Source organism: Citrus clementina, unplaced genomic scaffold, assembly GCF_000493195.1.
Source record: "Citrus clementina cultivar Clemenules unplaced genomic scaffold, Citrus_clementina_v1.0 scaffold_3, whole genome shotgun sequence".
NCBI lineage: Eukaryota > Viridiplantae > Streptophyta > Magnoliopsida > Sapindales > Rutaceae > Citrus > Citrus x clementina.
In genome coordinates this window covers 31,092,460-31,163,889 of record NW_006262339.1, presented here as the reverse complement: position 1 = coordinate 31,163,889, position 71,430 = coordinate 31,092,460, and the positions used below count along the sequence as shown (strand labels likewise).

Below are 71,430 nucleotides of genomic sequence, written 5' to 3'. Positions count from 1 at the left end.
GGTAGCAGCTTTAATTTGTCTTAGAGTGAAATAACCAGTCTGGAGATCTAGTCCACGAAGTTCTGTAAAGAGAAAAGAAATTGAAAAGAACAAAATTAGATTTTTCAGTAAACATGCTGCATCAGGTGTATCAATTTCAAAGCAAAGTCAGCAATGATAGAACAAGAAGTGCACATATTTATCAATATCACCTTTATCTTCAACATTTTTTCCCCCTAAGTAACCCAGCCTCCAGAGTATAAACAACAATATTATGACAACTGCACATGAACCAGCTATAATGCCAACAATGGCTCCAGCTGACAGTCCCCCACCAGTATCAACTTCAAAATCTACAGGAACAGAAAGCAGTTACAGGACAAGTTGGCAGGAGGGGGGGGGGGGGAGGAATTGAAATTCTTATATAGGAGGTAAGCTTACTTGGTGTCACTGTAATGGCAGAAATAAGAGGCCCATAAACGCCTCTGTAAGGAATAGCATTGGTTCCTTTGCCTGCCCAGTATAAGTGGATCTCCATAGTGCTCCCATTGACAGAGACATCTTTAAATTCCCTAGTGATGCCTATACCGACACCTCCAGCTTCCTCCATAATATCAAAATCCTTGAGAACTTGTTTTCCCTGTGCAAATTAGAGTTAGAGGTTTACAAGCTTGACGAAAAACTAGCATTCCTCCTCTTTCAAAACTAAACAAAATCTTAAGAATAAAACAGCATACTAGACCCAATTAAAAAAAAGTCAGTAACTTGATGTTAATAGTTAACTATTTCCTTTTAGCTCACCTGAATTGAAACATCAAACATCCGTTTTCCAAGGCTTTTATAGGTCTGATCATTAGTAAACATAATTTCAGCAAAATGCAGCTTCACAGTGTAACTGCCCTTCAGCATGCAAAGGCCATAATACTTGAGTGATTGCGGTGCAAGGCGTGCAGTTTTGTAATATTCTGCACCACTCACATTCAAACCATATTGGTTTGCAGCCAAGTACTTAGAACTTTCATTGCCCACATAAACTCCTGTACTGCTATAAGCCCACCTGTCTGAAACTATACCAAAGTTTGACGGACCCTGTGTGTTAAGATCCTCTTCATAATCATTTTCCTCAAACTCCGTCGGGCTTCCACCGCAGTTAATAAACAAGGAATAGTCTACATTTGCAAAGAAGAATGTGTAATAAAATACATCTGCCACGGGAATTATAGGTTAAATCATATGATTATTGCAACACATAAAAGCACAATACGACATGTAGTTATGCTTACGTTTGGCTTCTTTCGGGCAAGGAAGATCCTTCTTCAAACACCAAGAAACTCTACCAGTTGAAAATTAATCTTTAGTTAATTATTTATGTTTTACTTTAAATTTGGACAAGAACGTAGATAACAACCTTCCTAAAGCAGATTCTATTAGACAAAAGAATAATGAAAAATAAAAGAAATAACTCACGAATTGCTTCCCGTAGATGAAAAACTGGAAAGTATGTTCCTGTGAAGTGATGAAAGAAGGATTTGAGTTTCTAGTCAATAAAAGAGAATCTATAGATAATGGAGGTATAAAATGAAATATTTTACATTACATCGTAGAAGGGAAAGTATAAATAATTGAGGCATGGACATATAATTAACTGAAAAACAGAATGCTTACACTCGGGACTCTCGGCAAGTAGCGGGAGATGACTCTGTAAAGTTGTTGTAGGATAAATCCCTGCAAGAAATTTTCCCATGGAATATCTGATGGTTATGGAAGATAAAAGTTATGAAATTGAACAAGAATCATAAATGACAAACTTATATATCATAACTAACAAATGAGTAATTTATGTCCAAATAAAATGAAGAGCAATGGATTAAAGATAGACTTACAAGTTCTTCTCACTGGTCAATATCCAATCAGGTAACGTTCCAGACAGTGAGTTGTTAGTCAGAAAACTACATTGAAAAAGCATCAGATGAGAATACTTAGTAAATAAGCAATCAATGAAATATGTAAATACAGGTCAATTTGAGAGATTAAAAAGTATCATGTGCATATATGCATGAGCTTGCTAAAGCCTAAATGTATTTATTAACTTACATGTAATCTATCTTTTTCAAATTCTGAAGTATCCCCGGAACTGGACCACTCAACTGGTTGAAGCTCAAATCTCTACAATAATGCAATTGGTATATAAAAATCATGAATCAATAAAAACAGTCTTTTGTAAATTGATCCATCATGGAAAATGATAAATAAAAAAATAAGCACATCTCTAAATAGCTCTCATCAAAGCAACTCACAAAATTTTTAGATCTGTCATATCCTCAATGTATTCTGGGATTCTACCAGTTATCAAGCAATTTCTTAGTATCCTGAGTCACAAAAATCAAATTCCTTGATAAGTTAATGTGCTTAAAAATGACAAGATGCTGTATTGCGGCGAAGTTGAGTAATGACAACTCACAATCTTTCCATTTTTTTCATATCCTGCAGATTGGGGAAAGATGAACTTGATCCTTTCAAATCAGATATCCTCCTAAAAAAGTAGATACACATCAAAAATATTTTCTATTTCTGGTACCAAGCATTAAAATGTTAAACCGAATATAGCAGTTACTACAAGCAGGGCTAAGTGCTTACAGTTCGGTTAAGTTTTTCAACTGGGATATAGTGGAAGGTATAGGGCCCTCCAACGATGTGCCCTGCAAATCCCTGAAATAGATTCGAGATCTCTCAGGTAACAATAACATAAATAGAGTGTATGTTATACGAGTGTGCAATTGGAATGCAGTACAGAACTCACAGTCTATCAAGTTTAGTCCAGTTCCCAATGAAATTGGGTATCCTCCCTGTCAAGTTACTCCCATCTATCCGACTGCAAGTGGTGAATATAAATTAGCAACTTCAGCATTCAGAAGAATAAACTTCTGTAATTTTGTCATGTTAAGCAACTTACAACTCAGTTAAGTTTTTCAGATTGCCATATGATTCTGGTATTGATCCCGTAAAATTATTTGAAGAAAGCAGACTGCAAGAGTTTTGACATCAAAAAAAGAAAAGATTACAATTTTTACAAAAATGAAAAAGGCTTGCCTGATTCTTCAAAAAAATAAAATGACAGAGGCATTACATTCTTCTTAAGCTCTTCAAATTTCCAAGGTTTTCAGGAAGAGGTCCTACAAGTTGATTATCTTCCAAGACCCTGAAAATTTTAAATTTAAATTGTTATGATGTTTCAAATCATCCTTTTCTTCATCTAAGAATACACTTTGTTAAATAACTTACAACTCCTCAAGTGTAGAAATGTCACCAATTTCCAGAGGAATCGAACCACTAAGACGGTTTCCCAGAATAAGCCTGTAATTTAACAAAGAGTTATAAATTGGCTAACCAGTTACCTATTTTTCTACTTCATCAATAGCTAGATGAGTAAATGGCAAGAAAAAAAATGGCCCTCAAAGTCTCTGCAAAAAATGCAAGGAATTCATACAACTCAGAGAGTAACTTACAGCTTGGTGAGATTTTGGAGCCGAGCAAAACTCTTAGGTAATGATCCATTGAAATAGTTGCGACTAAGATCTCTGTTTAACGAAACCAAATTCATTTAGCTATCAATCTTTAAGAAAGTGTCAATATTCGACAAGGACAGTCAAATGTTATCTGGATAACAAAGCAAAGCTGTCAATTCTGTAAAATAGCTTCTCATCTGTATTAATAGAGTAACAATATTTCTTTTCTGCTGCATGCATACAAGATTAGAAACCCGTTCGACATACATTAGAATTTCAGAGCTTGGAATATGCACTTACACTTCTTGCAGAAAAGTAAGATTCCCAAACTCTTCAGGTATAACTCCAGCAAGATTAAAACCTTTCAACAGGCTGTGATACCAAATGAAGAACATAGAAGAAAAACATCAGAGGTAGAAAGAGCAACCAAATAAACTCCAAAATCTATCGCAAATCACATTGTACGTGGGATCTGCATATACGATTAGGTGGAGGGTAAAGAAAAAACGGTCATACATGACAGTGACATGACAAACGGTGTTGTTGCTATATGTACAATCACAAGTGAAATTGCTTCCATTAGAATCATCAATTGTAACATTCCAGGAACCCTCAGTGCAAGAAGTTTGGTTGACTTGACCATTTCTGAAGTTCAGTTTTCTGAAAATTGATTGCAGTGTTTGCACTGTTAAACAGAAATGAGTTGTGAGTCAATTACTAAAACAGGTATAATCCTTTCTGAATGATCTTAAGTCTAAAACCAACAAATGAAACAACAACTAGTGTGTTTAATAACTTCAGCTTAAAACAAAAGAGCTACCATATCGGCAAAAGAAAATGACACATCATCATTAAATATAATCCCTCTTAAACTAAATTGGCTAGAATAAGAAATCAGTTAGGATCCAACTATGTGAGAATTGAGAGCCATTGGCATTTTAAGAACTAAATTGTCCCAATCACAAATTTTCAAAGACTATTAAATGAATTGAAAATTAAAGGAATAATTAAGTCATGAATTAAAACTTGAGATATCAAACCACGTTACAGGTAATGGATGCTATCAATAAGTGAATTCTCATTCCATTCGGTAATGTCAAACAAGTTAACATGTGACAGGTGAAGTTCCCGAATTACAAAGTGTTCTCGGGCCTGAGTCCCTCAATCAAGTGTTAGAACTTTTACCAGATTTAATTACTCTAAAGGAGTTTTGATCAGGTGGGCACAGTCGCTCTCCTTATGGAGAATGACTGCCCACATGGCCAGCTCTCATTGAGAGAACTGTGCTATTGACCCCACAGCTCTCTCAATGAGAGATGGCCGCGTGGGCTGTCCCTCTCCGATGGTGCCCACCAGATTAGCCCTCTACTGTATAGACAGACCACAACGTATTATGTTAATCATTTGTATGCACCCATTAAAATGTTGTGAAAAGTAAGAACAATAACAGATTTTATCAAACCCTAAAAATAAAAAAAAGGTTGGTAATCAGTTATGAGCATAAGTTCAAAACCTACCACAACTTATGACAACATGATGCCAACTAAATGACATTGGCAAAAAATTGACAGCTGGTGGAGGACAAGCTTCCTCCATAAATTTCAGTCATGTTCAGCAGAAATATCAAGCAATAATTGCTAAATGACAACATCATTGTTTCATTCCGAATTGGCCTTGCAGTTGCAAATAAGAGGATTCGCCCTAACGACCACTTTGTTGTTCCGTCTAGAAGAAATCATTTCTAGTAAATTGTTTGTTCCTCAAAGTTGTTTATGTGTGTAAATCAAACAAATACTACAAAGTAGATAATAGAAACGCTTCTGACTATTTCAAAAAGCACTTTTAGAGGTAGGAAAAGCAGAACTCATCAACAAGACAACCAAAAGAATCAAAACCCACGTCACTACGATGATTACTATGAACATTGATAGTAATTGACGAGTGATCTATAAGGCTCTAGCTAAAAAAATATATGTTAGACTATCACCGAAAAGTATCCTAGGCCAACCTGCAAGAAGAAAAATCCAAGCCAAATTTTGTTGTTTATGCAAATAGTCAAAGAATGATAATGCTATATGCATATAAAATTTTGCATGATTAATGCACGCACATTGACACAATTATCTCATATTCACTACGGTATCACTGGACCCATGTGATGATCCCACATCATTTAAAATGATAAAAAACATCACGCAATCAACATTCCAAAAGTATGGAAACTAATTAGATTAATGAAGTGCTAATTATTGTTTTAAGGAAATATTTCAGCAGAAATATACAAAAGGGTGTCGGTTCGTTTACAACTTGCTTTTTGCTTTCCTATAAGAATTTATTATTTTCGTCAACCAAACAAATTATGCTAAATATAGAGTCTCCGAGAGGGACTTATCTCTAAACAAATAATTGAAGAGAAATAAATAAATATTTATTTATTAAGAGAGAGCATCTGATTTTCTTACTGGAGTGGTCCCCATCTAATTAAAGAGAACAAACTGAAAATTCAAATCTTGGATCTTTTAACATTTTCCTTCACATTCTCAGCATCCAAACAGAGGAAACTCTCACAATAAATTCTTGCCAAACAGAACACAAACATCTAAAAGAAGCAAACCCAGAGAGCAACATTCAATTATTTCGACTCCCACTAAAATTTTGCTCTCTTTTCCTTCAAATTCTCGAGAACCAAACTTGAGACTTGAGACATGAAGAAAATATCATAAAAAAAAAAAAAAGATGAGAACTGTAATATGCTGTTGGCAAATTGTGAACTTACCTTCATCGTCAGGCAAACGTTGAGCATGAGATCCGAAGTTCGCAAAGCAATTCAGAACCAAAAACCCCAAAACAACAAAAACAGAAACGATCTTGCCCATTTCCACTCCCCCACACTTCCTGATGAGTAAAGGAGTAGTTTGAGTTTCAGACAAATTAAGTAATGCTCAAATATGACAACAAAACGACGGGTCGTTTAGCGACACAGAGAGAGAGAGAGAGAGAGAGAGAGAGTTCCGTGTGATCACTTAGAGAAAGAATGCATGGAGTTGTTATGCAGAGGAGGTAGACATTAATTAACAGAAAAAAGCAAAAGATTGATTTATTTGCTTTTCGTTCTCAGTAATGAAATGAAAATTATGCGAAGGCTTTTGCCAGTTTTCTATTGTTCTTTTATGCACGTGGTCGAAGTCCCGACAATATTTAAAACAAAAACAAAGACAGAAACTGAAACAGTAAAATTTGATTGGTTCGATTGATTGTTGTGTTAAAGTTAATTTTTTTGAAAAGAAAAATTAGGAGTACAGTGTATGAACGGGGACGAAATATGAAAGGGTCAGCGTCAAGAAAAGGAGGCAATATTGAAAGCGACAATGACACCTATTATTTGATAAATAATGGTGTCCCAAACTTCATTTCATATTGGGAAAAAGAATAATGGTAGAGCTACAATCACTTTATATCAATAAATATATACGAATTCAGAAATTAATTGTATAAAATTATTATAAATTTATATAACTAAAAAAAAATTGTTACCACTTTTTTATTAATCCTTTACGTCACATCTTTGAACATATTAACATATATAAAATTATTTGTAGTTCTATCGTTACATATTTAAGATGTCATCTAAGTGTTATAGTTTTTCAACCATTTATATGGTAAATTTTTTCGAAATAAATATTATTTTGAAAGTAGCGATATTATTTAAAAGTATTAGTTTTATATTAATAATTTATTTTTTAAAAGTAGAGATATTTTTTTAAACCATTTTGCTAAAATACGGACTTACGTCACATGTGATCAGTAGAAAACAGTGAAAAGGGATGTTGAGGAAACTGAAACAGAGAGAGAGAGTGTGGAGACCGTATCTGCATATCTGGAGTTGAGCCGCCAAGATGGATTTGCCAAGTCAGCAGACGTTGGTTACCGACAAACGCACACCGCATTATGGGCTGTGTGGGCCCACGATTTGACCATGTCGGTACCCGTCTATAGATTGAATTTTTTTTTCCTTTTTTTATAAGAATTTTTATTTTCTTTAATTTGTCTTTAAAAAAAAAAAAATTGGTCAAGTTTGTGTTACTCATCCGAGTTTATATGGAACTTCCCAACTTCTAACTACATTTTTTAATTAATTAGAAAATGGTAAAATAGGCAAGAGATGGTTCTATTCCATCTATGATTTTTTTTTTAAAAAAAATCTTTGTAAAATTGTTAGCAAAAATAAAATAGACTTTGTCGGCTGTCCATCTCTGAAACTTTTTTTTTTTTTTTATCTCTCGAAATGATAAAGATAAAAGAAAATAACTTTAGCTTTTTGAGACATTGAAGAGAGCGATCCCCATCTCCAACCGAAATTTAGATGTGTAAAATTGGAATCCAGTTAATTTTATACATGTGTAATAGAATTCTTATATTATCGAGAAACATTTAAAATGAATATTGAATATAAATCTTACAGATATTATCACTGAGTCGTAAAGATTGTAAAGATTTCTTATTCAATCTATCTCTTAATAAGTTTAATAATTTCAGTGGAAAAAAATAAGAGAGAGAGAATAAAATCCCATATGGTGTTGAAGACTCCAATGTCCAGGACCAGGAACAAGTTGGGTTGTTTCTCCTTCGATAGCTGCAGCACATGAATTCCTTGGGAGTTTGGGATTGATGCCGTGTGAAAAAAAATGAATTTATCTTGGAATAAAAAACTATCGGAGGAAAACCAGCTGCCTGATTTTGTCACCTTTTATCTAATATAGCTGTAACTTAATAATTTTTTTTATTTTTTTGGCTGTCAGAGTCAAATCTTTGACCGTAGGAGTTGTTTTTGTTGATGTATTTGCTCAGTTGATCTTCAAGTAATTTTGTGTAATTGATCACTTGAGTTGGAACTATACTACTAGAGAGAAGTTTGAAGTTAAAAAATTAATTTGGATATTTTCCTCCATTCTGTAGGATTAACCAAGTGATTTTAAAATATTTTTTATTTTTATTTGACTGATCACTCAGTTTAATTTTAAAAAGAGTGGAAGAGTTTGAATTCTAAGAGAGATAAGGGATTAAATGTGATGGAGCAAAAATAGTGAAAGTAAGATCTAATAGGATAGGAAAACTAGATATTGTTGTATTATTAAACTAAGCCAATACGATTAACTTATACTCTAATCAAAGCGTGATTAGATCTTATTCTAATCCAAGCGAGTCAATCGGATTTAATAACGCGTAATATGAGATTAGATAGATAATCCCAAAGAGAATTCTAAACTAGGGGTTTTATTAAATAATTGAATCTGAGTTATGAAAATAATTACAAGATCTCTCTATTTCTAATAGAGGAAACACACTTCCCTAAGTTAACTTAAAAATGAAAACTAAATCACAATTATACTGGAAATAAAATATACTTCCCTAAATTAACTAAATCTCATATCTTAATTGATTCTAATGAAAATAGAAAATCTTAAAATAATAAAATATCATAATTGACTATAATTAAAATAGAAAGTCCTAAAATAATAAAATTCTAAAATCTTAAAATTCATAAAATAACGTCCTACATCAAAATACTTGTTTGGTGTAACTTATTTAATGATCATAAGTGTTTTTTTAATTCCGTAAGTTCTTATCAAACTTTTTAGCATTATTTTTTTTAAATAGAGCTTAAGAAGATTAAATAAGTTAATTTTTTTGCCCCTACTAACAAATTCTCAAATTTTGGGCTTTTGAAAGTAAAGGTGGAATTTTTTTTAAATGTTAAAATATCTAAAGCATCTTTTATTTTTTTTATAATCTTATTTCATTCTTTTCATAACAAAACTTTAAAAAAATTTCCTATTAAAGTAATTTTGTAATTTTTAATAAAAACTCTCAATGACAACCAAGCAACTAAATTTTTTTGGATAAAGGCTCTAATTATAAAAATTCTACTAACAAAAGTTCTACTTAAATAAGTTATATTTGAAAAATTATACTGAACAGAACTTAAAAATTAAATTTTGACTCTGTTCATACCTATACCTTCTAAATAAATACTACTTAGGTTCCTTGTAAATTTTTAATACCGGATGCGCTGTTGAAACCATTAATAACAAAGAAGAATAATAATTTTTTTATCCAAAATCTCTCAAATTAGTTCTAGTTAATTTATCTGTTAAAATATGATATTTGCTTTTCGAGAATGTATTTATTTGATCAATGTTTTAATATCAGAAATTAGAGGAAATTTTATTGAAGATCACAACTGTAATTAAAAAAAATAATGATAATTCTAAAAGGCATAAAAAGTGTTCCCTTCCTGCCAAAGATTAATGAGTTATGAATATCCCTAGATATCGGTAAAATCAAAATCTGAACAAAATAAATAAACATATAAATAAAGCTCGAAGCTGGGTGACACTTAAATAAATATGGAAGATTACGTTGGATAATCAATTCATAAAGTTGAGTGATTAATCTGGGCCAAAATAATTAATATTATGGATCTATCTAGCTCGATCACGTTAACTTAGGCCTGGTTAAATAAATATTAGAATATGTTAAAAAAACAACTGAAAATCACTATTCTAATTACCAGGGAAGTTTATCAGCTGTTAGAGAAAACTCCATGCAGATTTTAACAACCAATGTTTTAATTTGGTTTGGTTTACGTCCTAAACTTGAAAAAAAGCAAGTATTAATAAACACTTTACGTAATCAAAAGCTTACGCTTTCGGTCATATCTTTGAATATTAATTTTTCTACGAAACCTCAAACGTTGAATATTGAAAGTTCTAAAGCAATTTTTTTTTTTTTTTTTGTAAATCATCCGGTGTCCCGCGACCATATTGGGCCTCAACTAATCCGGATTCGAGGTGTAGTAACAGTTAAAGCTTTTTACCCCTCCCAAATAGTGTGTTTAATGGAGATCGAACCCGAAAGCTCTTCCCACAAACTCAGCCTGCGCTGCCAACTGAGCCACAACCATTTGGTTCTAAAGCAAAAATTTGAGCGGCTGCAATGTGTGAGGATCAGACCAGATTTGGAAATAATAGATTCTTGATTCTTTTATATTTGTTTAATAGCTTAAACATTGCTGAGAAGATTTGGAAATAATAGATTTTTTATTCTTTTATATTTGTTTAATAGCTTAAACATTGCAGAAACAATTTTATTTTTGTTCTTAAGAATTTTTTTGAGTGATTTTCAAACAGTTTTCTTTAACCAGATAACCAAGTTTAAATGTTAATCTAAATTTTCACTTTTCGTAAATTTGTGCATTCCAGACAAAGACCCACTTATAGTTTTTCCTTTTTTTTCTTTTCCTCATATAGTCGCTTGGGTCTCTAAAAAAAATACTTAGGTATTTGGGCATTTGGCCTTGTGCTTTGATTAGTATAGATAACTTGGTATTATAGAGTATGCAATTTCACTTGATTAAAAAATAGTGATGATTATATTGAAAGGAATAGTATTATTACTATTTTATTCAAGAAACTGTTTACTTAAATATAGCAGCTGCTAAGTTATATATAGCGTAATTTGCATCAACCCAAAAATGATTACTGAATAATAAAAAATTAGTAGCATATAAAATAAGACGGAGATTATGAATAATTACTTTTGAGTTTATTGTAAATTATGTATGATGTAACTTAATAAGACCCGGCAAATATATGTAACTGATCCACGTCAAATTTATCATATGAACACTTGAAGTGCAAAAAGAAAAAAATGTGACATCGCAAAAGCTTCAGCCTTCACCAATGCCCACGTGAAAATTACAGTCAAATGCTTCCAACGTAATCTCATGACTGCTAAAGTTATACAAAAAGAAAGAGGGATTCAAAAAAAGCTTTACAAATTGGAAAAAATCCAACTCGGTTTAGCGGAAAACGTTGCCTTAAACATTGTGTTAAATTAGTAATTAATTTTCATTAATCTTGGAACTTTCCATGTGAATTTCAAGTTTCTTCTAGAAAAGAAATATTCAATTAAAAGTTTCAAGAAAGCGTGATGGTCATCCTTCTCCTTTTCAAGCCCAAGCCCCAAAGGACTCCCACTTAATTAATATGACGTCATTATTTCCAAACTTTTTTTTTTAATTTATAAAGAAGGACCAATTCCAAACTTAATAAAACAAGTCAATTTTTTCAAAACTCGAATACTATCAAATAAAAATGATAAATTGCTTGAAAATCACTGACAAAATTCTTAAGCACACTTCAACTTAAAATACAGTTCTAATAAGATACATCTCCTTTGAGCCAATTAATTAAAGGTGGAGGAAGAGGAAAAATCCTCCAAGAACATGCCTCTCTTTGTCTTTTTTTTTTTTTTCACCTTTTTCCTTCTCTTTCTATTTAATTATTTAATTTCTATAATGGTTACCAATTACTGGGACATTGGGACTTAAGCATCAATTTCTCCCGAATACTGACATAAGTGGAACATCAACATAGATGTTCTCACGTAAGGCACGAACAATTTTATATTTTGGATCATAAAATTAAGAATGTGAAAGATTACTTTTATATAACTAGAAATGCTCAGATTCAAATTTCCACACTTTAAGAAATACAATGTTTGTTTATGTTTCTACAGACTTTTGTTTTGTTTTCCTTTTTTTTTTGTGAAGTCTAGTTATTTTTAAATTTTGACTTGCTAGTTTTAATATGAAATTTTACAATGTGACATACTCTATGTATAAACACAATCTTTTAAAAGATTACAAAAAAAAAAAAAAAAAACATTCTCAATAAGCAGAAAGTCAAAAACTACAAACTTGCATTGGTGGTTATTTGAACAGAGAGTGGAATATAATTATTAGGAGTTTTGACAAAGTTGTATTTGAAATTAAGTTTTATATTTTTATGGAATACTATTATATATTACTTTAGTAAAAAATTAATAATGTTTTAATTTTTTATTTGAGTTGTATTAAGGATTGGAATATCTAATCAAATGGGCTAAACCCAAACACATACATCATATGTTCAGTATAACATTATTGTATGTGGACATACATACAAGCAAAACTTCTATTAGGAGTGGACAAAAAACCTGGTGCTCAACAAAAAACTGAATTGAACTAGTGATTAGTTCAAAAATTAATAAAAACCGGTCGATTCATTAAAAAAAAAAAAAACTCAAAAACTGAAAAATTCACCAAATACAAAGAAATTAATTAAAAAAGCAACCAAATCGAACCGGAAATCAAACTAATTTGGTTTGGTTGGGTTTGATTCATAAATTAACTAAAAATCGTTCAATTCAGTTTGATGCGAAACCAAACCAAACCAACCCAACTACTATGGGTCAATTCAAAAAAATATGAAAACTCAATGGCAGAATTGCAAGTTTTTGTCCACTTGTTTGAATTTGAAACTTCGAACTGCTTTGTTTGAATCCGCGTTTGAAGTCAGCTCTTCGGATACGGCATAGGCACAGTCAACTCGAAAAGTGTCAGATTAAGAAATAAGTTATAAATCATTGATTTTGTACACATTTAATCCGATTCCGTACCACAAGTTTTTGAATTTCTTCATTTTAAAAATTAATTAAAGCACGTACAGCATAAGTTGAGAAAACTAAAACATTTTGTGGGTTACTGTACATATGCAATGGTTGATTGGTCGTCACAAACTCTTCAGAAATATTTAAGAAATTCTATCTTTATTTTTATGATTTTTTTAAGAGAGGGGGTGTGTGTATTCTCAAGTGCAGGTGCACTCACTTTTTTTTAATACATTCATGCTGTTAAACTTTGTAATTTAATAGAGTCAATTTTCTATGTATTATAAAATTATGCGGCTTAATAATGTGTCTGCGCTAACTCTATTAAATCATCAAGGACTTTCAATATGTTAATGTTAAATTTGTTCTTAGAGATTGTAATGCTCATGCCCATTCTTTAGCGAAATTCGCTTTAGAGAAAGATACTTATGTCGTCTAGGAAAACTCATTTCCAGTAGACATACAGATTGTATTAGACAGTATTGTTCTTGTTTGAATGAAATGTTTACTTTCTTTAAAAAAAAAATCTTACGGTTTAATAATATATTCGCATTAGAAAAATAGGACGCTTGCATAAGAGTCTTCGTAGTGTACACACACATACACACACAAGTTATTAACTAACAGGGTAGTTAAGAATGACTTCTATCTTTAAGGATTTGATTGAGTGACTTTTAAATAATTTTTTAGATGTATAATAACAATTTAGTGTTTGATTTGAGCTTCACGCAATCCCTATATTTTTTTGAAATATAAATAAAAAGAATAATAGTGGTGATTAGTAGGGGTGGAGCTCGAAGTTCAATTATATGAGGGCCAAATTAAAACATTTTAAAATTGACTGTATGGTTTTTTTTTTCTTTTTTTTTCAATTTTATAGGCTCTAGCATATAAAAGTTTTATTTTCATAGTGTAAAAGTTCTTTCCCATTTAAAAAAAATATAAAATAAAATTTGAATAAGACAAAGACTATAAAACATCAACCAAAAAGTAGGCTCAATAAAAGAAAGAGAAAAGAATATGCTGAAAATAAATTAATAATTGTATAGGTACAACTTGTTATTAAAATTAATGTTTGTGGGATCATATGACTTAAGTGACATTTTTCCAATAAAATTAAAAATTGTGAGACGATGTCCAATCTTGCAGGCGCGAAAATGAAGATTTACACCTAAAACTTATGATATTATCCTATTTTATTTAGAAATTCATTGTATCTATAAAAATCTGCGGGTACCAGAGCACCCCTCTATGCGAATGAGGCTTTCCCTCTGATGCGAATGAGGCCCCTCCCTGTGGCTAGAGAAAGTAAAGTAGAGAAACAGAAACATCTGACATTTATTTAATGCATTATTATTTATTGTCACAGTCTTGATTAAGATTAGGGATGGCAAGGGCACTGGCCGCAGCGAGTTTGTCATTATTAAATTTGAACTCGTACAAAATTTAAATTATTAAATACATCCATAACTCGTAGTAGGTTTTAATTTTTTAAAGAAAATTCACCCACAGCGGGTTTTGACAATTACCAAATCCGCAATAGTACTCGACAGATTTTTTGCGGGTTTTCGCATTTAAAATCACAAAGGTTTGATATATAAATTTATAATAATAACCTCAAATTTCATATAACATACTCAATTTTATATTTAAACAATGTAAATGAAAAATTAAAATTTCAACATCAATCCAACACAAATTCTCAAATTTAAGTATAAATTACACAAATTTATTTAAAAAATACAAACTAGTATCTAAAAATAACAATTACATTTCATATTATCATTTAAAATAAGCTCCAAGAGAGAAAATATTCATTTCATTCACCATCATAAGCACCCATCCAACACGATGCGTACAATAATAATTAAGATTAATATTTTCAAATACTAATTCGAAGAAAAAAGTTATAATAATAAAATAATTCATGTATTAAGTTAAAGAAAAATAGTACATACAAAATTATAATAGGTATATAATAATCCATGAATTAAGTTGGGTGTAGGGTGTTGGCTCACTATCACAAGCTCACGGCCGAAGAAGAAAAGAGTGATTAAATGAAGACAGAGATGAGAGATGTTCAGATGGGTGTGCGGCTAAGTCAAATGGGAAATGCTTTTAGTTTTCTTTAGGTCATGACTTTAGAACGGGAGATGGGCCACGTACACACATACACAACTTTGGGCCTTTGGCTATTTGGTAATTTGAATAATTACATTATTTTCTTTATATATTTTTAGATTAAAATTAAATTAAAAATATTTAGAAAAAATATTGCGGGTTTGGTGGATATCCATGCGGGTATTCACCGAATATAAGGTTAATACCAAACTCACCCGCATTCATGTGCGGGTTTCAGTTTATAATACTAAACCCGCCCACAACGGATAAAATTACCCGCAGCGGGCGGGTTTTGGTGGGCGAGTTTGGACGGGTTTGTGAGTTTACGGGTACAATTACCATCCCTAATTAAGATATGTGAAACACCGTGCGAGTTGATAGAAAATTAAGTACTAGTTCAAGTTGACTATGAAGCAAACTCGTAATACCAGCAAATTAATATACTTTAAATTTAACCGGGCACGTTGACCTTTATTAGATCCTTAACTACACAATACTATGCTTTAACTCTTGATTTGCATTGCAAACTGTGCAATTGGTAGACAATCCAATTCCAATGCGTAGGCCAACAGTGATAAATAAATTAATTCTAATGCTATTTTTCTGTGGTCTATGAATAGCCTCGTATAAATAATTAAACTTCTCCGTTTCTTGAATGAAACAGCAAACGTATATCTAAGCTACCTTAAACTTCTGTTAGATTTAATAAATGAATTTGATTCTTATTCATAAAATCCTAAGAATCAGTTTAAATTAAGAAATTGTTTTAAACAAATCAATCATCATCATCATTATTTTCTTGAGATCATCATGTTTAATTCAAATTTGTTTTCGAATTGTTTCTAACCAAAAAATCATAAAATAATGATTAATTTGGTGCCATATCATTTTGTGCTTTTTTTAAAATTTTTTTTATAATTTAGTCTTAAAAAAACACAATCTCTTCCCTACTATGTGAGTGCGATTCGAATTTCAAACATTTTATTTAGCCTCAAACACGTATCATTTTGTAGTTTTATAGGTATATAGCTATATTTAACAGAAATTTTGGTCCAAATTTCTACCAACCAAAATGATTCCAATTAATTAATCTTTCTGTTACACATTATTTCTATATTTGGTCTCATTCCATCTCATTGGCTTTAAAAATTTTATAAATACGTACAAGTTGCAATCAGTATTTTATAAAAAAAAATGAGTATAAAATGCTAATAATTACAAAATGCATTTGGCTAGATGTGTCACCTTGGAGGTCTACTCTCTTGTCACCCTTGAAAGGTCAACACAATTCTTGTTTCCTTATATTGTTTCCTCTCAAATCTTTTCACGCGCAAAATTCAACTCCTATAATTGTTATCATCTTTACTTACAAGCTCTCATAATATTGCAACTCAAATTGGATACACGTTTTCACCTAAATGATGAGAAGCTGATTGATTAATTTCTCCAGCAAAAAATCAAAACATGTTTCTTCATAATTGTCTTGTTTTTCTTTCACTTATTGCTGCCTTTGGTCTGATAATAAGTCTTGCTTTTGGAGCCACCTTGCCTCAAAGTGAAGGTACGTACGTATTCTGTTTAAGCTTTATTTAAATCTAGCTATCGGTTTAAGCTTTTGGGTCCAGCAGAGATTAACTAAATTGAAAGATAAATACTTTATATATGTTACCCATTTTTGGTTGTGGCGCAGTGGAAGCTCTAAAAGACATAGCCAAAACCCTAGGCAAGAGGAACTGGAACTTCAGTGTAGATCCATGCAGTGGAAAAGAAGGATGGGCCGATCAAAATCCTGTCAAAGGATTTGAAAATGCTGTCACCTGCAACTGCTCCTTCTCAAATGGCACTATTTGCCATGTTGTCAGCATGTATGCTTCTCTCTTTCTTTAATATACACAAGCATCCGCATCTTTTTATCATCTGAACTGAGAAAAAAAAAAAGATAAGAAAATACGAACTCTTATTTGATGCTCTAAAAGATACAAACATTGTATTGGAGTGTATGTTATGCTTTTTATTTTCATTTTTTATTTAGATCCAGACATCTGCCCTCGATGATTGGCGGTTCACTAAAATATCATGGGATTGATATATCTCAAAATGTTTTGAATTATTTTCTTGTCGAAACTTCTCTGAAAGTTTTATAGTTCTCTCCATATATAATTAAACATGTCTCTCAAAAAAACTTAATTTCTATCCTCAACAGCACAGTTATAAGATAATAAAGTAATTTTAGTATTTAAGATAGCAATGCAAATTGGAGTATTAAACTGCAAGTGTTGTAGTAAGATGAAGAAGTGAGACTACATGCGTGGCCTAGTTTCCAACTTACTTTTTAAATTCTTGAGTTTGACTCAAGGAACCATAAAAGAGACCTAGCTAGAGTTTGAAATAATTGATAGGGCTAAACCTTAAAAAAATGTTTAGTTAAAATTTTTGAAAAAAATACAATAGTAAGTATTTGGTAATTTTGTTATTAAATTCTAAATAAAATAAATTTTACTAAATTTTAAAAGTAAAGAATATTTATTATCTACTCTTCATTGACAAGATGTTTCTTACTCACTATGAGTAACTAAAAAACCATTTTAATATTTTCTAGATATTAAATAAGAATTTTAGCGAATATAGAGACACTAAAGCACTAATAGTTATTTATAATTTATATCACTATATTTTCATAAGGGCAAAACTATGTTGCAACAATGGTATGGTATGGTATTACAGTTGCAACCAACCATTAGATCTATAGTTATACAGTTGCATTAGCAAGATCCAATAGCTGAAAGCAACAGTGGTACCGTACCACTGTTGCAACATAGCTGGACCCTTTTCATAAACTAAAAATTTAGGGTTTTAAAGAAATTCTGCAGGCTATCCTAGTCTACTAGATCAATGACTTTGTATAATAAATGGTTAGATTCCCTCTTGATCTGAATTTGTCTCAAGTAAAATTTATGTGTTTGATTAATGGTGAGTTGATGAAGAATATAAAAGTAGTTAAATCCTAGTCTACTAGATCAATGACTTTGTATAATAAATGGTTAGATTCCCTCTTGATCTGAATTTGTCTCAAGTAAAATTTATGTGTTTGATTAATGGTGAGTTGATGAAGAATATAAAAGTAGTTAAATCTCAACCATATACTATTATTAATGAATGTGCATCAAGCTCTAAAATGTTCAGATAATAAGAAAATTCTATTTCATAACAATTTATTTACATTCACAATTAAAATTTTTGCAAATGAACAACTAGAATTCAATTAGCTATACTAATAGACAACTATACACTATTATTAATGAACATGCGTCATAACATCTTTAAAAAATCTGAAAAACTCAGCTAAAAATAAATAAATATAACTATATATATATATCATAATAATTTTTTTACATTCACATAAAAAAAATTGTAAATGGACAACTAGAATTCAATTTGCAGTACGACACTAATATGGGCATAAATCATCATCTTTTAAATATTAGAATTACATTAATCCAGTTAACGCTGCATGTAAGCATGTTGACGCTGACATATGGGCTTAGCTATAGGACCTTTTTTGGGCCTCATACATTTTGGCAAATTTTTTTAGAGTAGAACTATTGGCACCCCTTCAAATACCTCTTAAAGCCCCTTTAATTATTTTATAATTTTAATCTTTATTAAAATTACATAATAAGACAATTTCTAATTAAACCTCACTCAAAAGTCAAATAATTTTTTTTTTTTGTAAAATCTAATATTTTAGAAATTAAAAAGGTTGCTTTTTTATCTAATTTTCGGGTAAGAAATTTACTACCGATATCTACAATAGAGAAAATGAAAATCTATTATTTTTTCTTTTAAATGTAAGAGATTCCATTGTTGAAATGAGGTTTAATAATAAAAATTAAAGAATGGGGTTTATAAAATAAGTTTTAATTAAGGGTATTTTTGTTATTGATGGAGGTGTTAAAAGAATTATAGAATTTTTTAAAACATTTTAATGGGGTTAATTAAGAAAAGGGGTGTTAAGAGATATTTAGAGGGGTGCCAATAGTCCCACTCATTTTTTTATTATTAGTTTATTACCGCCCAAAATAAGATGATTTCAATTTTATATTTGTTTGTTTACTTGTTACTTTCTTTGTTTATTTATTCGCTTTTGAAAATACAATAATAAAATCACAAATTCTCTCTCAAAGGACAGAGTTCTCAAGGCCCAGAATCTCCCAGGAGTTCTCCCACCAGAAATGGCCAGGCTCCCGTTCCTCCAAGAAATGTAATAAGTACTTTCCCATATTCCAAATTTGCCCCTCACCATCTCCTAAATTACCCATTGGACAGTCTCCAATTGATTTTATTAATTATAACGAACTTAACCGTATGAGTATGAACAGTGATCTCACTCGCAACTATCTTAATGGCACTCTCCCTCTTGAATGGGCCTCCCTGCCACTTGTCAACATGTATGCTCTCTTTTCACCCCCTTTAATCCGTCATTCATATATGAAAATTCTCATTTTTATTTCAGAAAATGCGGATTTGCACATGATTGCTAGCAAACATCGCTGAATTATATTTAAAGCAGCTTTTTTAATGTTATATACAAGTAGAAAATAACTCATTAGTTGAGAAGTGATGGATATGTTCTAACTTCATTCTAAAAGTTGAGGGATTGAGTCTCTTATTTTGCCAAATATTTAGTTGTAAATTTGATTTTCTGGGCCCAAATATCAAAGTGTTTGATTTCATCATGGAGCCGATTTAAGAAGTTTCAATAGACTTCTAATGGTAAATGTAATATCCTACATGGCTAGTAAGTAGGTTTCTGAATTAGTTTATGAGTCATCGGTTTTTCTAACTAAATAGAGACATTATGGATTGTAAAGCCTAGCAACAAAACTGTGACAAGTTGTGTATCAAAAACAAAAAATGTCAACTTGGTTGTTACTCACTACTCAATGGGTAGATGGATATGTTACTTTGGTTCTATTTGATTTCCATTAATTATGTAACATTTAATATCGTTAGCAAGAGAACAGTAATTATTGATATAATTTTGTCCCAGTTCATTTTCAATGACTCTCACGAGGACAGTAAGTGTATGTAACATCCAATATTGTTAGTGAAAGAGTTTTTAAACTAATTTATAAGTCACAGGCTCTTTTAGGTAAGTGTATGTAACATCTAATATCGTTAGTGAAAAAAATTTTAAACTAATTTATGAGTCACAGGGTCTTTTAATTAAGTAGACTCATTTTAAGTTATAAAGTCGATTACAAAATGGTGACCGGTTGAATGCCCAAAATGGACGTTATCATTAACTTCTAATGATAAATTATAATGTAACTAAAAACAAAAAGTAAAAGAAAAATCATGTACAAATACGCATGCAAATGTCTGTATGAAAATTGAGAGGTTGTTGTAGAGGATGAATGTTAACTTCATGTTCATTTTCAATTGAATCCATCCTCAAGTTACCTCTTTTTTCTTTTTTTTTTTCAAATGAAAGTAACATATATATGGTTATTGGTTATTGTTTCAGCTCCCTTCTTGTAAACCGGCTAACAGGTCCAATCCCAAGAGCTTTTGCAAACATTTCAACTCTGACCAGTTTGTGAGTTTTTATTATCCCAATCTTTCTTACTCTTCTTCAATTGTAGAAAATTCTTGTTTTTAGTGATCTTATTTTTATATGATCAATGTGTAGAGCCATCGAATACAATCACTTCTCAGGAGTCTTGCCTCCGGAGCTGGGGAATCTACCCAGACTCGAAAGAATGTAAGACACTTCATATGAATTTATAAATATTTGCATCTTATATAAACCAATTACTCAAATAATTTTAATTACGTTGCCTATGTTTAATTTGTTTCTGTTAATTCTTATTATAGACTTCTTGGCTCAAACAATTTCACTGGGGAGTTGCCTGAAACATTTGCTATGTTGGTCACTCTCAAGGACTTGTATGCTTCTGATTTTTCTCACTCTTTTAAGTTCCTACGTAATAAATTCAAGTTAATTATTCATGGCATCATTTTTTTAACTTTTTATTTGTTTTTTTTTTTAATTCCTTGATGCAGTCGTATTAGTGACAACCACTTCACTGGGAAAATACCCAATTTTATTCAAAACTGGACGTTGCTTGAAAAATTGTGAGAGAGCTTTAATGTTTGTGATATTGATTAATGCAAGTTTTATGTATTATTATAGTGACTAATTAAAATATAAATTGTGGACCAACAGAGTCATTCAGGCAAGTGGTTTGGTCGGGCCAATTCCTTCTGGCATTGCTTCTCTATCAAAACTAACTGATCTGTATGTATGATTTTTCATTTCAAATGATTTGTTTTTATTGGTAAATCATGTATAATAATGTATTTGATTCGTGTAAGGCTTGTTGGTTGATTTTCAACATGCAGGAGAATTAGTGACCTGAATGGAACAGAAGCACCTTTCCCACCGCTTGATAAAATGAAGAAGATGAAAACATTGTAAACAAATTGATTCAGCAATACCCAATTCATAGAATTCGTATGCATCTTTAGGAAAGCTGAAAAATGAAAATATTTGGTTGTGTTTACAGGATATTGAGGAGCTGCAACGTCTCTGGGAAGCTACCTGACTATCTTGGGCTAATGACGTCCTTGAAAGTCTTGTTAGTATATCATTTATTTACATAAATTCGGGGGAATGTCGGTTTTATTTTTATTTATTTATGGATTTTGTTGCAGAGATGTCAGCTTTAATAAACTAAATGGAGCAATTCCAAGCACCTTTATGGGTCTATTAGATGTGGATTACATGTAAGTTGTTTATCTTAATTCTCAATTTTCTTCATTTAGCTGCAGGTTGTGTGGCAATTGGCAATTTTCTTTTATAATTTCATTTGCTATTTTCATTAATTTACTTCATATTCTTCATCAAGAGAAAAACATATCTATTGTACTGATTTTACTGTCATTTTTTGTTTAGATATTTAACTGGAAATTTGCTAACCGGAACAATACCTCCTTGGATGCTGCAAAAAGGAGATAGAGTGTAAGCTACTTTTCCACATGTTTTATTAATTTTGCTAAATAATTAAGCTAAAGAATCTGATTTTAATCATTTGTTAAAAAAAAACTTTCGAGTGTTTGCAAGGCATTTTCAAGTGAAGAAAAATTTCATTTCTGGAAACTTGCTAACTGGAACACTAACAAATATGTTTTCCATTTCAGAAGTAATTATTAAACATGCGACAATCATTGCATAATTCATTTTGGGTCGTATTTTGAGATATGATGAACCCCTTTGAAATTTCATTGTGCAGTGATCTTTCATATAACAGCTTCACGGCGGGAAGCTCAGAGACAAGCTGCCAATACCGAAGCGTGTAAGAATAATATCAACTTGAAACTTATAAAAACCCTCATCAGTGGACTATCTACTCTTAAGACAATTTTGACAACTAACTGAACTTTATCCCGTTCTCTGCAGGAACTTGTTTGCAAGCTCGTCTAAAGGCAATAATTCGTAAGTTTATAATTCACTTTAAGAATGCACATTGAACACTTTGTGGTTTTAAGTTTATTGTGCATTGCCTTGATTCATTTTCCTTTATTGTATCAAAATTTAACTGTATGTATTTTGTTTTTATGATGCTAATCTTTGCCACTAAATCTTTGAAGGACTGGAATTGTTTCATGTTTGAGAAGCTTCAGGTGTCCAAAAAGTAAGTCAGAAATGTGAAACATTTTTTTCACAATTCTGGGCACCAATTTCTGAACAAAATACTGGACCAAACTGCAATTTCATAATTTGAAAAAATATGCTATGTTTACTCTGTTACAATTGATTGGCTTTTCATTTATTCGAAAAGTTTTTATTCTCTTCATATTTGTTCACTAGTTACACAAATGTTACTCTCCCAGCTTACTACTCTGTTCATATAAATTGTGGTGGGAAACAAGTGACTGTCAATGGAAACACAACATTCGAAGATGACACAGATGAAGCTGGACCTTCAAGATTTGCCTTTAGGGGATTAAACAATTGGGCATTTAGCAACACTGGTCACTTCTTAGATGATGATCGGCCTGCAGACACTTATATTCAAACAAATACATCTATACTATTAATGAATGATTCCCAGTTATACACAAGAGCTCGCATTTCTCCCATTTCTCTAACATACTATGGATTCTGCCTGGGAAATGGAAACTATACAGTCAACCTTCACTTTGCAGAGATTATGTTCACTAATGACAAAACTTATAGCAGTTTCGGAAGGCGAATATTTGATGTTTACATTCAGGTAATTATTTCACAATACTCCCTCACTATCAACAACAGTTGATTTTGCATCTTTACTTTAAGTGTGGACCTAGTGAATTGTTTCTAGATTTGCCAATGTAGAATTTCAATTTCTGTTTAGGAAGTTAGCTTTTACATAACAGCTTTAGTCCAACAAGCTTTTTACCATATTACATTGCTTGCACGAAAAGTTTTGTTCATATGATGCAATCATCGCAGGGGAAGCTGGTGCTGAAGGATTTCAATATTGAGGATGAAGCTGGTGGCATTGGTAAAGCAATTGTAAAACAATTTCCTGTTGTCGTGATCAACAGTGCCATAGAGATTCGTCTCTATTGGGCTGGCAAAGGGACAACAGGTGTCCCTGTTAGAGGAGTTTATGGTCCTCTCATATCAGCTATTTCTCTTAATCCTGGTAGGTTTAATACCTTTCCGTCTTTGATACTTTTCTATTCTGCTAGTATCATGGCTTTTACAAAAACATCTAAGGTTACGTCTAAAAGAGTTTCTTGTATTATGTGATTTTCAATTCAGTAGTACTCACATTGGAGATGTGTGTAATGTCTATATCTATCTTCAAGCAGATTTCATACCCCCATCAGAAAATGGAAGCAGTAGTTCTATATCAGCTGGCACAGTGGTCGGAATCGTGGCAGCAACAACATTTGTCATAATCCTGCTTGTGGGTATCCTTTGGTGGAAGGGCTGTTTTAGGCCAGAGCATACATTGGAACAAGGTGCTTACAATGATATTGACATTTGCTTACAATCTTTTTGTTCAAATATTTTGATGGAATGTGCAAGTGAAGAAGTCTTGTTTTCTCAGATCATTTTATTTTGCGCAATTTGCATCTAATCCAGTAACTTCTTCCATAGAGCTGAGGGGCGTAGACCTGCATACTGGTTCCTTTACCCTAAGGCAAATTAAAGCTGCCACAAACAACTTTGCTCCTGATAACAAGATTGGGGAAGGCGGTTTTGGCCCTGTTTACAAGGTATAGAGTAATTCATGATAAATAATTTCTTCTGTTTAGTAGCATGTGGTTACTGGTTTTACATCTCTTCAATAAGGTAGTCTGACGGCATTTCTCAAATATGCAGGGCCATATGGCAGATGGCACTGTAGTTGCAGTTAAGCAGCTTTCTTCCAAATCTAAGCAAGGGAATCGAGAATTCGTCAATGAGATTGGCATGATTTCTGCTTTGCAGCACCCCAATCTAGTAAAGCTTCATGGATGTTGCATAGAAGGAAATCAATTATTACTAATATACGAGTACATGGAAAACAACAGCCTTGCTCGAGCTTTGTTTGGTAAATTTCAACTATACATTATTGATTCCACATAAATCAAACATATGTACATGTGGCATTAGATTCTAATTATTCATGTTCTTTCTTGAATGATTTGAAGGTCCTGAGGCGCATCGGTTGAAGTTGGATTGGCCAACAAGGCACAGGATTTGCGTCGGTATAGCTAGAGGATTAGCTTATCTCCACGAAGAGTCAAGGTTAAAGATAGTACACAGAGACATTAAAGCAACCAATGTGCTTCTTGATAAGGACTTAAACCCCAAAATATCCGATTTTGGTTTAGCCAAGCTTGATGAAGAAGATAACACACACATAAGCACTAGAGTTGCCGGAACTTTGTGAGTTAATGCATGCCAATTTCCCATCAATGTTTTTCCATTTTTTCATTTCATATAACATCAATTTAATCATTCCAATTCTTGATTTTACAGTGGATACATGGCACCAGAATATGCAATGCGGGGTTATTTAACTGACAAAGCAGATGTTTATAGTTTTGGAATCGTTGCCCTTGAAATTGTCAGCGGAAGAAGCAATTCTAGTTGCAAGCCAAAGGAGAATATATTTTACCTCCTAGATTGGGTAAATTATATGCTCTGATGTGTATACATATGTGTGTGTGTGTGTGTGTGTGTGTGTATTGTTTGGTTTTCAGTCGTTAAATCTTTCACCAACCAACTTCTTGTTTTTTCACCTCATTTTTCATTAGGCTCTTATATTAAAAGCGCAAGGAAACTTGATGGAACTGGTTGATAAAAGATTGGGTTCAAATTTTGACAAAGAACAAGTGATGGTGATGATCAATGTAGCTCTGCTATGCACTGATGTTTCTTCTACATCTAGGCCATCGATGTCTTCAGTCGTAAGCATGCTCGAAGGGAGGGCGGATGTTCAAGATTTTGTCCCAGATTCAAGTGTAGTCTCAAACATTGATAAGACCAAATCTGAAGCGATAAGGAACTATTACGAATTCAGCGAAGAACAGTCCATGAATGGGTGTCAGACACAAAGTATGTCGATAGACGAACCGTATACAGGTTCTTCTACATCTGCAGCTGATCTCTATCCAATTAACTTGGATTCTGATTATTTGAATAGCAGAGTTTAAGGGGCATATCATATGCTACAATGTTGTTTGTATATTTTCTTTTTAACTCTGTTTCCTTAAAACCCATTTGTATGACCTTGATTATCACTATACTTTATAAGAAAGTTGTTGTTCAAATTTCAAAATGGGATTGTAACAACTAGCAAGCAACAGCCTGTTTGTTGGAATGAAGAGTAAAAATGACTTGATGAGGAAGGAATTAAAGAAATCAAGAAAACAGGAAAATGGAAAAAAGTGCTTTTGGTTGCAAATTGCAAAGAGATAGTTATAAATCATCATCAACAACAACAACAACAACAACAACAATTTGTTATGCTAACAGATTTTAACTTTCTGAAGGCTCATCCTTATCGACTTGTAACCGACTAGACTGATGGATTACAAGTTTCTGAAAGCTTGTCTTGGAAAGCTCAACTACTAGTGGACCCATAAGATGTTCATAATTGATCTTTCAGAAAAATTATTAGGAATCAATTATTTCCCTTTTTCACTAAATTATTTTTCTGATTGAAAATTTTCGAGTTAGGAAATTTCGCACTTCATAAAATGCCACAAAGCTCAACCACTATTTTTGGTAAACTACTTTAGGGTCCCTCTTGTTTGTTGAAAAATAAAATAAAAATTAGAAGTTTTAAAATTTTAACACATAAGTCCAATATATATCTATTATTTACACTTAGAGTATATTTCTATTATTTATATTTGAATGCTAAACCATAGTTGATTATTATCAAATTTTTTACATTTTTATTTGGTCATATTATTATTAATAAATTATATATTTAAATTGCTTATTATCGATTAAATAGATTTTATGTTGTTTTCAAAAAAATAAAAAAGATTTTATGTACTAAAAAGTTTTACAAGTTATTGTCCTTATACTATCATTAATTTTAATAGTCAAATTAGGTCAATTGATCAAAATATAAAAATTTAAAATTATTTTGCTTTTTTTAAAAACCAGAGGGACATTAATTTTTTTTTTTTAAGCAAGAGGGACATTAATGTTAAAAACCAAAGAAACTATATCATTGAAGCAAGTTTTGTGTTAAATCTAACGGGCAGCTCACATGTTGACAAAATGGGGGGCACCATGCACCAGGTGCACGGTAGTTGGACCCGAAGGGACGAACTTTAATTATGAAACTTTTTATAACAGTGAGTATATTTTCTCACCCATCTACAATGTTGTAAAAATTTTCATAATGTTATAAATGATTTACAATAATATTAGGGAAGCATTGATGAATGTCAATATTGATGGGAGTGGGATTAAATTTATCCTTTTAAAAAGGAATTCTTTTCTTTTTCCCCCATATAGTAAACACTAAAAATACCAATTTAAATATATTAATTTATTTTTTATCAGGTAAAATTTCAAAATATTTGTTTTTTTTTTTCCTTTTTAACCCAAAACAAACAAACACACACACACACACACACAAGTAATGCAAATCCCAAACATCCAATTTGATCATCTCCATACAAATAGCATTAGACAAAGCCAAGGAAGTCTAAAAACACAACTTGAAAGGCAACCTTATTCCAAAATATTTTGTTAGGATCCTAAATCTCACATGGACTAAAAATAATAAAATCTAAATAATTATATATAGGGTGAGTCCTACCACACCATAGGTTCAAAAAGAAAATGATTTGATTGCAATTTGCTAATTTTGATTTCGGCCGCCGTTATTTTTGATGCCATGCATTGGAATTTATAGGAAACTAGTTGTAAATAGTCTAATCCGGTCCCATTTTTGTCTTTGAAATACAAACGCTATTGAATTATTTTTCAAAGACAAAATAATCTGATGGATGTTAAAAGTAGAATAATTTCTAAGATTATCAAAATCTTCTTTTTTTTTTAAATTAAAACATCCAAAATTTAATCTCTAACCCATTGTACACTACAATAAAAAAATTTCGAAAATAACTTTGCAAAATGGTATCGTTCAAATCTGGCTTCCAGATAAACGCATGATCCTAAGAAAGTCAATGAGACCCACTATATAAAAGTAGTCCATAACATACGCATTAACCTTTAATTTCTAAATTAATCATTGAATAATTGAAATGTAAGTAGACCTTAATCACAACATTACACCACCCACTTAGGCTCGTTGGTGTCCGTTTGGAAATGAGGTTAGACAGCCGTACTTTTTAAGTTACAACATTAAAGTATTTGGTAAACACTAATTGCTGTATCTTGTAAGTTATATTAATATGATTTTTCACTTGTATAATAAAAAATTTATTATATCTTTAATAATTCTGTCAAAATTATTATTTAAATTTTATATTTACCACATATTATTAATTTTTGTTACATAATTACAACTTTTTTACCGTAATAGCTGTAGCTTAAAAGATACAGCACCTCAATCTCAAACATGGCCTTAACCAATGTCGAGACTTCGAGGGCACTTATTGGAGTCGATCCTCATAAATTTGATGTTTAATTTCCTCCTACAAATATGGTTAGAGGCAAACATATTCCTCAAAATGTTAGTAAAAATAAAAATCTCTAGATCTAAATTATATAATGTTATATATATATATATATATATGAATTTAGACTCTATTACAACAAGCCACCAGCCATTCCAACAAGTCAACAACCATAACTATCAACTACACTTTTTTTTTGTGAAAATTAATTGCTTAAATTGCCTTAATAAGCATGAAATTAATTTGACATAATTCAAATTCGAATACGTTTACATACTGTTAACTATAAATAGTTGTGAATTATGGACCCTAATATTACACGTGGCAAAATCCTAAACTGGCATGCATTAGACTAGTTATGCAACTGCATGTGCACGATCATTGCTCTCCTGAAAATGGGAGGAAAAAACCAAATCCATGCATTAAATTTTCACAACCCAGAATAGAGAAATTTTAAACAAAAAAACAAAAGAGCATCGACATGACCACTGAACTGGCACCACATCTTCTGTCTCTATACGCAGTAGGAGCAGAAGCAGAGAAAAAGCACTTTCAACACGCAAAAGCACTTCTTCTCCTATATAAGAAAAGCAGAACCAGACACACGAGATTATAATCATTTTTTGTTGTTCGGGGGCAAAATGTCTCTCCGGGCTACAAGCACCAGCTTCTCATTATCTGCTTCTGCTTCTCTTATTGCCGTTTTGCTTCTTCAGCTTATTCTTTATTCTCACCAAACAAATGCTGCGAGTTACTGTAATATGTTCACCGGGAGGTGGGTTCCTGATCAGTCGTATCCCCTCTATGATTCTGCCAAGTGTCCCTTCATTGAACATGAATTCAACTGCAAGAAGAACGGCCGGCCGGATCTTGCTTACACCAAATATCGATGGCAGCCGCGGGATTGTAATTTAAAAAAGTAAGTTTCTTTTTCTAATTAACCTTTTCATTATTATTTTGTGTAACTTTTTTTTTTGGTTTTCGTTTTTCCTTTTAACAAAAAGGTGGTGTTGGTGTTTTATAATCATCTATCTTATCACCATAAAACGAAAAGAGGGGCTTTTTAATTATCGTTTTTACCATCGGGAAAATATTATGTTAAAATTTAAAAAAGTGATAATACATGAAAAAGAATTTTTGTGATAAACTTGGAGTTTATTTAATTTTATAAATATTTTTTCTTTCATAATTTGTAATTAATCTTGTAGTATGTTAAGATTGGCTTCTTTAATGGATTGATAGGTAATTGTGATTTTTGAAGGATAATTAAAAAAAAAAAACACCTTATGAAAATTGTCGGTTCCTTTACGATATTTATTTTTTTAATTGGTTACATATTGATATTATAAAAGAAAGTCTACTGAAAATCTAAATAATTATAATACAAGTCCAAAAAACATATATATGTTTGGGTCCATTTTTTTAAATTTTATTTTCTAAATTACTTTTTTTATTTTGATTTTTACGGCCCTCCACTGACGCACACGCTATCAGAACTTTAGTGGCTAGATCAACTGAATAGCCTTTCTTTTCTTTCTTTTTTTTCTTTTTTTTTTTATTGGTGTTTAGAAAATTGTCACATTTCTAGAAATACACATTGTGCACGAGACATCGTGGCATCATGTGAGGTTGGAATTGTTCCGAAATTTTCAATAACATACACATCTAGCGCGTGGCCAATTAGAGGCAAAAAGAATGTTTTGACTTTAGATTTTAGAAGGATAAATTTTAAATTATCCTTTTTGTGAATTAATAATTTTTATATTATTTCTCTCACTTTTTTAAGATGTTAGGTTATTTTTATTTTTATTTAAAAGATAAGATAGACTGATAAAATGAATTATAATTTAAAAAATAAATAAATTAAAAATAATTAATTCAAGAGGATAATCCGATATTATCTACTGTAGAAACAACAATTTCGCTAAAACACTCGACCGCGGTGGCGTGTACTCCACGCTCTCTAAAACCGCGTGGGAAATCATGTAAAACATTTTTTTTTTTTGGCTTTTTGCTTTTTACTTTTATCATTTTGGTTGCTTTGAATTTTTTTATTTTTATTTCATCAACATTTGACAGAGATTCTCTGCTAGGTTGTGGCATGCCATAGGGGAATTAAAACAGTAATTCAGTGCCGTCATGTTCACGGGTCTTGCAATGGGATGCTTTTGTTTACTTATTTAAATTGATGTTTTTCCATTATTGCGTCCATACTTGCAATGAATTTTTTTTGGCATTTTAAAATAAATAAATGTGTTTTTAGTGTTATAGGGAGACTCAATTAGAATGAAAATAATTTTTTTTTCTTGAAATTATGAATCCAATTACTCCATAATATAATTAAATTAATTTAACAGGTGGCTTAATGGGTTTGATTAAATTGAGAATCTATGACATGCTTAAAATTTAATCCTAGTCCCTATCATAATACCACTCAAGTTCCACCCCATTTTGGATTTATTAACTTTATTCTCCATACCTTGTGCCCACCGTAAAATGCAATTCCTCTATCATTTTTATTTATTTAGTCAGACTTTCTTAAATTTCTCAAAGCACGTGAAGAGAAATTTTTATTTTTATTTTATTTTTATGAATGTATTTTTTTTTTTAAAAAATGAGAATATGAAATACTTGATATTAATTTAGCTATTCTTGATTTGAGTTTTATCTATATTTCCTAACTTTTGTTCTTCCTTGTTAATAATGTGCAAGAGAAAGAATATTTGAGAATTAAGCTAGTATCCTAATTAAGCTTTTGCATGCAGATTTAATGGGGTGAGATTCTTGGAAAAATTCAGAGGGAAGAGCATAATGTTTGTGGGAGATTCTTTAAGCAGAAATCAATGGCAGTCATTGACTTGCATGCTTCACTCTTCAGTCCCCTATGCTAAGTACAATCTTACAAGAGTTGATGATGTCTCCATATTCACATTCACAGTAAGTCTTCTCAAAATACCCAATTTTCTTTTTTCAATATATAAATTCATATAGTTTTTCAATTTTCATAATATTTCGTTACCTTTCTAATGTTAAATCAAAATGCTAATGAAAAAAAAGAAGCCAAAACATTAGGGGAAATGTCAATTTCCCTTACTCGTATCATTTTCCAAGCTCAAGAATCAAAATGTATATATTGATTACAGGATTATAGAGTGAAGGTGATGCTTGATCGCAATGTTTACTTGGTGGATACTGTGAGGGAAAGAATTGGTAGGGTTTTGAAATTAGACTCAATTCAAGGTGGTAAGCTCTGGAAAGGAATCAATATGCTCATCTTCAACACTTGGCATTGGTGGAACCGCAGAGGACCCACTCAGCCGTATGTTCAATTAAAATAATATTTTCTTATAATTAATATGAGAAGTTTTTTTTTTTATAATTATTTTACTTAATATGAGAATTATTGCGGCATTATTTATTTGCATGTGGTGATATAATTTCAGATGGGATTTTATAAAAATTGGAAATAAAACTCTAAAAGACATGGATCGCATGATTGCTTTCGAGAAGGCACTAACAACGTGGGGACATTGGGTGGATGCAAATATCAATACTTCAAAATCCATGGTCTTTTTCCAAGGGATTTCTCCTTCTCATTACAAGTAAGTTTCCAAATATATAGTTGCTACTTTCCCATTATTACTTTTATGGCTTCTAATTAATATCATTTTTCGATTCCATGCTAATTTAAGTAGCATTGAGTTTTTAAATATTTTGTATTTCACTTGGCACAAAATCATATGATTAGAATAATATTCAGATTTGATAGCGAACGTAAATAAGATAATAGTTGTTTGATGTTGACATTTAAATACCCAATGAAATAGTTCGCGCAAATAGAAAAACATTGACTAGATATATGCTAGATAAAATCAATCATTATCAAATGCGTGACAGTCGTTTATCAGTAACATGTCATTTTAAGTACAAATTTTATAAGTTTAGCATTACTCCTAATTGACATTAGTATTAACATATATTAATTAATATATTAGTAAAAGCTATTAGGAGGTGAATGAATTACAATTATTTAGTTAAAATTTCTATATCATAAATCCTCAAATATGTATATTCACACACACCTAATTTGGGTCATTGAATTTTGATAAATACTAGTGGCACGGGGTGGCATGAACCGAGTGCAAAGAGCTGTATCCGGCAGAGAGAACCGGTGTTCGGATCAACATATCCGGGAGGCCTGCCGCCGGCGGTGGGGGTGCTGAAGAAAGCGCTAAGAAAGATTAAAAAACCAGTGAAGTTACTAGACATAACAAATCTCTCACTGCTGCGTAAAGATGGGCATCCTTCGATCTACGGCCTTGGCGGACCCACAGGAATGGACTGTAGCCATTGGTGCCTTGCTGGTGTTCCAGATACCTGGAACGAGATTCTTTACAATATGATTCTTTGATCATTATTCATTTTATTATTACTATTATATTGGTTAATTTAGTTAAAGATTAAATCTGGGGTAATTTGCTCAAGAATAAAGCTTGTTTGAGCTACATCCTCCTGATTTTTTATACCAAAATATTAACTCTGTAATAAAACAATTTTTATTATTTTTTAATAGACGATTGAATGACTCTATCATTGGGGTGCGGCTAGTAATACAGAAGGTAATTTTGTTGTAAATAATAACAATAATAATGGTCCGACCAATATTCTTTGTCCTCATTGTTAAAGTCAAGTCTCCTCATATGGTTGTCAGAATATGATTTAGTTTAATTTAAGAATAAACTTCTTCATTCTTCTTTAATTGGAGCAGATTTTTGGACTAGTGCTTTAGATTAACACATTAATATAGGTCTTCATTCATTCTTCTTCAAGCCTTATTCAACTTCTGTAGTTGATAAAGTCACTACATGCTGAAGGCTTGCATTCGAGTTGATGGTACGATTACAAAGAGTAAAGATGTACCCTCTCTTAAGAAGCTTCTTCCATCAAGTTCTTCATCATAATCTCAATCCACATATCCCACCAAACTCCAATCTTGGTACCTATCACCTCGATATATCAAATTATAGTTGGATATGCTCTTACGTGTCTCAGAATCCATTCAATTGTTTTCTAGTGCTCTTTCCAGGTCTTGCAGTGTATCTGCTTACAACAGTAGTCGCTTGAGAAATTAATGTCAAACCTTGCAAGCACTGTTGCAAACATTAAGGGTCCGTTTGGTATGTAACTTGAAATGTACAACATTAAAGTGTTTGGTAAACACTAGATGTTATAGACTGGAAAATATGCTGATATAATTTTTCACTTGTTTAATAAAAAATCTATTATATCTTTAATAATTTTGTGAAAATTATTAGTTAAAATTTATATTTACTGCATACTACTAACTTTTGTTTCATAGTTATAATTTTTTTTTTCTACAACAACTGTAACTTAAAAATTACAGTACCTCAATCCCAAATAAGACCTAAATAATATACGACACTAGTATATGGGACCTCTTTCACTTTATTTGCCTCATCTGATATTGCTCCATTAAGAATCTAAAATAGCTTGCCAATAGAGTTTGAACTGGCTTGGACTGCTACATTTCAAAATTGTGGAGGACTTTATTTACACAAGGTTCATGCGAATTATCCTTTTATTAGTATCAATCCTCCAATATGGAAAGTCAAAAAAGATCTATTGTAAAAATCAAGGTTTTTCAAGAGTACAGGTCAACCCTTTTAGGAGGATGAAGCTCGAGGATGACAATACCTCCAAATTAAGATTAGGGATGACAAAATCCCTCGGGTTGGCAATATCTGGGCTCAAGCCGAGCTTGTATTTTGAACACTTGGGCTTGGCTCAGCAGCTATCTTTTTTTTTTTGGGTTTTAAAAGCCCGAATTTCATGTTTTGTAACATTTTTCTTATTTTTTAAATTTATTTGACAAATTTGTAGTTGTTATTTTTATTTTTTTTAAAAATACGACGGGGTTTGGTAAGGTGGGCTTAAAGGTTTAACTATATGCAACATGTGGCTAAATAAGTTAATTTTTTTTTTTTAGATTCTAACTGAGAAATTCTCAAGCAAATTTTTTTTTTTTGGTGGGAGAAGTGAGGGACTAAAAAATAAATTTAAATTTAATCTATCACTTGATTTTTTAATTAAAAAATATATCTTAAATATTTTTATTTATTTTTAATAAAATCTGGACTTCCCAGGCAAGGCCTGGGCATATCAAGTGAAGCTATCTTGAGGTCAAAAATAGTTTTTTTATAACAGAATGTTTCAAGTGCAAACTATCACTCAGACCACAAATACAAGTAATGGTTTATTGAATAATTAAGTTTTAATTTTTGAAGGCAACTACAGATAAGGGGTCTTGGTGATATTTTGTTCTTTCTTTAAATATACATTTAATTTCAGTTGATTTTGAAAAACTAAGGAATGCCAAAAAGGAGTGGGGATGGTTCCACCAAAATTTGTATAAACACACTACACTTCAAAAAAAAAAATTCCAGAAAATCTATTACTTTTATAAAACTTAAATAATAAAATTTTTTTGACAATTAATCAATTAAATCCTTCTTAACTTTTAGTGCCGCCAATGTATAAATGAAATAAATTTAACGATTTATAAATTTCCTGAGACGGAATTTAAGGTACTTTTACCTTAAAAAAATAAATTAATTTTATTTTCAACATGTTAAAGGGACTTAAATTTTTTTTAAAAATAAAACAAATAAATTAGGTAATAAGGATGTAACTGATTGGTTGTCCAAACTTCTTTCTTATTTGATTTTTTTTTTAAGTAATGCGGATTTTTTACAATGATTTAAAAACTGAAAGTAGTCGTAGTTTCACTATTACAATAATTTTACTAAAGAATTAGATTAATATACTTGCCAACTACTTTAAATCAAACACATATATTTTAACTATTATAGCTTTTATATATCCTATTAAATCTTGTGATGGAGAGATATGAATTATCCAATTATTGGAAAATGACAAGAAACATAGTTGTGTTCCAATTATGTTCACTCATTGCATTCGCCACATAATTATTGTATTCACATCTACGTAGATCTTTGTATGGCAAAAACACAGTTTAGATTCCATAAATATGTGTTTGCACGTGAAATTTGAAACCCTCTCTTCTCTTCTCAAATTTTATGCCGCATCACTTGAATTATAGATTTTATATCTCAATTATATGCACATGCATAACATTATCAATAATTCAAAGGGAACGAAGCTCTTTTACATTTTTGGCTGTAAAGCAGAATATGTATGACTAGAAGGGAATCTTTCCTTTGAGGGATAAAAATTACATATTGAGCAAATTAAATTGAGTAGACATTATGAGATGTAGACTTTAAGTCTCTGGAAGAATTTGGTCCTATCAGAAAAAAAAAAAAATGTAGTGGGGGCAAAAAAAAAAATAAAAAGAAGAAGCAAAATTCCCACTTAAAAAGGAAGAAGAAAGAGGGGGAAAAAAAAGAAGAAAAAAAAAAGGAATCATGTCTTTGTCTTAAAGCAAACCCAACTGTATTCCTTCTCTTAAGAGCATTTCTAAACTATTCAATATACTTTTCTCTAAAATTATATAGTCCCTTAAGTTGAGACCTTGTGTTATATGATATATTCTTACCACAAGCGCAAGGACAACTCATTATCAAAGTCCTTATCCTTTTGCTCCTCGTTTCTCTTTCATCAAAAATGGGATATGGGTTTCATAACTTTCTCTACAGTATTGCTTTTGCAGCTGTTGTTTTCGTCTCTTGTCTTCATCAATATTCAGACGCTGCTAAGGTTCATGATGGTGATGACCAACAACTTAGTGATCTATCATTAGGTAATTCAAAAGTGGGCGGCTGTGATTTCTTCCAAGGGAGTTGGGTTCGTGATGACACTTACCCTCTTTATGACACCTCAATTTGTCCATTTATCGAAAGAGAATTTGACTGCCTCAAAAATGGTCGCCCTGATAAACTGTATCTCAAATACAAATGGAAGCCTACTGCTTGTGAATTGCCAAGGTACCAATATTTATTTTCTGTTTCTTGTTTTGCGTTCCTTGCTTCTAACAACTCAAAATTTAATTTCGTGCAGGGACTTATTTATTTATTTATTAAGTAGTAGGATGGTCACTCGATTTTCTTCCCTCCCATGGCACCCTAGACTTCTTGTACCATTACAAATTTTTTCTACATAAACTGTTGTGTGTTTCAGTCATCAAGAATAATTATATATATACACACACACATGTACACACATTAATGATTTAGTAAGCGATGGTGCTCATCTTATAGTGGTGTCATCATCACTTGATGATATTTGGTTAATTCATAATCTCAACAATATTCATAATAAGTCATAAAATTGTGTCACGTATTCAGTGTTCACTTTATGGTGAGTACTGGACGACGTAAAATAATTTTGTGCCGCTTCTGTATTTTATAGATACAAGAAGCATTTGGACTTGATCAGGTATATATACATGCAATGTTCACGGAAGTCTGTCTAGTTAAGCAAATAACAAAACATAAAGCATGTACTTTTCTTTTATTTGAGAGAATTTGCAAATATGGATATGGCGGTGCAACTGCAATTACTAAGAACTCTAGCTTTCTATCTATGTATCTATCTATATATATATATATATGATGCAGATTCGATGGCCGGGATTTCTTGAGGAGGTACAAGGGGAAGAAAATATTGTTTGTGGGGGACTCTCTGAGCCTAAATCAATGGCAGTCACTTGCATGCATGTTACATGCTTCGGTGCCCCAAACAAACTTCACAATCAGCAGAACAAATGGCGTCTCAACCTTCACTATACCTGTAGGTTTATTAAATAACCTTTATTAATTGCTAAACATTAACATATACATGCTTCAATTAGTTAATTAAGCCGAGCTTTATCAATCAAATTTCTTATATTTTAATTTGCAGGAATATGACATTTCTGTGAAGTTAGATCGTAATGCCTTTCTTGTCGACATAGTAAAAGAAAAGATTGGCAGAGTTCTAAAGCTCGACTCCATTAAGCACGGCGATGCATGGAAAGGATATGACATGCTTATCTTCAATACCTGGCATTGGTGGCTCCATAAAGGAAGCAAACAACCGTAAGACAACATTGATTAACACAATTAATTAATTAATTAATTATTACATGTATTCTACTATAGTATCCCTAAGAATCAGACTTACGATTAATTAATTATTTTTTTAAATCAAATTGCTGACCCTATGCCCAAGGAGTGGGACTATTTGAACCATTAATATTTTTCCTTTAAATCTATTTAAAAAGAAATATTTATTACTAAAAGTTTTAATTTTTTAAAATTCTAAAATTAACCCTCACTAATCTCTTTCTTCTTCAATTTCACTCTAATAAAAGTCTTTCTCTACCATCGCTATTTGTAAATTGAACTCTCTTATCTTATTTCTTGTAGCCATTAGTTCTTTTTTCTATAAGTAAATCATCGAATATTGTTTCTTCTCGATCTAGATGTTATAATAACAACTTATTTAAACACAGTATATTCAACGTAAATTATTGTTTTAATTGAATAATTTATAAATTGTAGAAGTATCTTGTCAAAATCTAAAACATCGTTTTGGTGATTAAAATGGAGATATTTGTTAGTTTACATCCTTAACTTTAGATAGAAATTAGGTGATGCTAGATTTTTCTTTATGAAAATTTGGATGACAAAGGGCATTCACCCAAGAGTGGTGCCTAATGACCTAAGATTATTTAGCAATTAAACTACACTTTCTTGTTTGGAACAACTCTTGGGTTGATGTAAGTTACGTTATTATGTAACTTAGTAAGATAAATAAAAAGTTGTATTTAGATGTTGGGTTTAATTTGTTTATTTTTATTCTTGATAGATGATAGGTTACGACAATTTCTATTTGAACAATCTTCTCATCATTACTCATATTCATATGCAATCTATCACAACCGAGAGAGAGAGCGTGAGAGAGAGAATGGTAAGAAACTAAAGAAAGACAAAGTGGTTTGTTAGAGAAATTGAAAATAGGGTTAATTAGGTAACTTTATCCCATATTTTCTTAATAATAAAAACATTAATTAAAAAAAGGGTGTATCGAGAAAAATCTTAGATTCAAATAGGCTTACTCCCTGCCTAAATCATTGTCGACAATTAAATGAATTGATCGATTGAAAAACAGAATCATTTTAAAGAATTTTAAAGAGTTTGGTGGGTTTTGAAACAAAACGTGAGAAACGATAATTTTAACAAATAAAGAGGGAGATTTTGATCATTTTCTTATTAATTTAATTGAACGAAATATAATGTTCAAGAATAATTGATAAAATTAATTTGTTTTTTGAGCTTGATTCAGATGGGACTACATTCAAGAAGAAAATAATATACAAAAAGATATGGATCGTTTGGTTGCGTTTAACAAAGGACTCACTACTTGGGGGAAGTGGGTTGATTCTTCCCTTGATCCTACCACCACCAAAGTTTTCTTTCAAGGCATTTCTCCTACACATTACAAGTAAGCACTTTCAGCTCATATACATACATAATAATTCAATCTGTCCATTGCCCTCTGAATCAATTTGTGCTTGACAGGCCATCAGTCGATAAATTTATTTTTTTCCCCCTTTTTTATATGGTGGACAGTGGCCAGGAATGGAGTGAGTCGAAATCAACGTGCGTCGGACAAACCCAACCAATAAATGGTTCAACATATCCCGGAGGTTCACCGCCAGCGGTGGGGATTGTGAAGGAAGTCTTGAGCAGTATGTCAACGCAAGTTACTTTGCTGGACATAACAACACTGTCTCAGATGAGAAAAGATGGCCATCCATCAATATATGGACTCGACGGCCAAAAGGGAAGCGATTGCAGCCATTGGTGTCTTGCTGGCGTTCCTGATACTTGGAATGAGATTTTGTACGCAATTCTTGTTAGCGGAAGAAATGCAAGAAATTGATGATGATGATGATAAAGATATTATTCGGATCAACTATATTTGAAAGTAAAAATAATTCTCAAACTTTCTCTAATGGATGTTCCAATATTCTAATCAAATAATTTTTAAACAGTTTATTTAGTTGGTCTTTCAAGTTTGAACTTTAAAAAGTGTAGAAAATTAAAAATTGATTGGAGTTTTGTAGCCCTCTCTATTCTTTTAAAAAATAATCCATAGGGAAAAAAATCCCTAATGGATATACTCACGTTTCTTAATTGTGTAACAACATACTAAATTTAAACATTGACTAAACTGAATAGAAATGGCAAAAAATCCGGGTCAAGCTAAGCCTCCCACATGAGAGCCTCGACAAGGTTTAAGGAAAAAACCCCACCTAAGCCTAATCCCTTTATTTTTTAAATAATTAATTTATAAATAGAATAATATATTAAAATTTAAAAAATAATAGAAAAAAAAGAAAGTTTAAATTCCTAATTCATATATCAATAATGAATAAAAAAACTTAAAATTATAATATTAAACTCTATTTTAAGTGTTAATTAATTAAGCAAGTGATTGAATTAGAGAATTTTGTACTAAAAAATTAGATCTCTATACTTTTATTTGCTTCACTTTCTTTATTTATTATTTTATTTCAAAATATTTATTTATTTTAATTCATTGTTGATTATAACAACTTGATTATTATTAACTCATTTCAAGTTTACACCCATTAAAAAATTTTGAAAAAATAATTAAAAGCCCAAGCTCGGCCTGGCCCATGGGTTCGGCCCTTACACTTCCACTCTAATGGACTTGGGCTTGGGCTTGAAAAAACCCGACACAAGCCCGCATTTTATCATCCCTAAAATTGGATATTATTTCGATGGGGTTGTAATGAAAATTGTAAATTAACTTGGGACAAATGAAGAAAACATTAGAAATATTTGGGTTGGGACTAGTTAAAAGCCTAGGAACAAGCCCAGACTTTTTAATTTATAAATAAAAAATAAATTAAATTTAAATAAAAAGAAAAACTCAAAATATTAAATTAATATTTTTATATTAATGTTTGTGATTTATTATGTTGTGTTACTAATATTTTGCGTATTAGACTATTATTTTATTATGTATTGGGTAATTATCTTTAATTTAAATATTTTTTAATTAATTTAAAAATTATTTCCTAATTAATGAAAAAAGCATTGGCCCGCCCCAAGCCCGTCTAGGCCCGACCTAAGCCCAATCCATCCATACTTGGATGGGCTTTTAAAGAACTTGTGCTTGTTATCAATAATATGACTTGAGTCTGAGCTTGGAAAAACTTGGCCCAAGCCTACATTTTGCCAACTCTATATAGACATAAGTATTCAATTTTGAAAAAAGGTAAAAATTATATAAAAGATACATATATTATTTAAACTTTCACTTACACCACCTAGCTCGGCTAACTACTAAAAACATTTTTATTTTATTAACTCAAGTATTTATTGAAGCTCGAACTTATGACCTAAATCCTAAGGACTCCTTATTACTGGAGTTAGACTTTAGTTCACTGGAAAAATAAAAAATTCACATGTATGTATATATTATGGTTAATTTTGAAGTATCTCTTTTTGAATTGACCATCTTCAAATCACCTTCTTACTTTTAAAAATCTCAATTTACCTCCTAATTTTTGTTAAAAAGACCAAAAAAAATAAAAAATCAATCATCAATCCACCCCCATTTTTCCCTTATCCTTTGAACAAAAACGAGAGTAACTTAAGATTTCAAAAGTAAGAGAGTTATTTGAAAATAGTCAATTCATGAGGAGTAATCCAAAATTTATCCTATAAATTATCTAGATTTTAATTGCAAACGGCTACCTTAAGAAAATAATAAATTAAAGTCACATAATTTACTAAATAAGTTTCTTAATTTAATTCATTTTGAGGCACTAATTTATTTTTTTATCTTAAAGGTAAAGAAATTCATTTTTGGTTTCTTATACTTTAAATAGGACAAAAAAAAGTACTTATAAATAGGTTTATTACTCATCATTTTCAAAAACTTTATACATTTTATTAACTATCACTCGTCATTATCACAGACTTTTTTACTCATAACTATTTCAAAAGATTTTCAATGATACATGATGCAGGTATAAGGTATTGATTCAAAATCAAGGGTAGTGCTATGATACATTATGATGTATCATACATTATCTCAATAGTCGTGTCCAACAATTGAAAAGTTGAATCAATAAAATTATATTTGAGTTTATAAAACAACTTTTGGATTTGATGTATGATATCATAACAAGTCAAATATAAATTAATTCTATACTTTTATTTTAGAATCAATAATAAATGAATCAGGAAAATTCTCTTTACATCCCTAGTTTAGCTCTGCCTCACTTCTCTAACGGTTATCGTTTGTAAAATATCCCAACACATCCTTATTTTTTGATTGTTAATTTGCTCAATTTAATAGTTTTACCCTGGTGAATTTGAATAATTGAAATGAAAAAAACATTTTTTAAAATAAAAATAACTGTGAATTATGTAAGTTTTTAAAAATAAAATCCTCATTTATTTCTTAGAAAAGATCTCAAAGATAACAAAACAGATGAGGTTTACAAATCCTTGAGATATGACATATATTTTTAGTTATTTAAATTAGGAGTGAGTAATAACAAAAAAAAAAAAATATTATTATTTAAATTAACAATATAATTTTTAATCATGTAAAACATGTTTTTTTATAAGAGAAGCTATTTGAAGACTAACGGCAAATAGGTTTTTTATTAGGCTTATTGCTGTCATTACTTAATTTTCCAAATTAAATTAGATAAATTTTACAATTTTATTATTAAAAAAAAAACTTAACAGTTTGCTGATTTTTTGTGAACATTTTTATTGATCTCCTTCTCTCTCTTTTTCAATTACATATTTATTAAATTCTTTACTTACGAAAGAATTCAAAAAGGTAAGAAACAAAAAGCTCTGTTAATTACTCGTAAGAATGTCTATATTAAACATGATTATCACTGCAAATAGGCAAGAAAGAAAAAGATCACACAATAATTTCTTTATATATTTTCGGAATTTATATAGCCTACTATTTTATATTATATTGGTTTATTCTACATACCCTATCACATTAATTATTTGTCCAGCACGGTAAAATTTTATTTTGTCTGATAAATTAAACACTCTCGTTCATACCAATCCTCAGCTGTCAACAGTCCTATATATAATTATCTTTCCATAAATGTAATTATAATATAATCTAACAAACAATAATGTTAATTAATCTTCAAAACATGGCTCAAATCTGATTATATATATGTAAAATCTAGATACAACTTTAGTCATAACTCATAGCCTTTATTTTAAAATTAAAACATGTAAGTCACGGGTCCAAAACTGTAATCTCCTCACACATGTATTTGGTCCCCCACATGTCCAATCTCTCTGGATTCAGCAATAAAAACATAAAATCATGTTACCATAAACGAACCTTAATGCAAAATCTACCAAACAGTTAATTCTGATGCATAGATATACACTTGTATATGTGTGTGAGAGAGATATATTACCATTAATCAACTCAAATTCTGTAAAATTTTCAGATGGCTGATGCTTGGCCTGGTATCTTTTATCATCTTTTCTTTGGGTTTCTACTAGCTACCCTTAAAGCCAAAGTGCATGCAAATTTGACTCACAGTTATGGTATTATTACAAGGACGGAGCAGAAGCAGCGGCACAAAAATGGCTGCAGTTATTTTGAAGGGAGTTGGGTTTATGATGATTCATACCCACTTTACAGTTCATGGAATTGTCCATTCTTAAGAGGAGGATTTGATTGCCAAAGAAATGGTAGGCCTGATAAGAAGTATCTTAAATACAGATGGCAGCCTTCTGCTTGCAACCTTCCAAGGTGACGAAAACTATTCCTGTTGTCTGTTTGTTTGTTGGTTTCATTTTTTTCATATGGCTTTAATAAAAAGACACAGATATACAATTACATTTTTTTAAAAGGTAAAAAAGATAATAAAATCTAGATAAATTTTTTAGTCCCTATCTTCTTAAGATTTAAATTCAGGTGGTCAATAAAATAAAACTGCTTAAAAATTACTCGATTAAGTACCCGAGCACAAGCAAACACCCGATTGTTGATCTTTTTGGTTGTATGATCAAGTAGGTTCGATGGTCGAGATTTCTTGGAGAGATACAGAGGGAAAAAGATTATGTTTGTTGGGGACTCTCTCAGTAACAATATGTGGCTATCACTAGCATGCATGCTTCACTTTGCTGTCCCTGATTCCAATTACACAATTTCTCAGAAAGGCCTGCTTTCTACATTTTTTCTCCAGGTAGGCTTTCCATATATATAATAAATACAAGTTGTTTTCATATTAAATAGATCTTGATTACAAACTAAGTTTTTGTATTTGCAGGAGTATGAGACCTCAGTTATATGGTTAAAAAATGGATTCTTGGTGGATCTTGTTCATGATAAAATTGGCAAAATTCTGAAGCTTGATTCAATCAGCACTGGCCATCAGTGGCTAGGAGTGGATATGTTGATCTTCAACACTTATCATTGGTGGATCCACACTGGAAAATCTCAAAAGTGTGTCATATATTTTTAACTATACAACTATTGTTGTGTGTGTATACGTACATATATATATACACATGCACTGTATCAAAAACCTAAAGCATACGTGAAAAGTTTTACCTTACAGGTTACAAGTCTGATAAGCAGAGAGTTAACCTATTTTTGGTTTTTGATGGCAGATGGGATTACTTTCAAGTGGGAAGGAAGATTTTTAAACAGATGGATCGTATGGAAGCTCTGAAGATAGCATTAACAACTTGGGCTAAATGGGTGGGTTCTAACATTGATTTTTCAAAAACTAAAGTCTTCTTCCAAGGAGTTGCAGCAGTTCATGTCGAGTAAGACCGATATATATATATATATATACACACACCAGCAAAGACTATATATCAAAGACTCCAGCGCAATGTTGTAAGTTTAGACAGGTTACCAATTAATCGATCTCTGTTCTTCTCCAATTCAGTGGCAGGGAATGGGGAGATCCAACAGCAAAGGGTTGTGATGGACAAACTGAACCCATGAAGGGACCAAAATATCCAGGCCCTGCTCATCTTGGAGAAGCTGTTGTAAAGAGTGTAATAAGTTCAATGGCCAAACCTGCTTATTTGCTTGACATTACACTGCTAACTCAACTGAGAAGAGACGGCCACCCTTCTGTTTACACTGGCAGAGGCAGCGCTTTTGATGACTGCAGCCATTGGTGTCTCGCTGGTGTTCCAGATACTTGGAACCAGCTACTCTATACAGCTTTGATTTAGAAGCAATTTTCTGGATTAATTTTCTTCATCTATACAATAAGCAAATATTCCCAACAAGCATTTTTCTTGGTTTTGTTCATTCTTATTCTACCTTTGGAGATCAATACAGTGTCCATGGATTCAAATTTGTGAAAGATTGAGATAGCAAATTGGTTCACTTTATTTTGAAGAGAAATTGATGCAATGCACTTCGATTTTTTAACAATTTTAAGCGTGTAGAATAACTATAACTCATTTCATCTCATGAAAGCAGCATAACAATTCTAGTCGCTAACAAGTTCATCTCAATCCTTGAACCTCAAAACTAGCAAATCTCATTTCACAAATTGATTACTACAATTGATCTATTTTTATTATTTACCGTTTTTAATAAGTTTTTGCATCAGTCATGGAAATTACCTCATGAGCTACTGCCCAGAATAGTACAACACACCAACTCAAAGATTATGACTTGAAGAAGAAACATTGCACACCAGAAGAATTGCACCATACCATTTTAAAGAGCATAATTATCAAATTTTCACAACCCTGGGTACCAAAGGCATTTTCTTGTCAACCTCATTTTACCGATCAAAACCTAACACAACTTTTGACTCCGAGTATTATAAGAATGAAGTTTTCAGTCAATCCAGTTCATGGCTCTAACAAGATTCTGAAATGTAATAACATGTAGAGCTCTAATACCATAAACACAATGTAATTGCCACTAATTAACCTATCAGAATCTCCTAAGGCAGATATTCATGCCCATAAAAGAAAGAAAAAAAGGACATCAAGGAAGCAAAAAATCATTGGGAAACAATCTCAAGAAAAACACATTTCACATAAGCAATACCATGAGGTCACATAAGATACACACACGCCACTCATCATAATCACTGCATTCCATTCAATTTTCTGTATTTGTAATAAGAGTTTTCTCCACAACTGTAATTCAGAAGCCCAAGTGTTTCATCCAGTTGAAAGCAGTATAACAATTCTACCAACCATTTCACATGATAACAAAGCTAAATTCCAAATATTGAACCACAAAACAAGTAAAACTCATTTCATAAAGTAACTACGACAATAAATACACATTTCAAGAGAAACACTGGTTCTAGAGATTTAATTTTATAAACAGAATAGAATATTTCACCAACTCACAGCTTACGAGATGCAGAAGAAGGTTGAAAGAATGCATATATATGCCTTTGTAAAACTGACAATTACTCATGCTCTTTTAGCAAGCTTACCAATTCAAGAAGTCATGCAAATTTCTGCAGATAACCAATCTAAATTCAATCCATCCCATCAGCTTGACAGTTTAAAGCCAACCTCAAAACAAGTTCTCCATTGGCCTCATAAGAAGTTTCTTTCATCATGTCGATGGCTCATGAACAGGAAATGAAGGTAGCAAGTCCAGACATTCACGATATTTTCAATCCGTTGCAAGTGATTCCACGACTATGGAATATAGATGTGCATCCGGCATCACATTTCCCTCTTTCATTTTGTGAAGAAGCTCAACCGCTTTTTGCATCCTGTTATTTTACAAGAAACCGCACATACCTGTATCAGATGTGACTGCATTTGGAGCACGATCATTTCTATCCACAAACAGTAACACATCATTCGCCGTTTCTAGTTGTCCTTCTCTACCGAGCCCATGATCATGATGGTATGTGTTACAACATTTGGAACCAACCTATGATGAGGCAATTTGTGAAATAACTACCATGCCTTTTCCAATCTCCTTGCTTCACAAAATCCACCAAGAATGCAATTAAAGATTTCAATGAAGAATTTAAACTTGCAGTTTTAAAAAAATTATTGAAAAGTTCCAATGCCTCTCAAAGATAACCATTCTTACAAAGACCATCAATTTGTGCAATATATGTCCTTGAATCATGACAACCTTGTTAGATTTCATCCAATCAAACAGTTTACGGGCATCTCCAACCCTACCTACCTGAAAGACGCCAGTTAACAAGGTGTTATAAGTAACAACATCAGGTCTAATCCCTTTTGAAACCATTTCCGTGTACAAACTTATTGCTTCCTCTACTTTCTACCTTTTGCAATGCTCATTGATCGAGATACTGTAGCTAACAACACTAGGTCTACACACCTTATTCATCATTGAAATAAAGAGGTTCATTGCATCAGCAATTCTACCTATCAAGTGAAACCCATCCAACAACCTGCTGTAAGTGACTATATCAGGATGCACATTTCTTTGTATCATCAATTCTAACATTTCACTTGCTTATTCTACCTTTCCGTTCTTGCATAATACATCGATCGTCACACCAAATGTTACCACATGGGTTGTACACCTTGATCAGTCATCTCAACAAACAAATGTTTAGCCACATCCCAATTAGCAACACAACAAAACCATGAATTAAACAGCTGTAACAATCACATTTTGATAAGTCATGTTACTCTTCATTTGCCTTGTCTACTTAACCGTCTTTCCGAAGACCATCAATGATCCTACCATAAGTAACAACATCAGGCTTACAAATAACACCTGATTTATCATTCCTGTTGATCATCTCTTCATGCAAGTTAAGTGCAAGAATTGTATTGCCTGTCTGACACAATCCTTTAATCAAAGTGCCATTTGTAATGATATCAGGACTACAGCCAAAAGCAACCATTTTCTTAAACAGTTTAGTGGCTTCTAAAATCCTTATCTCTGTACAAAATCCCTTAATCAAAGTAGTAAAAGTCATAGCATCTGGGGCAAAAACCCTCCTCAAGATGCTCCCAAAAACCAAAAAACCATCGGAAATACTACCCATATTGCAAAAAGCAACTATTCAAAAATGTTTGGTAAAGTCAAATCAGGCATCAACCCAGCTGAGTTAAACCTCCAGTAAAGCGAGAAAACAGTATCATAATGATTTTTCTTAAACAAGTGCAGTAAATAAAAAAGTGAGAGATGACAAAGGAGGTGGGGATTTCAGACGAATCATGTAATCAAAGAAATCAAGTGATTCGTTCAAAGTGAAGTTACCTGATTTGCAATTCTCATTGAGGAATTTAGAAAGTGTAGCTTGGTTTTGCCGTTTTTCGAAACAAAGAAGAGAGATTATTTCTGGAATCAGAAGATGAGAGGCTCCGGAAGTGAGTGAGAGAAGATGTTAGCTTACAGTTTAAAGCTGTTTTTGAAGAAGAAGAACGGAATGAAATTCTGTGAAGCATTGCAGTCCGTTGATTTTGTGAGATCAAATCAAATGCCCCTCTGTTATACGCAGAGACATACAGTAATTAGAATATGGATATGGTATGTATTAATTATTAAAACAAAATTAAAAAAAAAATCGTTAAGAGAAAGTGAGTATCATTGCACATGTTATTTTACACAATAAGTTTTGTACCATGATTTTATTAATCTAATTATGGGATGTCAATCAATAAAATTATGATACGTAATGGATTGTGTACAATTACGTACATGATTACATGCTCAATCAGATTTATTTCAAAATTTAAAATCCATTTAGATAGTGTTTACTTCTCAAATGAGAGTAGGAATCTTGTTATTAAAAATATAGAGTGTGAGTAAAAGTCGATTATTTATTTACATTGAAATTGAAGTATAGAATAAAAATCAAAATCTCATTTATGGGTTTACTTTATTTTGGATTGGAAATAAATTATTTCAAATTATTTTTACTCATATTAGAAGAATTTTAATTACAAAGTGAATAAAAAATATATTTGTCAAATAAAAATATTTATTTTATAATAATTTTAATTATATAAATTAATAGTAATTATTAATATTTGTTAATTATGTAAATCACAAGTTTTTATTAATTTTAATCTTAACTATGTAAATTAATAGTAATTATTAATATTTGTTAATTATGTAAATCACAAGTTTTTATTAATTTTAATCTTAACTATGTAAATTAAAAGTTACTAATAAGAGCAACACAAATGAAACATTATTATTAACAATATAGTATAAAATTAATATTTGCTTAGAATAAACTATTTATTATTGTTAATTATTAATATTAAATAAATATAATTATTAAAATTAAATAAATATAATAATATTATATTTTCAAATAGAAATAGTATATAGTAACATTATTAATTCTCTATAAATATTGTAATATTATTTTTAAGTAATTTTAACGAAGAATCAATATAAATTATTATTTTTAACCCAATATAATATTATTATATTTAAATAAGTTTAATGTTATTGTTTTTAACAAATGTAATATTTATTGAATAATATAATTGTTGAAACTAAACAAGATAAGACACCGATTTAGATTCCCCGAGATCCACTCCTTATGTTCTGTAATCTCAAAATTGACTTAACGAATGCAAGCTTTAGTATGATTAAAGAACCAATTGCAACCTGAACAAGAAATTCAAGAAATCAGAATCAAACACACACACACACACTTGACACCAAGATTTATACTGATTCGACCACAAAGTGAGCCTACATCCATTGCGAAAGAGAAGAAAAGTTTCGCTATTAGAGTTTTTTCAAGATACAAGGTTTCTCAGAAGGTGTTATTGAATCACTCTATGTTTAGATCTAACCATAAAGGCATATATATAACCAATAGAGGATCTAGAAAGACCTTGCACCAATCAGCTGCTGTCTTCTGGGTTTGTTGTGAAGAAGCCCAGAATTTCCCCTCGTGAATAACAACCGTATCACGTGTACCACTTACTTATTTAACCGATGTTACAAGAATGTCATATAGCTCCTTGAATTTCTACAACTAACATGTAGTCAGTTATCAACCGATATGTCATGTGCAATCTCAGAATATATCTGACTTATTGCATGTGTTCTTAAATTCAAATTTGAGCTTCATCTTTAACAATAATAATATTATTTAGATAAATATATCACATTATTTTATTTTAATAAATATAATTATATCATTTTAGAATAGCGGATTTTCATTCTCACCCTCCCTCATGGGAATCTCACTCATTATTTTAAAAATGAATAGAACCCACGGAATGGAACTCACACTCTATTCCTTAAACGAGTAAGTAAACGTCAGAGTAAGAAGAAATCACACTCATTTCCACTCTAATAAATAAACACAACATAGGGAAAGTAGAAGAGTGGAGTGTGAATGATTATTATAATATTTTCATTCAGTGGTAAATAGTTATTAGAAATAAAAAGTAAAAGGGGTTTGAAGAGATAAAAAGTATTTTAAATAGATTCACTCATATTTTTAACCCCAACCAAATCAGTTACAAACTATCTAAACTGATTTGGGTTTAGATGGGATAATGTGCTCTTTTGTTCACTCCATTTTTTACCACATATAACTAACACTTCTTGAATATTAGTCCAATTTTGAAATATAAAATCAAAAAATTGATAAATAAATAATTTTTGATACCAATAAGAACATTCAAACTCTCGACCTCAAGAACGAGACAAAAAAAGTCTATGATCAACTCAATTAAAAAGTTGACTTTCTTGAATTAAAATTTATTAGCCTTTGGAAAACAAAATATTTATTAAACAATAGTTGTACATGTATAGTAAAACCTCTATAAAATAATATTGTTGAGACTAAAAAAAATTATTTTAGTAAATTTATTTATTTATAAATGAATGAATAATTTATTAAATATTTATTAATTTAGAGAGAGTTTTTTTTTCCCTTGTTTTAGAAGAGTTTGTTGGTACATTCCAATAATTGTGCTTTTTCAAGTCAACAATATCTCTTCTAATAAAATAGAAATAACGGCTCCCCTACTTGCTTTAAAGGGGGGAAAAAAAACCTCGAGTGCTATGCATAATAGTATAGTTTAGTTAGGAAACTTGTATTACACAATATCTTTTTTTCTTTGTTCAATTTGTATAATCATTTACATATTTGTCACTATTGTGTGAGCCTTTGATATTAGAAAAAAAAAATACAAAAGTAACTCAAGTTATATTCAATTATTTTTTAATATTTAGTTTGAAATCATTAGGGAAAAAAAAACAACTTTAGATACATATTTTGGAAAGAGTTGAATTTAGATAATTGAAGTTGTAAGAAAAAAGCTATTTAATATTACCAATTTTATATTTTTTTATTATTAAGTTTTGTATTCGATTAATTATTAATTTATATTTTCATTGGACCTTAAGGATTTAAATTTTTTTTATCATACGTATTTAGCAAATATATTAATTTATTACAACGTCCCAAGTCGGGACTAAAAAATTTTATTATTTAATCAATGTTATTCATTTATTGAATATTTATTTATTGAGTTTTTACTATATATACTAGTTAAGAATAATGCTAATGATTCCAACATCTGAATTCCAACTTGAGTCTCAAGTGATGTGGGAGCTTAATAACTTAAAGTTTAGGAAAATCACTTCTTACCAATGAAGCTCGACCTTACTTCAACTAATGAGTTATGCGTATGGATTATAAATTTGATACATCATGACACTAACACAATATCAAAATCCAAATTGGTATTGGTAGTCAGTAGGGACAAACTTAGAACCCTATAGTACCCTGGGCTAAATTAAAAAAGTAAAAAAAATTTGTACCAAGTGAACATGAAATTCCATATATATAGCTGACAAAATACACCTAATAACACGGGACATTAGGAGCCTTACGCGTAGAATCTATATTGTAAATAAAAATAAATTAAAAAAAGTAGTATAAAATAAAAATACAATCCCAATACAAATTTGCTACCGAAGTTGTACTTTTCAAGGTTTCGAATTATAAAAATCATCAATTACAGAATCTGAGTCAACAGTATCAGTAATTTCTCTTTTAACATAAATAACCATACAATCTAAAAAAAAAAAACTCATTTTCCATCTTACTACGAAGTGATGTCTTGATAAGTTTCGTGGCTGAAAATGCACGCTCTGTTGTGGCCGTGGAAACAGGAAGAGTCAAGACTAGATGAATTAATCTATCAATCAACAAATAGTGCTGTGACTTCATTGTTTTAACAAATTATCAATATAGCTCAGAAATGGAAGTCATATTTTGAAACCGTGGATGAGAAAGCACATCAATTTGATAATGTTCTAATCTCTTCTCAAAGCAAGCACCTCATTTGGAGTGAAATCATGAGAATAAAATTTCTCAGCAAAAGAATAAATATTGTCTAAATCAAAGATTTGAACCCATCAATTGGATCCAATGCTGAGCTCAAAGTAAGGAGTTCCACAGTTTGCTCAGAGAATCTACTGTTTAACTCCATCAATTGAAAATCTTTTGCAACATTAAATATATCAAAGTGATAATGATGTTCAACTGTAACATAGTCTTTTCGTTGACCAAAACTCTTTGTACGTTCCATATAACAATCACTCATATCAAGCATAATAATATCATATTTTTCACAAAATGATACTACACTTCGAATAAAATCATCCCATCCACTATCTCGAAACTCTTGCAAAAGTCTTTTTGTACTTGAGACATAATTCAAAGCATTCAAGATGTCCAGTGATTTTCTCTGTAATGCTTGACAAAGAATATCAGAAATTCCGAGAACTTTATTTAATAAAAGCAAAATAAACACAAACTCAAAGGATTTCATCTCCCTATGTGTACCTTTAGCTTCTCCAAGCATATTTCGACTAGATCCATCATTAATAATCTTTTCTAAAACTTCAAGAGTTGCACCAAACATCTAAATAAACCTACTAACTGAAGTAAAATGTGAGCTCCAACGTGTATCTCCAGCCCTTTGTAAAGTTCTAACTTGATTAGTCCCTGTACCAGTCTCAAGCTCTTCTAAAGCTATCAAATCTATAATTTCTTTTTCTCTAGCAGATTTTAACTCAGAATAACGGTTGAAAGAAGCACTAGCAACTTTGAAAAAAAAAAATAGCCATGCCTCATGCACCTTTTTAGATATTGCAACTAATACGAGCTGTAGTCGATGAGCAAAACAATGTAGATAATAAACATATGGACAATCATTGAGAAATAAAGATTGTAATCCCTTCCATTCACCCGCCATATTACTAGCACCATCATACCCTTGACCTCTTAAATTTTCAACTAAAAGATTGTATCGAGCAAGCACATTGTATATCTCATTTTTAAAGTCAAGACCTTTGTTTCATCGACATTCACAATTTCAAAGAAACATTTTCGAATAAAACTATCATAATCAACATATCTCAAAATAATAGCAATTTGTTCTTTGTGAGATTCATCTAGTGCCTCATCAACTATGATACAAAATTTAGCATCACCCACTTCCTCTCAAATCTTGTGATGTACTTTACAAGCAATAATATTCAATATTATTCTACGTAGTGGGCATTTTTAGGAGCATTTTCTAACACAACTTTATTAATCTCCTCATTCATTGTTGCTAACAACTTAATTAATTCAATAAAATTTCCACGATTAAGAGAATTAACCGACTCATCATGAACTCTAAAAGTAGATGCTTGTTTTGGTAACCACTTGGTAGCTACTATTGAGGTTTTAAGTCGTAGTCTATTCTCCAAAATTTGTTGTGAAGATTGTGCATTCATTCTCTTATCAATATGTTTGGATAGATCCTTTAAATTGCTCTATTTTGACATGACATCATCGTGAGAAGAACCGTGTCCTCCTTCATGTTGAGCAAAAGGACATGTTTTTTCACAACCAACATACTTCCAATTTTGAACCCCATCGACAATAAATGTACCATTCTTAGATGGCTTGTCATGAAAAATATAACATGGAAAAAAAATGCTTTGTCTTTTGATATCGAATACTCAAGCCAAGGAAATTTCGAGAACCAAGAAAATTGAAATCGACGGTTTTGCGTACCATGTCTAGTTGATTGATACTTTTGTAGTTTGGGTTGAAATGGTCCCATATTTATATGCGCCATCTGCACATCTTGACACTTGTCAATGGGAAAAGTGAAATACTAACTAGGCAATCCAAGAGGGGGGGAGGGGGGGTGAATTGGGTTTTTAAAAATTAAGCTAAGCAAACCACAAACAAATCCAATCTAATGCCTTAATAAATTCGAAAACAATAAATTCAATGAAAGCACAATAATAAATGAGCAAGGGAAGAGAAAGCAAACTCAAGGATTTTTACGTGGTTCGGCAATCCCCGCCTATGTCCGCACCTCCAAGCACACCGGGCTTGAGGATTTCACTATCCAAGCCTTTCCAAGGCTTCAAACGTTTACAATTGACTTCAAGGTGTCAATGAACCTTTACAACAAGAGATTATCTCTCCAATCTCTTCACTCCAAGTGTTTCTCACACTTGTACACTCACAATTTGATGAGAAATGAAAAATACAACAATGAATCTCTCTTTAAGAGTGGATAGACAAATTGAAGAACAAAGATGATTTAATAAATGATGAGTTACGAAATTGAAGCTCAATATATGTTGTGTGCACTTGTTCTTGCTTGCTTGGATTTACAAAAAATGAATTGGTTTTGAGTTTATATAGTTTGAACTCAAAAACTAGTCGTTATGCACATTCTGGGCGTATCCGGTTTGACGTTTATGGAATCCAGTAAGCCGGATTTATGTTACCGTTAAGGCAAAAATTTGAATTTTGCCTATCCGGCTTGCTGGTTACGAAATCCGGTAAGCCGTTTACGTTCTGGATACATTCTGCCCAATATTCGGTTTTTCAGTTTTTATATCCGGTAAGCCGGATGCTACAGTAACCTGTCCAGTGCACTATTTTTTGAAATTATAGTTTGACCCCAAAACTTTATAAAACTGTATTAGGGCCCAAAACGTTATGAAACTTTACAAATATGTCCAATTTCAGAATTTCTAAGTAATGCTATGTCAATCCCAAAACTTTATGAAATTATGATATAGCCAAAAATGTTATGACACTTTTCAAATAAGTCCTTCACCAAAATTTCAAGCAATACTTCTTTATTTCAAAGTTTTCAAAATTCTTTCAATTAAACCATAAACTTTGAAAAACAATCAATTTCATAAAATCATTTTTCCATTAAATATGAAACATTTAGAATGTAAAAATAATGATTTATTTAAAAAGAATATTAAATAATTTGGGCTTAAAAGATTAATCATTCTTAATCTTGTTTGTTATCATCAAAATCAATATTATGAAAACATATATATTAACAATCGCCCCCTTTTTGATGATGACAAACATTTCATGTATTTAAAGAATGATTCCACAAAAATAATTTGAGCTTAAAATATTTATCATTCTTAATCTTGTTTGTTATCATCAAAATCAACATTATGAAAACATATATGAATTTGAGCTTAAAATATTTATCATTCTTAATCTTGTTTGTTATCATCAAAATCAACATTATGAAAATATATATGTTAACAATCTCCCCCTTTTTGATGATGACAAATATTTCATGTATTTAAAGAATGATTCCACAAATTGCTCCCCCTAAATATAATCTTCTTTTACAATTTGCCAATTAGCTAAATTAACATATTTAAATACATGGATTTTTCTCCCCCTCATCATCAAAAAGAAAAACTTAATTGGCAAAGAAAAAAGTAGTAAATTTTTATAAATTTGAAAAACATGTATTCTTCTCCCCCTTCATCATAAAAAAGAAAACGTAAAGGAAAAGAATAAAAGTAGCAAATTTGTTACCCATGTTGTTTGAGTAGAAATTTTGAAAGAATCTCCCCCTAACAACAAGTATCACTTCAAATACAAATTTAGTAATATTACTCACAAATTATCATCATCATATAATCCATCAACCATAAAATGATCATGAACTATTATTCCATTAATTATCAAATCAACAACTCCTTCAATTCAACAAGCAACGCACATATAATCATCAATCATCAAAATCATCAAGAAATCAAATCATCCCAAGTTTATACCGAATTTTTGAAAATTGCTCTTCGCAAAGAGGTTTTGATTTCTTTACCAAATTGGCATGCATATTATCAACTATCCAAGCTCCATAATTACCAATCACATTTTATAAATCAAGACAACTAAACTCATCAAAGATCTAATGTGACATTTCAATATAACTTAAAAAATCTTATATGCTTAAAATTCTCGAAGTATATGTATATCCCCCCTTTTTTTTTTCGATATCATTTAAAACAAGTAAGGCATATTCAACAATGCGTCAAGAAAGCACAAAAAAAAAATGTATCCATTCACCAATCATAGATTCCATAAGATCAAATTTCATCAAATACAATGGAATCATTAAAGCACATTTTTTATCATCAAAACTTAAGTAAAGCATAAGTATATAATAGCAATATATAGATCATCAAAATCAACATATGCTTAAGAATCTCAAAGTAGATGTATTTCTCCCTTACATCTCATATCTCCCTCTTGATCATCAAAAAGTCAAGATAAGCACATTAGTTCCACATTATCCAAATAGCAAACAATAATCATCATCAATCCACAATGAAAGCAACAAGGCATATGAAAATGTAAGTGCATAATTTAATAGAAAACTATGGTAAAATCCATAAGGAGAGCACACTATGGAAGTGGTAATTTGAAATACTCAAAATGCACAAATTCGAATTTTCAAGATATTGAGTAAAATTGGTAAGTTTGAATCAATTAAAATGATTTTAGACACAAGAATGGATGGGGAATAATTTATATGAATCAATTTGGATTGAAAACGAATGAGAATGATGGATTTTGGAATGAAATCAAGTGAGGAGTAATCGGCTTTTAGTGAGAGAGAGAGAACCGGAATGCCGAAAGAGAGGGAGAAGATGAATAATTGAAATAGCACCCGAATCCGGCTTGCCGGATTTCCTAACCGGCTGGCTGGTTATTGGGCAGAAACGTGAAGCCCATAAATGGCTTGCCGAATGCCTTTAACCGGAAATCTGGTTGTGTTTCAACAAATCCAATCACGCGAATTCGGCTTGCCGGTTTTCGAGAGCCGGTAGGCTGGTTGCGAGGTAGTGAGCATTCAAAATGCATCCGGTTTTTTGGATTAGAAGAACCGGTAGACCGATTATGAGGCAGAGAGGATGCTTAGCAAATCCGATTTTCCGGATTGAGAAACCGATTATCCGAATGTTGTCCAGAGAGCAACCAAAGCTAATCCGGTTTTTCGGATTGAAAATCTGGTTATCCGGAATTTGTCCCGAGAGAAATCAATAAGAAAAAATGTTTTTCCGGATGAATGGAAAGGGAATATTTGCTACCTCTTATACTTGTACTACACACACCATTTTATTTCCGGCCTTAAAAATTGATTAATTTTAAATCATTTTGAGATTTAAAACTTTTCAATAAGCCATTTAATGCATGAGACATAACTGCATACAAGACCAAACATATGAAATCGTATCAAACAATGATGTCAATTTTATAAGTGAATGATGATATAACACAATTAACGGCACAAGAATTCACACATATAATTCATTTATCATGTATATATTTTACACAATCATGAAACATATAAGCATTCAAAGATTAATAATTCAAGCATATCACTCATTTATCAAGCTTAGGCATTATATAATCATCAAAATCAAACAAAGCTATCATGATGAGTTGACAAGCTATTATCTTATATATATAACCATGCATCATGATAAAGCACTCAATGTTAAACACAATGATAATTCTATCATGTAAACATACAAGTATACTTTCACAAATTCAATCTATTATCCATTTATCATGATCCATTCAACAAAATTAATATGGCAAGAATTATTATCAAAACAATTAAATCATCTTGCCTCATCTTTTTCTTCTAGATCATGCTCAAATGATTATCCTCACAAGCTTCATCAAGGAACTCTCCACCATTCCTTGTTTGTGGTACCTACAAAAGAATATTCAAGTTGTGCCCTTTGGTACCCAAATGCTCTTGGGTCCTTGAGTGTTAGCAATGGTTCCTTTTGGAACCCAAACACATTTTACTCCATAATATACTTTTCTTTTAATAGGACAACCAAGCTTCATGTGACCGTTTTGATTACAATAATGACATACAACTTGATTGTTAATAGATGTACTCTTCACAAAGTAGTTCTTATAATACTTTTGTTTCAAATTTGGCTTATAACCAAGTCCTCCTTTATCAAACACACATTTTTGTGAATTAATCAAGTTATCCAACATCTTTTGCCCATTTGTAAATTTTAAGACAATCTCATTTAATTCATTGCTCTTCTTTTTAAGCATTTCATTTTCCTTTTTCAAGTCATCTATGTGATATTTTAGATGCTCATGTGAAGTGCTAGATTTCTCATTTGATAATGCAACTCTATCATGCAATGTTTTATTCTCTAATTCTAGGCATGTAATCTTTGGACATAGAGATTCATTTTCATTTTTGAGCTCTACCATTTTCTTTTTAAGACATGCATTCTTTTTACCAATTTTTATCCAATTATCATGCAATTCTTTAAAAGCATCATATAATTCATCATAAGTAAAAAAATCATTTACCTCATTAAGTTCATCATCCGATTCATCTCCAATTGCCATGAGAGCTAGATTTGTCATTTCTTGATGCTCTTCATCATTACTTATTTCCTCATCGCTATCATCCCATGTGGCTACCATTGCTTTCTTCTTGAGCTTGTTGAGAAGAGGGCATTCCATTCTTCTATGGCCAAGCTTCTTGCACTTATAACATTTGATTAATTCCTTCTTCTCCTTTCGGTTCTTGAGTTCTCTAAATTTTCTTCGCTCACCGGATTTCTTAAAAAGTTTTCTGAACCTCCTAGCCAGCATATCCATCTCTTCCTCATCCAGCTCACTTTCCTCATCACTCTCCTGTTTCGAGGCTTTGAGAGTAATGTTTTTCTTCTTCTCCTCATTGCCTCTTTCGGCTACCAAGTCTTCCTCATAAGAAATAAGAGAACCAATTAAATCATCAATAGGTAAGATATTTAAATCCTTGGCTTCCTCAATGGCAGTCCTTTTTGGTCTCCATTCCTTAGGTAGTGACCTAATAATTTTCTTAACCTTCTCGCTATTTGAAAAAGTCTTTTCTAGGGCTCCTAGAGTGTTCACTATATCCGTAAATCTAGTATACATATAATACATACTCTCATTTTGTTCCATTTGGAACAATTCATATTGCCGAGTGTACCTACTAATTTTAGACTCTTTCACTTGATTTGTGCCTTCATAAACAACTTCAAGTTTGTGCCAAATTTCATTAGCACTCTTACAACTAGATACTCTATGAAATTCTTTCTTATCTAATGCACAAAACAAGGCATTCATAGTTTTGGAATTTAGAGTAGCTTTTCTCTTTTCCAATTCATTCCATTCCCGTGAAGGTTTTGGAATATCTTCCCCGACTTCGTTTTTAGTCAAAGGCATAAATGGACCATCACATACAATTTCCCAAATTTCATAATCTAAAGCTTGTAAATAAATTCTCATCCTAGTTTTCCAATATGGGTAGTCATTACCGTCAAAGAACGGTGGTCTAATTATGGATTGTCCTTCCCTAAAGATTGAGTCATTATGGGTTGCCATGGATTTTTAACTCTAGACGGTTAAGTCTACACAAGAGCACCTCGCTCTGATACCAAATGAAATACTAACTAGGCAATCCAAGAGGGGGGTGAATTGGGTTTTTAAAAATTAAGCTAAGCAAACCACACACAAACCCAATCTAATGCCTTAATAAATTCGAAAACAATAAATTCAATGAAAGCACAATAATAAATGAGCAAGGGAAGAGAAAGCAAACTCAAGGATTTTTACGTGGTTCGGCAATCCCCGCCTACGTCCGTACCTCCAAGCACACCGGGCTTGAGGATTTCACTATCCAAGCCTTTCCAAGGCTTCAAACGTTTACAATTGACTTCAATGTGTCAATGAACCTTTACAACAAGAGATTATCTCTCCAATCTCTTCACTCCAAGTGTTTCTCACACTTGTACACTCACAATTTGATGAGAAATGAAAAATACAACAATGAATCTCTCTTTAAGAGTGGATATACAAATTGAAGAACAAAGATGATTTAATAAATGATGAGTTACGAAATTGAAGCTCAATATATGTTGTGTGCACTTGTTCTTGCTTGCTTGGATTTACAAAAAATGAATTGGTTTTGAGTTTATATAGTTTGAACTCAAAAACTAGCTGTTATGCACATTCTGGGCGTCTCCGGTTTGACGTTTATGGAATCCGGTAAGCCGAATTTATGTTACCGTTAAGGCAAAAATTTTAATTTTGCCTATCCGGCTTGCTGGTTACGAAATCCGGTAAGCCGTTTACGTTCTGGATACATTCTGCCCAATATTCGGTTTTTCAGTTTTTATATCTGGTAAGCCAGATGCTATAGTAACTTGTCCAGTGCATTATTTTTTAAAATTATAGTTTGACCCCAAAACTTTATAAAACTGTATTAAGGCCTAAAACGTTATGAAACTTTACAAATAGGTCCAATTTCAGAATTTCTAAGTAATGCTATGTCAATCCCAAAACTTTATGAAATTATAATATAGCCAAAAATGCTATGACACTTTTCAAATAAGTCCTTCACCAAAATTTCAAGCAATACTTGTTTATTTCAAAGTTTTCAAAATTCTTTCAATTAAACCATAAACTTTGAAAAACAACCAATTTCATAAAATCATTTTTCCATTAAATATGAAACATTTAGAATGTAAAAATAATGATTTATTTAAAAAGAATATTAAATAATTTGGGCTTAAAAGATTAATCATTCTTAATCTTGTTTGTTATCATCAAAATCAATATTATGAAAACATATATGTTAACAAAAAGCACTTATTGAAAAATACAATTCGGGATCACATTCTAAATAAGGCGTGTCAATAGTGGATGGAGTATCAACTTTCTCAAATTCGACTCTTTGAGACTTAGGTGGAGAATTTGAGGCATCAATGTTGCACATAAAACTTGTCCCATTTGATGATTGACCATCATTTACTTTAGTAAAGAATAAAAGAAGAGTTTTCCTTGGTTTGAATTTGTTGTTTGACATACAACCTATAACAACATGTAATTGTGTGAGAATCAAGAAATCATTAAAAGTGTTATAAACTATATATTCTACTAATTTTAAATATATTTAAAGTCGTGAAATAAAAAAATCAACGTTTAAAGCTCATATAAGACAATATATGATTAATACAAATACCCATGCCTATCAAATTTTTGAAAAAAGATTTGTAAAATATTAGAATAATAAAAAATATTAATAAATAAACAGTGAGATTTGAGTTAATTTAATCAAATGGGGAAGTTCAATAAACAAATTTATTTATTTATTATACAATTTATTATCTACTCATTCTAATATAGTGATGCCAACCACCAATCAGAATTATATAGTAACTAACAAATCAACAATCACCAAAACATTATTACCCAAATCTCAATTGTTGATATTTATTTAGTTGTTTATACTTTATACCTAATTATTGCAAGAAAGAGAATCATAGAAAAGATGCTTTGATTTCACACATGCTTGTAAAGGAGAGAGAGAGAGAGCTGTAATAAATTAATTCATACTTGTAAACGAGGGAGGGAACTGTCATAAATTAAAATAAGATGTGATTTTTACCTATTAAAAATTGAATGGAAAGTGCTTGAGCCGAAAAGAAGTAAAGCAAAGGACCACCACAGCCACGGGAGTGAAGGATTTGTATTGTTGCCGCTGGATAGATGCAAAAGGGGAAGCAGGGAAACGTAAAGAGGAATAGGTAAAAGTGAATATTATTTTATGTATTTAATGGCAATTCTGTAAGTTTTGAATAACTTTTTAATTTTTTTTTTGGCTAGACTGGGCTACAGGTCCGCCACTGGACTAGTCAGCATTAAGCAATGAGAAAATAAGAAACAGTTTAAAGATCGTTTACTGTTGAACCTCCATAAGAAAGAATTGCATTTTTTCTTTTTAATATATTTGGTTATGTTAAAAGAAGAATGTCTTTTCTTCTCATGAGAGACTGAACTTGAAGCATCCCCAAGATCATCTTCTTCCAGCGCTGATTCTAGACCTTAATAAACAAGAATGAATTACTTGACATTTTTGTTGCTGTACGCGAGATTAGAAATGCATGCATGTAAAATCACCCTAACAAATCCCACTTCGGTATGGTATGCTTGATGAAGAAGACTGTTATAACCTATTGAATCTAGAAAGAACTAATCAAAGCAAGCTAATTAAGAAAGAAACAGAAAAGAACTTGAACAGAGCACAGTTTCAAGCACTCAACTTGTAGAAGGAAAAACTACTCTTTTATTGATCTCCATTAATCGAATTACAAGCTGATTCTATAGAGGAGGTTACAAGGATCATAAAGAACCAAATAGCTAATTAAATGACTAAGAAATGAAGAAGATTACAATGCCATATCAGAGGCTAAAACACACGTATTTATATTCTGGTATTTCTGGGAATCATAGCGAACTACTAACGAATTCTGCCACATCAGCTTTAACATTTCAACTAGACCCCTCAAGCTGAAGTCGATCTGCACAATGCCCCCAGACTTCTTCAAATCTTCCATTTAAACCCAACGACCATTAGTTAACCAGTAGCTTATTTCCTCGCAAAGACAACACCGGTCCACCTAAGCACCCGAATTGCAGGAACTCTGTGGATTGATGCATAATAATTTCTCATAAATATTTTTTTTAAATTTTCATGAAACGTTAATATAATATTCAAATTTGTGATTTTGCAGTTTCGGAATTGTTGCTTTGGAAATTGCTAGCGGGAGAAGCAACGTTATTTGCAGGACAAATGAGGATAAATTTTATCTTCTAGATTGGGTATCTTTTTGGCTCCTACAATGTTTTGATTTCCCTTGCTCTTGAATTTATCTCTAACCAATTATATGTTATTAATTTTACCTCTTTTTAATTACTGGACCCTATCATTTGCTTAGATTTATGTTAAGAAAATTCCGAAAGAAAGAGACTCTATTCAACGTGTAAGTTCTCCTACCCATCTGCTTTGAATTTGTTCTTTTTTTTTTAAATTTTGCTCGAGGGAATATATGATTGGAGTGGATATTTAGCAGGTTTAATTGCTGGTTTGCCTGTTTTAGCTTTGGATGATTCTAATAGGAGACGCACGCTTGCTCTTGATCGTTGGTCTAGAGTAGCTCAGCTACATTGACCAATTTTTATATCACCCCACTGTCAGAGCTTTTGGAAATTAATTTCAGGGCTTAGATTTTCAAAAAAAGATTTCAACTTTGTCATCCTTGTAAGCTTTGGCTTCAATAGTTATACTAATTTGATTAGACACTAATAACCTTCAATCGCTATACTAATTTGGTTAAACACTAATTAAAGTGTCAGAATTTTTTTTTTGGCTGTAATTGGATTTCATAGCAATTTCTTTGTGTTAACTAACAAAAGCATTTTGGGTTTGGGGTTTTGAGCCTATTGGAATTATGGCTTGTGCTCTGACTCTTTTAGTGCTGTAGCACCTCCAGAGGGTTGTGCCCCATTGCGTTTACTGGAGACCCTGGGAGCTGTGACAGGAGATTTTTGTTAGTCTAAAGGGCTATACATACTGTAATTTTGATGATAACAAACATATGTATTAAGTGATTTAATAAATATTGTATTTCACATTTTTACTAGTTTTTGAAGGGTAATATTTATGCAAGTGAATCAAGTGAAATCAAGCTCAAGACACTCAACGGACAATGGCGAAATCAAGAATAAAGTTTAGAGCTCAACGGACAAATTAGTGCGATAAATTCTTGTAAAGCCGGTATGATTTAATTGATACATGATTTAGCATTTGAGAAGCTCAAGAGATTAAGTTAATTAATTACTTTTTATAAACTAAAAGGTTTTATTTTTATAAGATAAAGTACTTTGTGATTTTGAGTAATTTGGACTTAAATGCACAGTTTTGAAATCTTTGATTTTAATAAGTATTATTCTTGAATTTCAGAGTTGGACCTTTTTACAAACATTTGAAATGTTTTGGGCCATACTATAATTTATGAATATTTTGGACTAAAGTGAAAGATTTTGAGAACTTTGAAAAATATGGGTATTATGTTGAAAAAGACCTTTTTGCGAAAGAATAATATCTTTGGGGCCATATCATAATTTCAGAAAGTTTTGGAAAGATAACTATTATTAAGAAATTCTGAAATTGGACATATTTGTAAAGTTTTATGACGTTTGGAGTTATAGTATAATTATAGAAAGTTTTGGGTCAAAGTGTAATTTTAGTGAACAATGTTACTGTAGCAAAATTAAAAAATAACGGTAATATCACTGTTCATGAGCAGCTAACCGCTTGGGCACTGGAATTTGCCTATAACGGCTAGTTTTCGGGCTTTAATTATAAAAACTCAACTCCAACTTCATTTTAAGAACTATTGCAAGCATAAATAAGATCATATAACATATATTGAGCTTCCATTTTGCAAATCATCATTTATTGAATTATTATTGAGTTATAATTTGTTATCTACTTTTGTAGAGAGTTTCATTGTTGTGATTTTCATTTCTCATTAAATTATGAGTGTACAAGTGTGAGGAACACTTGGGGTGAAGAGATTGGAGAGATAGTCTCTTGTTGTAAAGGTCTATTGACACCTTGAAAGTCAATTGTAAACATTTGAAACCTTGGGAGGCTTGGATAGTGAAATCCTCAAGCCGGGTGTGCTTGGAGGCGTGGACGTAGGCGGGGATAGCCGAACCACGTAAAAATCCTTGTGTTTGTTTTATCTTCCCTTACTCTTTTAATATTGTGCTTGATTGAATTTATTGTTTTTGATTTGATTAAGGCAATAGATTAAATTGTTGTGCGAATTGTATTGCATAATTTTAAAATCCCAATTCACCCCTCTTCTTGGGTTGCATAAATTTTATTTCAATTTTGTTGGGGGTTTGTTGTGTAGCAGCTAGGGCAGGATGATTTGCTGCAACTGGTTTCTCAGCAGTAATACAAGCAATGAGGTCTCTCAGATTGATTCTTACTTCCTATGTTTGAGCAACTCTTCTTCATTTTCTTTCTCTTTCTTCTCCTCTTCTTCCTCTACTTCAGTCTTTTCATCTTCAAATTCTCATTCATCCTCTTGTTCTGGCTACTGTTCTTCCCCAGCTTCATCCTCTTTATCTTCACTCCCTTATGCTGCAACAACTTTCTTACCTTCTTCAAAATTAAATTGTTGTAGCAACGAGTCTGGGAAGTCTGTATCTTTACTCTTCATGTACAGGGAAAATTGATGTTTTTGTGCTTCAAGATATTGTAAATAAGTCAAAATCTCTTATTCTCTTTCATTTGGGCTTTGGACACTTGCTTGCACGCCTCACAAAGGGCTTGAAGTATATTCTTGATCCTTGTAGCCTTTTTTTCTTGTTATAGCTAGGTGTCCTAGGCCTGCTATAGCTGTAGACTCTTCAGCAATTCTCTCAATTGTCCTCACGGTAATGGCTCCTTCATTCTTTATTTGCTCATCACTGTCCTCAAATTGCACTCCTGAGGCTTCACATATTCCTGTGATAAGAGAAGGAAATTGTAATGCAACTGATTTTTGCTTTTTCATAACATAATCTTTGATTTCCCTTTCAATGATCTTGCCTACATCTATATTGAAACCTTTAACTATAGTACAAAAGAGGATGGGCCTGTCTTGAGAAACTGTGGTAGTGTGGGTAGTTGATATTAATCGAGATTTTAAAAACTTGACCTAAACTTTGGCAATAGGTTTCAAATCGATTCTACTAACCACTTACCCTTCTTTGTTCATCCATGCACTACCTAGGACAGTTAAGGTTTTGAACACTTCCCCCCATTTCTTAACGGTCATATTCTCAGCAAATTGAGTATATTCATATTCAATAGCAGTGGGTAAATCATAGAAGGCATTAATAACTCTAGAGTCTAAAGGCTTGCCTTACAAAAATATTGTGCTGATCCTACTGTAGCATATTGTGTTAACATATATGTTTTCATAATATTGATTTTGATGATAACAAATAAGATTAAGAATGATTAATCTTTTAAGCTCAAATTATTTTTTATATATTTTAAATAAATCACTATTTTCACATTATAAATATTTCATATTTAATGGAAAAATGATTTTAAGAAATTGGTTATTTTTATTCTTTTTAAATAAATCATTATTTTTACATTATAAAGGTTTCATATTTAATGGAAAAATGATTTCATGAAATTAGTTGTTTTTCAACTTTATGGTTTAAATTGAAAGATTTTTGAAAACTTTGAAATCAACAAATATTACTTGAAATTTTGGTGAAGGACTTATTTGAAAAGTGTCATAGCATTTTGGGTTATATTATAATTTCAAAAAGTTTTGGGATTAACAAAGTATTATTTAAAAATTCTAAAATTGGACCTATTTGCAAAGTTTCATAACGTTTTGGGCCATAATACAGTTTTATAAAGTTTTGGGGTCAAACTATAAAATTAGAAAATATTTTACTGTAGCAGTTACTGTAGTAAGTGGCTAACCGGATCCTGACAAATGGAAATCCGGTTGTTGGGCAGTAAGCTTATGAGCATAAGCGGCAATCTGGATTTGACAAAGCGGAATACCGGATGTTCAGAAATTTAAAATTGTGACTGTAACGGTAACATTAAGCGGCTAATCGGATGTCCATAACTGGCAATCCGGTTATGACCAAAATGTGCATAAATGCTAGTTTTTGAGCTCAAACTATATAAACTCAAAACCAAATCATTTTTGGTAATCTAAGCAAGCAAGAACAAGTGCACACAACATATATTGAGCTTTAATTTCGTAACTCATCATTTATTAAATCATCTTTGTTCTTCAATTTATATATCCACTCTTAAAGAGAGATTCATTGTTGTATTTTTCATTTCTCATCAAATTGTGAGTGTACAAGTGTGAGAAACACTTGGAGTGAAGAGATTGGAGAGATAATCTCTTGTTGTAAAGGTTCATTGACACCTTGAAGTCAATTGTAAACGTTTGAAGCCTTGGAAAGGCTTGGATAGTGAAATCCTCAAGCCCGGTGTGCTTGGAGGCGTGGACGTAGGCGAGGATTGCCGAACCACGTAAAAATCCTTGAGTTTGCTTTCTCTTCCCTTGCTCATTTATTATTGTGCTTTCATTGAATTTATTGTTTTTGAATTTATTAAGGCATTAGATTGGATTTGTGTGTGGTTTGCTTAACTTAATTTTTAAAAACCCAATTCACCCCCTCTTGGATTGCCTAGTTAGTTTTTCATATTGGAGTAGAATTCTTTAACAACTAGAACAATTGGGTTTTGAGGGTGATGAGCAAAATTTTACCCAACCTCTCATGGCTGCCGCAATATGGATGCTGCTCATTACGCCTGTTGGTTGATTTAGGATGATAAAGCCCTTCTCCTCTAAAAGTTTCCGTGGCTCTATAAATTCCTCAAATATTTCTTCTACTTTATAGTTATGGAAGCATGAAGGGTCCTTCAATCGAGTAGCTCTTGTCTTGAACTTCGTCATTACCGTAGCAAATTAAACATAATTGTATATCACCTAAAAAAGAAGTAAATCATAAAAGGAATTGCAAATAATACTGAGAGTTATCGAGGGGAAGAGAAAGAATTATGGTGAGAGTGAAAGACGCTACATTAAATCCCTAATTTATAGTTGGCGACAAAATAGAAAAAGGAAGGTAATTAAAAGGATAAGTTAGAAAGAATATTTGAATTTTTTTTTTAAAAATCTAAATTAAAAAGGAAAGGATATTTATCACAGTAATTTAAGGATTGCACAATCTTTCCTTAGCTGCAACTATGATCTATTGATGCTAGCTTGACAAACTCCCACGGTAAAAATTTCCTCAGTTTGTTCAATGCAACGGTAAAATCGATGCTGCAGCAATTAATTCAGTGCTATAGCAACTGCAATAAATTCCCTTGTTGGATGAGAACAACTTTCTAATTATCATATTGCTTGTGGTGCTGTAGCAACTCATGTCAGTTTCTTTGCCCTTATATATATATATATATATATATGCTATAATAAATTAAAAAAAATTAAATAATCGATTTAAAATAACAAAAATCGTAAATAAAATATGCAAAATTAGACTTAATGTTGAAGTAAAAATTAAAATAACTCCTCTAATCATTGGGTTGTCTCCCAATTAATGCTTGATTTTAAGTCCTTCAACTAGACCATCCCTGCTTGCTCATGTTGGATTCCATAGGAATAGGTCCTCCCTTAGGTGATTCACAGCAGCTCCTATATAATATGTCACTCTATGCCCATTCACCTAGAATTCTTGACATGTTCTTTCATGTAGAAGTTCAACAGTCTCATGAGGATGTACTTTAACAAGCTTGAAAGGTCCTGACCATCTAGATTTTATTTTTTCAAGAAAGAACTTTAATCTCGAGTTATAAAGCAAGACTTGATTGCCTGGAATGAGTTCCCTTTGTTGGATTCCTTGGTCATGCCATTGTTTGGTCTTTTCCTTATAAATTCTTGCATAAACTTCTCTAGCACACAAAGTTGTAATTTTCTTTGCTCTGTTGCAGCAGTCATATCCATATTCAATTGCTTGATTGCCCAGTATGCTTTGTGCTCCAGCTCCAATGGGAAGTGACAAACTTTTCCATAAACAATTCTGTATGAGGACATGCCAAGTGGAGTTTTATAGGCTATTCTATAAGTCCATAAAGAATCATTTAATCTATGTGACCAATCCTTTCTGTTAGGGTTCACAACTTTCTCCAAAATCTTCTTTATCTCCCTATTGGATACCTCTGCCTGGCCACTTGTTTGTGGATGATGTGTTGTAGCAATCTTATGCTTGATTCTATATTTAGACAATGCCGCAGAAAATGTTCTGTTGTAAAAATGTGTGCCTTCATTGCTAATAATGGCTCTTAAAGGAACTTCACCACTGCCTTGGCATCATTAGTTAGCAATGTTACAGCTTCCATCCATTTGGAGACTTAGTTTATAATTACTAGGATGTATAGATTGCCGAAAGAGGGTGGGAATAGTTCCATAAAATCTATCCCCCATACATAAAAAAAGTTTGAGAGATGTTTCCTATTATTTGACACATGTCACAACATTTAACAAACTCATAAGCATCTTTAAAAATAAAGGGCCAGTGGTAACTTGATTGAAGGACTTTTACTGTTGTTTTGTGCCCTCCAAAGTGTCCTCCATATGCGGCAGCATGATAGGACTACAGGATGTTTGAAATTTCTTTATCTGGTACACATATTCTGATTATATAGTCTGACCACATCTTGTCTAAGTAAGGATCATCCTACTGATAACTTTTTACAACATGAAGAAACTTCTTTTTCTGCTGGTAATTTAAATATATGGTAATAGTCCACTCACTAAATAATTAGCAAAATTTGCATACCATGGGAATCCCAATTGCTGCAACATCTGAGAGTGTTGTAACATTAACAGTTTCTCATCAAGAAATGTTTCTGTGATATCCTCCTTAGTTAGAGTGCTTTCATCTGCTTTCAGCTTTGAAAGATGGTATCCTACTTGATTCTCAGTGCTTTTTCTGTCTATAATCTCCAAGTCAAACTTTTGTAGCAATTGGATCCACCTAATCAATCTTGTTTTGGCATCCTGCTTTGAAATCAAATACTTTATAGCCGAGCGATTTATAGAAATAGTCACTTTAGTGCCAATAAAATAAGCTATGAATTTATCACATGCAAAAACAATTGCCAACCAACTCTTTTTCAGTGGTAGTATAGTTTAGTTGTCCATTAACTAAGGTCTTGCTGGCATAATAAATGGAGTGAAAAATCTTGCATTTCATTTGCCTTAGCACTGTTTTAACAGAATGGTCACTAACATCACACATCAATTTAAAAGGCATACTCCAATCTGGTGCTATAACAACTGGTACTGTAATAAGAGCTTTGTTCAACTCAATAAAAGCCTTTCAACAACCTTCATTAAAATTGAAAGGTCTAACATGTTCCAACAACATGCGTAAGGGTTTGGCTATTTTGGAAAAGTTCTTAATGAATCTTTTATAGAACCCAGCATGTTCTAGGAAACTCATAATACCCTTTACTGGAGTAGTTGGTGGAAGTTAATCAATCACCTCTATTTTTGCCTTGTCTACATCTATTCCCCTTTTAGAGACAGCTCGATCCCTTAAAGAAAATGGGAAAAGTAAGAGCCTCAATGCTTCTTGTGATGCTCTAGTAATCTTGAAAGCATCACTTACTTCAAAAAATAACTTAAGTTGAAGGTGAAGATCTTCTGATGCCAGTCGATTAAATTGCCCCACTTTTTGAAGCATCTGAAACATCACTTGTTTAAACTCAAAGTTATTAGCCTACACTTCGGGTCTAACTATTTAAGGGTTTATGGCTTGAGGAGTCACCATTGCATGATCTCTAATGGCTTTGTCTTTATCATTTGCCATATGGATAATGTTGTTATTTGCTGGTTACCTATAAATAATCTACCTATTCTGACCACCTTAACCTCCTTGTGCCTTAACTAGTTGTATTTCTCCTCGGAGGTTCAAATTCCTCATATCTTGTAAATCACCCATTGTTGTAACGAACTCTTGAGGTAGAAGAAAGTGCTGCCAAGTTTCCAATGCTCTTACCAATACATACATCTCCTTGTTATAAGTAGGATAGTTTAGGGTTGCTCCACTCAATTTCTCATTAAAATATGCAATTAGACACCCTTCTTGCATTAAAACAGCTCCAATACCTATACCTGAAGCATCATACTCAATTCAAAAGTTTTAGCAAAATCAGGTAAAACAAGTAATGGTGCAGAAACCAATTTCTCCTTGATCAGATTAAATGCCCTTTCTTGTTCACTACTCCATTTAAATCCCACATGTTTCATCATAATTTCAGTTAATGGTGCAGCAAGGGTGCTAAAATCTTTCACAAATCTTCTATAAAAACTAGACAAACCATTAAAATTTCTTACCTCACTTACATTTTTGGGTGTAAGGCATTTTTTAATAGCTTTTACCTTTTCTTCATCAACCTTAATTCCTTTAGCACTTACAACATAACCAAGAAAAACAATATGACTTGTACAAAAAGGACATTTCTTTAAATTAGCATACAACTTTTCCTTCTTTAAAACAGTCAATACACTTTACAAATGTTCAATGTGTTCATCTAAGCTTTTACTATAGATAAAAATATCATTAAAATAGACAACTATAAACTTACCAATAAAAGCACGCAAAACATGGTTCATTAACCTCATAAAAGTGCTAGGAGCATTAGATAACTCAAATGGCATCACTAACCACTCATATAAACCATATTTTGTTTTACAGGCAGTTTTTCACTCATGTCCCTCTCTAATTCTAATCTAATGATATCCACTTTTAAGGTCAATTTTACTAAACACACAAGAACCATGCAATTCATAAAGCATATCATCATGTCTAGGAATAAGATGTCTATATTTTGCGGTGGTTTTATTGATTGCACGACAGTCAACGCACATCATACATGTTTCATCCTTTTTGGGCACTAGTAGAACTGGTATCGCACATGGACTCATGCTCTCTCTCACATATCCCTTTGCCAAAAGTTCTTTAACTTGCCTTTGAAGCTCATTTGTCTCCTCGGGGTTACTTTTATAGGCGGGCCTATTAGGAATGTTAGCTCTAAGGATAAAGTCTATTTGATGCTCAATTCTCCTAATAGGTGGCAAACCATTAGGAACTTCATTTAGAAACACATATTTAAAGTCCTGCAAAAAGTCACAATAGCACAAGGCAAAGAAGAGTTAAGCTCATTAGTATGTAAACAAGCCTCTTTGCACAAAAGTACAATGAGAGGCTGTTTTGAAAAGAAAGCCCTCTTAACCTCGCTCTCTTTTGTAAACAAATTCACTTGCTGCTTTTCTTTTCTCTCAACAATATTCTTATTTTTTTTTATCTTTCCATTTATTTTTATCTTAATCTCTCTTTCTTTTGTACTCTCATTTTCTTTTTTTGTATCACTCT

General features: G+C 31.6%; 7 protein-coding genes across 8 annotated transcripts in view; 4 read left to right on the top strand and 3 right to left on the bottom strand.

Moving 5' to 3' along the window:
• LOC18049497 (probable LRR receptor-like serine/threonine-protein kinase At1g53430) overlaps positions 1–6,671 on the bottom strand; it is an 8,630-nt gene extending 1,959 nt beyond the window's left edge. The window contains exons 1-20 of one of the 2 annotated variants that reach the window (XM_024187712.1): positions 6,262–6,671; positions 4,002–4,170; positions 3,786–3,857; positions 3,486–3,557; positions 3,262–3,333; positions 3,107–3,178; positions 2,933–3,004; positions 2,780–2,851; positions 2,617–2,688; positions 2,441–2,512; positions 2,277–2,348; positions 2,074–2,145; positions 1,863–1,928; positions 1,645–1,704; positions 1,447–1,485; positions 1,263–1,312; positions 781–1,148; positions 421–619; positions 192–332; positions 1–62 (exon numbers count right to left, since the gene is read on the bottom strand). The exon at positions 1–62 is cut by the window's left edge and continues 57 nt beyond it. In XM_024187712.1, the coding sequence (XP_024043480.1) occupies positions 1–62; positions 192–332; positions 421–619; positions 781–1,148; positions 1,263–1,312; positions 1,447–1,485; positions 1,645–1,704; positions 1,863–1,928; positions 2,074–2,145; positions 2,277–2,348; positions 2,441–2,512; positions 2,617–2,688; positions 2,780–2,851; positions 2,933–3,004; positions 3,107–3,178; positions 3,262–3,333; positions 3,486–3,557; positions 3,786–3,857; positions 4,002–4,170; positions 6,262–6,361 (1,974 nt within the window). In that variant the 5' untranslated portion in view covers positions 6,362–6,671. Of the gene's footprint in view, positions 63–191; positions 333–420; positions 620–780; positions 1,149–1,262; positions 1,313–1,446; positions 1,486–1,644; positions 1,705–1,862; positions 1,929–2,073; positions 2,146–2,276; positions 2,349–2,440; positions 2,513–2,616; positions 2,689–2,779; positions 2,852–2,932; positions 3,005–3,106; positions 3,179–3,261; positions 3,334–3,485; positions 3,558–3,785; positions 3,858–4,001; positions 4,171–5,002; positions 5,409–6,261 lie in introns of those variants that run through there. The other variant, XM_024187713.1, reaches the window with a different exon arrangement.
• Positions 6,672–16,548: 9,877 nt separating this feature from the next.
• LOC18049496 (probable leucine-rich repeat receptor-like serine/threonine-protein kinase At3g14840) lies at positions 16,549–25,877 on the top strand. The gene is made up of 24 exons (XM_006442305.2): positions 16,549–16,659; positions 16,789–16,963; positions 19,288–19,359; positions 19,478–19,546; positions 20,626–20,697; positions 20,791–20,862; positions 20,976–21,047; positions 21,165–21,236; positions 21,328–21,399; positions 21,504–21,575; positions 21,668–21,739; positions 21,816–21,887; positions 22,057–22,122; positions 22,394–22,456; positions 22,561–22,596; positions 22,752–22,795; positions 22,995–23,377; positions 23,596–23,791; positions 23,961–24,113; positions 24,253–24,371; positions 24,478–24,688; positions 24,789–25,026; positions 25,120–25,270; positions 25,398–25,877. Exons 1-24 carry the CDS (start codon positions 16,563–16,565, stop codon positions 25,794–25,796), a joined length of 3,048 nt encoding a protein of 1,015 aa, XP_006442368.2. The 5' UTR covers positions 16,549–16,562; the 3' UTR covers positions 25,797–25,877.
• Positions 25,878–28,754: 2,877 nt separating this feature from the next.
• Positions 28,755–32,837, top strand: LOC18049495 (protein trichome birefringence-like 41). The gene is made up of 5 exons (XM_006442304.2): positions 28,755–29,166; positions 31,013–31,184; positions 31,391–31,566; positions 31,691–31,849; positions 32,364–32,837. Exons 1-5 carry the CDS (start codon positions 28,889–28,891, stop codon positions 32,656–32,658), a joined length of 1,080 nt encoding a protein of 359 aa, XP_006442367.1. The 5' UTR covers positions 28,755–28,888; the 3' UTR covers positions 32,659–32,837.
• A 3,075-nt stretch (positions 32,838–35,912) lies between these two features.
• LOC18047791 (protein trichome birefringence-like 41) lies at positions 35,913–39,173 on the top strand. The gene is made up of 5 exons (XM_006442303.1): positions 35,913–36,232; positions 36,866–37,037; positions 37,149–37,324; positions 38,574–38,732; positions 38,861–39,173. The coding sequence occupies exons 1-5, from the start codon at positions 35,913–35,915 to the stop codon at positions 39,171–39,173; spliced, it is 1,140 nt and encodes a 379-aa protein (XP_006442366.1).
• A 3,502-nt stretch (positions 39,174–42,675) lies between these two features.
• On the top strand, positions 42,676–44,850 carry LOC18047790 (protein trichome birefringence-like 42). The gene is made up of 5 exons (XM_006442302.2): positions 42,676–43,076; positions 43,341–43,512; positions 43,597–43,772; positions 43,940–44,098; positions 44,224–44,850. The coding sequence occupies exons 1-5, from the start codon at positions 42,769–42,771 to the stop codon at positions 44,516–44,518; spliced, it is 1,110 nt and encodes a 369-aa protein (XP_006442365.2). The 5' UTR covers positions 42,676–42,768; the 3' UTR covers positions 44,519–44,850.
• A 36-nt stretch (positions 44,851–44,886) lies between these two features.
• LOC18047789 (putative pentatricopeptide repeat-containing protein At1g12700, mitochondrial) lies at positions 44,887–47,743 on the bottom strand. Its single transcript, XM_024187358.1, has 4 exons — positions 46,969–47,743; positions 46,821–46,912; positions 46,629–46,701; positions 44,887–46,568 (listed from the first exon to the last, which is right to left on the bottom strand). The coding sequence occupies exons 1-4, from the start codon at positions 47,305–47,307 to the stop codon at positions 46,305–46,307; spliced, it is 768 nt and encodes a 255-aa protein (XP_024043126.1). The 5' UTR covers positions 47,308–47,743; the 3' UTR covers positions 44,887–46,304.
• Positions 47,744–51,643: 3,900 nt separating this feature from the next.
• LOC18047788 lies at positions 51,644–52,174 on the bottom strand. Its single transcript, XM_024187357.1, has one exon. It carries the CDS (start codon positions 52,172–52,174, stop codon positions 51,644–51,646), a length of 531 nt encoding a protein of 176 aa, XP_024043125.1.
• Between the last annotated feature and the right edge of the window lie 19,256 nt (positions 52,175–71,430).

Coding starts and splice junctions, on each gene's coding strand:
- LOC18047788 (XM_024187357.1), bottom strand. CDS start 52,174: ATGTTTGGTGCAACTCTTGAAGTTTTAGAAAAGATTATTAATGATGGA.
- LOC18049496 (XM_006442305.2), top strand. CDS start 16,563: ATGTTTCTTCATAATTGTCTTGTTTTTCTTTCACTTATTGCTGCCTTT. Junction 19,547..20,625: donor TCCCTGCCACTTGTCAACAT/GTATGCTCTCTT, acceptor TTATTGTTTCAG/CTCCCTTCTTGTAAACCGGC. Junction 21,888..22,056: donor CTATTAGATGTGGATTACAT/GTAAGTTGTTTA, acceptor TTTTTTGTTTAG/ATATTTAACTGGAAATTTGC.
- LOC18047791 (XM_006442303.1), top strand. CDS start 35,913: ATGGGATATGGGTTTCATAACTTTCTCTACAGTATTGCTTTTGCAGCT. Junction 36,233..36,865: donor ACTGCTTGTGAATTGCCAAG/GTACCAATATTT, acceptor TATATGATGCAG/ATTCGATGGCCGGGATTTCT. Junction 37,325..38,573: donor CATAAAGGAAGCAAACAACC/GTAAGACAACAT, acceptor AGCTTGATTCAG/ATGGGACTACATTCAAGAAG.
- LOC18047790 (XM_006442302.2), top strand. CDS start 42,769: ATGGCTGATGCTTGGCCTGGTATCTTTTATCATCTTTTCTTTGGGTTT. Junction 43,513..43,596: donor TTTCTACATTTTTTCTCCAG/GTAGGCTTTCCA, acceptor TTGTATTTGCAG/GAGTATGAGACCTCAGTTAT. Junction 44,099..44,223: donor GTTGCAGCAGTTCATGTCGA/GTAAGACCGATA, acceptor TCTCCAATTCAG/TGGCAGGGAATGGGGAGATC.
- LOC18049495 (XM_006442304.2), top strand. CDS start 28,889: ATGTCTCTCCGGGCTACAAGCACCAGCTTCTCATTATCTGCTTCTGCT. Junction 29,167..31,012: donor CGGGATTGTAATTTAAAAAA/GTAAGTTTCTTT, acceptor TTTTGCATGCAG/ATTTAATGGGGTGAGATTCT. Junction 31,850..32,363: donor ATTTCTCCTTCTCATTACAA/GTAAGTTTCCAA, acceptor GATAAATACTAG/TGGCACGGGGTGGCATGAAC.
- LOC18047789 (XM_024187358.1), bottom strand. CDS start 47,307: ATGGGTAGTATTTCCGATGGTTTTTTGGTTTTTGGGAGCATCTTGAGG. Junction 46,702..46,820: donor CAAGGTGTACAACCCATGTG/GTAACATTTGGT, acceptor CACTTACAGCAG/GTTGTTGGATGGGTTTCACT. Junction 46,569..46,628: donor TTATTTCAATGATGAATAAG/GTGTGTAGACCT, acceptor TGCAAAAGGTAG/AAAGTAGAGGAAGCAATAAG.